This window comes from Argiope bruennichi, chromosome 3, assembly GCF_947563725.1.
Source record: "Argiope bruennichi chromosome 3, qqArgBrue1.1, whole genome shotgun sequence".
Lineage (NCBI taxonomy): Eukaryota > Metazoa > Arthropoda > Arachnida > Araneae > Araneidae > Argiope > Argiope bruennichi.
Window position 1 is genome coordinate 34,158,867 of NC_079153.1, and position 72,089 is coordinate 34,230,955.

The following is a 72,089-nucleotide window of genomic DNA, read 5'->3' on the forward strand; positions in this document are numbered from 1 at the left end:
GATTTATTTCAATGTTTAATAAAAGAATCTATGCTTTAGTGTAAAAATTGTGAGCCTAAAATTCATCTATCTGAGATAAAGAGTTATTGCATTTATATACTTGGAAAAGTACAGAAGGAGAGACATTTGATCTCTTGTCGTATTTATTTTTCTGTTTGTCTGTGTGCATGAGAAACAGTCTTGTTTTTTTTTTTAAAAAAAACAAGAAGATAGATGAAATTTGGCATATAATTATGTACTTAACAAAAAACAAGACAGATAGATGAAATTTGGCATATTATTATGTACTTAACAAAAAAACAAGACAGATAGATGAAATTTGGCATATGATTATGTACTTAACAAAAAACAAGACAGATAGATGAAATTTGGCATATGATTATGTACTTCCCAAATCGTAAAACTAAATAAAAAATTCGTCAACTCTTTGACTATCAGTAAATCTATCTATTCATGCGTGCTAGAAGGAGATATCTGAAAAAATATATGATGCTTTATAAATGAATTTTAGTACATGATCTTTTCACTGAAATGGGAGATTTCTATCAAATTTACGATTGAATGAATTAACTAGTAGGCTGTTTGTGTTTATATATATGTGTACATGTCTATATAACTCAAAAATACAGCAAAGATAAATGAAATTTCATGTGTGCTTTTCACATCAAAATTGTATATATATATAAAACTTTGAAATGACTGTTCAACGAAAAGTTAATCAAAATTTATATATATATATATATTATTATTATGTTAGGATGCTGAAAACAAAACACATTTTATAAAGCAATAGAAAAAAATTGAAATTATATTTTTCCCCCCGAGTTTTTCTTTTTTACTTCCCAATTACTATATTTGTTTAAATATTGCTTTCCAATTTGTTAAAAGATATAATTATGAAAATAGGGACACCATGAAAGGAACAGAAAGTAGGTGAAATTCAACATTTTCACTTTAAAAATATTTATATTGGCATTAAATGTATATTTATAAATTTTACATTAATCGGATCTTCTGTATTGTGAAACAAAATAATGGGCACATATGCCAGCCTTTAAACGTATATAAATAAGTTTTATATAAACCCAAGCGCCTTCATCACATAAATGGTTTTTGTATAAATACATTTCATTGGAATCGGTCCAAGTGCGCTCGAATGAATTGAAAATACTTATGCGGTGAAGAAATTATTTAAGGAACCTAAACTTATGTAATAGTTCTGATCCTACTCCGCCGTTTGTTATGAAACATTTTATCAAGTTCATGGAACTAAAAAAATGGTTAAGAATACTCCTTCTCTTTATTATTTATTTTGAAATTATTTCCCATTATTATTTTGAAATTTTTGCATCCAAGGCAATGCATATCACGAGATTCTTTTTTTTTAATAATTAGTTTTAAATATATTTTTAACTTAATCAACCTGCTAATAATGTTCTTTTAATGGAGGTTTTTTTTGAGAAAATGTTTTATAACATCATTACGTTTATAATTCCTCGTATAGGAAATATAAAGTAGCTTTCTCTGAATTTCTATATGTTTCATTTTTTTAAATCTACAAATACATTTTTCTTAAGTTTTTTAATTTGTTAGCTGACTTTTCGACTTGTTATTATTTAAAGAATACACATAAAAAAGTAACACATACAAATTTAGAATAAATAGCTTGATTTTAAAATGTATGTGTATGTATCTTTGGATAACTCACTTTCATCCAATTCAAAAGAGCAACATTACTACATTTTTAAATGAACATTGAGGTATCATTGTAACTAAAATTTCAGTAATAAAGGTATCAAAATTGACTGATGAAACATATATCATCAGAAAAAATGGCATGTTAAAACATGCCTGTAAAAATATTCATCTAATTCTTTTTAAATATTTCTGCATGTCTTAACATTAGCATTGTCTTAAGAGGTTGATTTATTAAAATGAAATACCATCATATTTTTAATTCTAAGGACCGAAACTTTAATCGTTTCAAATAATTTTTTACAGGATTGGATTAATGTTTATTTATCCTTTAAAGTGTTTTTAAGTTGTTATTAAGGAATATTCGTGACAAGTAAAAATAAAAATTGTAACTAAAATTCATATGAAATTACTCGTCAATTTTCTTATTTCTTCTGATTATTGACGCACATCTAGCTTTGCTGATATTTTTCGATGAATGATAAATTTAAGTAAAGGTTACTCTTCTAATTGTATAGAAAGATTGCTACAGATATTTTATTTATTTATTTATCGCTGTACTACTTCATGAAAGGTTTTCTTTCTATTTGTACGTTGAAATAGTGATAATCAATTTTTCATATGAATACAATCTCTTTTCAGTCATATCGTTTGATCAAAACGTTTCCAGCTTGGAACATACATAGTTTGGAAGATTAGAATGCGCAACTCAGAAAGATTTTTAAATTAAAATGTTTAAAAATAAAATTAAAAAAATGCTTTAAATTAAAAATTAAAAAAGTAAATTTGAAAATCAATTTTTTGTTACTTATTTTTTTGTACAACTTTAATTAATTTTAAAACACATTTTTTAAAGTTTATTTTAGAACAAAGCATTTTATTATTATAAAGAAATTAAAATCGTTTTCATTGTAAAAATATTTTACCCTGTTTTTTTCCCAATTGTTGATGATCCAGCTATGAAGATAGGCTTATTTTTCTATGTTGAATAACTATTTAATGACATTATGGCTATGATTTAATATCAGAACGAGCAATGTTGAAACATTTTCAGAGTGCGTTTTTTAAAAAAAATCACTGATGCTCTTTTTTGAGATATAACTGGATGTATAAAGATATAGACTGACAATTATGGAAATAATACAACAGAGTAAAGCTTCTAAAATAACAAGAGTTATATGTCTACTAAATTTGTTTAGTTTTAAGATATTTTTCTGAGGAACCATTGAAATTAATTTCCACACAAAATATTTTGTTGGAATTTTTAGCAATCATTAATATCTGGGAGCCAACTGATCACCAAAGGTAGCTAGTAAATAACATGTACATATTCTTTTAATCTTTACATAAGTTTATTAAAAAAATGATAAACACGTATAGATTGATCTGATTTTTATTTTTTTAAAGTTATTTCGTTACTTTTTTTGCCATTAAATCTTTCCCTGTTAAAGAAAAACAATGCGCCAGAATAATGTCATAGCTTGTTAAAACTCAACTTAATTTTGATGTTTTACAATTTGATTAAGTGCACAAATATAAAGTTTTCGTTTTTCGAATGTTTTCAAATTTAGGTAATTCAGGTTTTTAGTTTAGATGGTCTCCATTCTTAGAAATCTTGAATTTAAATTCAAGAAATAAATTGTAATAAAAAAAGTAATATTTACTTAGTACCAGTAATAATTGGATAAAAATTGATGAAAATTGCCTGGTCTATTCTTTTATGACTCGAAATGTCCTCTATTTTATAAAGGAAAAATATGAGGTTTAGAGTTTGTTATGTCACAAACAAATATTAACACTACATTTGATGTTCCCTTATTTCGCTTTTTTATATAGCATAGCATTTTTGTTTTGTTTTTCTATTTACTGAAAGCAGATGGACTGTAAAGATACTTAAGTATGTTTCTTTTTTATAGCTCATGTTAAAAGGTTCGGCAAATAACATCAAATAGAAAACGATAAAATTTGTAAAAAAATTATGAGTCAATATTTGAATTGGAGCGCAATCGTCCGTGGTAGACAAATATAAAATGAAATGAAAGAGGAGCAGTTGAAATTGAGATGCTACTAACTTTATATACATCAAATAAAATCGATTTTTTTTAAGAATGGTAGAAAATTTTTCATCATGTTTCCTTAATACAAATTCTTATAAATTCCAAAAATAATTATGGTTACTCACAGTGACTTGCTATTAGAAAAAGCTAAAAAAAATTAGGTAAAATTACAAGGATATAAAAGTTACAAAGAATTTGTTCATTTCATCGAATTACTGAAAACCATTGAAAAATATTTACACGAAATTTGACACGGAATCACTGTTATATAAAAGAAAAAAAAATTAAAAAATGCAGAAGTCATTATATATACTCTGGATCGTTATTGCCTCTTACCAGCGGATGAATTTCCAAAACGCACATAGAACGATCGAACAAAGAATAATATTGATAGGGAGTATGGTCCTCACATATTAGTACAATTTTCACCACTTGATGGTATAATTAAATCAAGTATTTTTAAAAATTAAGTTAAAAATAACTTTAATGAAGAATTAAAAATTATTTAAAAGACAAGTTAAAAAATAACCTTAAGAAGTTTTAGAAAAATCAAAACTTTGTAAACATGATTAAAATTCTAATTTACTTAAGATACATCTACCAGAAACCCAATTTTTACGCTTTTTTTGAACTGTAAAAAAACCGACTTACTTTTGAAACTTTTTTAACTGTATTTTCAAAACTTTTTCTCATTTTAAAAGAATTATTAAATAATAACGTTCTGTTAATTCTTTTTTGTATCAGAACGTAGAGTGTGTAAGAACGATTCTTTGAACTGGACGTGGCACCAATTGTGAAAGGTGTCCTAATCTGTAATAGTCTATATGAAGTGGCACAAAAATGTGTCCGAAAATAAAATGGTGTTCACCAGAAAGAAATGAGTAATTATCTGAAGAGAATTACCAATTTTAATAGAATAATTTAACTTTTTCAGAAATTGCATATTCATCTACATGTCGTATATAATGCTTCTTGTCAATGAATTTAGCATTTTTAAAGCAGTCATAGATGTTGGCTTTTTATATAATTGGTTATTTCAGCTAGTCACGTTTATGCTGTTGGCCGATGTTTGTGATATATTTAACCACTTTGCTTCGAAATGCAGAAAGGGAATTGATTGTAATTGACATTGTAAAATTTAGACTATAGTTATAGTTATGTTATAATCAACTCATGATAAAATTTCAGATATCACGCACAGTTTGATTAAAAATGGAATAATTCTAATTTTTTCTCGGTTTATTTAGGACAGGATAAAATGATTTTATGTTAGTTGCAGAAAAGACGTAAAGGATACTAAGCAATGCTGCGTTGATATATCATTTGTAGAAAATGTTCTTTAACGGAATAGAGCAAAATTTGCATTCAATTTTCTGCTAATCTAGACAAATAATATTTTGTGGTAAGAAAACGAAGATGATTATATTATTGACCAAAAATATTTGTGGAATATTCCTATGATTCATTCTTGAAAGCTTGTTTTAGATATTCGAATCAGATGAAATCCATGTAATATAAACGTTTTCTAAATCTATAAACTTTTTCTAAATTTTATAAACGTTTCTGAAAGAGTGTCTGCTGATTCAGTTTCTCCAATTATTTTTTTTATCTGGAATCCGGATGAATTTGATAGAAGGAAAAAGTCCTATTATTTGTTCTAAAAATGGCGGTGTAAGTGGATAATATCAGGAGATTTGGGGCAATAATTTTTTGATATTTAAGGTCGAATGACTATTAGAAAGGTTAATGATTTTTCTTCGTATTTGCAGAAACAGTAAGAGCGAAATAAATAGCCATGACTTCGCAAGTGAAGATGATGTTCATACTATTCCTGGAACAATTTTTCAAGTTATGAAATTTGTAAAAGTCACTGAATTGCGATGAAATGTTTTCGGGTCATCTGTTACTAATCATATTTTATCTTTTCAAAAACTGTTTATGTACATTTAAAAAAAAAGACATGTAATAGTACTATTTGGAAGATATCTATTGGAAAATAAAGTCAGGAAAGTGGGAGGCACAATATTATTGATTATTATTTTTTAAAAAAGGTAAAGGAATAGTATTTTTATTTTTAATATTCATTCCATGAAGTCAGTTTTTGATAATGTATTTTAAAGTGGTAGTTAAATCCAGTTAAAATCAACCATTCGAAGATCAGCAGATAATTGAAATCACTAGCAATTGCAGAGGATATCTTTTATTTCCAAAGTTGCGTCACGGAATAAAAAAATGAGTTGTTAAGTTTGTAGTTGAAAGTGAGAAACAAGCCAAATGAACCGGAAGCATTGTGTCATACAGAGGAAATAAGTGGACATTTCAAGGTAAGAAAATTAAAAAAAAAAGTTCTCTTTTGTGGTCGTCGATGAAAAAAGTAAACCTTTGTGTTTCGGCAAGTTATAACTAGTAAATATAATTGTCAAATTCCGTCTGTAACGTTGTAAGGAGTTAAACGTATCTCCACTCATTTTATCTGCATCGTTGTCGGATGTGAAATCCCAACTTCTATTTTTCCATCTAGCAACTGATGGAACTTTTTTTTATGTTTAAACTGACTGATTTATCGGTGTGGGAATAAAGCTTCGCAAAATTTTCATATCATTCACATTTTTTTAATTGATGGAATGTTGTAAAGGTTAGTCAGCTGAGGTCCATTAATTTATTAATATTTTATTGTCGCTAATATTTTCCTTCATAATTATTATTTTTCCATTTTTTATTCGGCACTGTAGTTTCTTCTGTTAGTTTTGTTTGTTTACTATTTATTTCAATCCGATTTTTGAAATGATTGCTTACGAATAGGAAAGATTCCATTGTAAGGAAACAAAACTTCTTAGGCTTTTATATATTTACATCTAAAGCGTACAATAATATATTTTTTTTTTATTTCTCATACACTTTGCCAATGTGCATGAGATTTTTTAAATATAGTTTTCGTTAGTAATCCGTTAAAGTTAGATGTTGTTAATTGGATAACAGTCAGACTAGATAGCATATCATTTAATATGTTCTTATAATTCTATAAAAGGCAACTGATATTTCACCCAATATTTTCTGACTCCTTGGACTCAGAATGTATCTCGAACCTTTTGTGGGTTTTTTTTCCGGTTTAATGAATCCTATTTAATCTGCTTTCAGCTGAATTACCAACACCAGGTATAATCTCTTGGATATAGTCGGCATATTATCGTGTTCCATCATCCAGTAAGTGTTTCTGTAACACATAATAAACATATCTAATTTTATCAAAATGTATTATTTTTTATAATGTCATCTTCTTGGCTGAGAATTATGCAAGTCTTATCAGCTGATAAAACATTGAAAAATATGCTTGACAGAAAATCGCAAAAAAACAGATTTCCAATCTGTTTACGAATTTTCAGAAGTCGAACGAATAGAAATTTCCTCATTCATGCGCATTTTAAAAGCAACGCTTCTCACATGACGACATTGTCACGGTATTTATGTTTATTATGTTCAATCTAATAGGAAGCATTTTGAAGAGTCAAGGGATAATTGTAATTGTACGATTTAAGACAGGGAATTTATTTGTATTATAATATTCGCCTCTGATGACCAGCTTGATGTTCATGATCCCCCCCCCCCCAAGAAAAATATCTTAAACTGTGGCAATCTTTAAAACTGTATTGTTTTAATGACCTTGCAAATGCTTTATTCATTTTGTATATGAATCAACCCTAATAGAGTTTAGTTTGGTTATATTAACGCCCCGTTGTAAAGCAACACTAGGGTTATTTTGGGATGGACCTCGTCATTTTGAACAGCGATCAGATGACCAGGACGACACCTGAGCTGGCACCCTCCTCTCCACACCACACCAGCGGGAGGACGTTTGGCTCTGATGGATTTGACGTGCAACAGACCCACTTACACGACGGTTCTTCGGTGGAATCGGGTCTTGAACCTGAAATGAGCCGAGACCTTACACCAGACCACCGCGGCCCCTAAGCCCTAATAGAATATAATACTACTAATAACGCAACTGTCCGTTTCATCTATCCTCTGACATTCGAGATAACTTAATTTTCTTATTCGTTTCTAATCGTCTTTGGCGACCAATTGATTTTCCGTGGTCATTGGTTATCAAAACTTTGAATTAAATATTTTATTCACCTTGCTCTTAAAGGCTTCGTCAACCGAATATTTTGAACTTCAAATTTTGATTGACTTGTACTGTTACTATTCTCTCTCTCTCTCTCTCTCGAAAAGAGCACCTCCTAAATGGAAATGAAGCTTCCGGCATGGTGGTTGGTTCTCGTCTCCCTGGTTGGTACAGAAATAGTGTGGTTACGTCCTATCAATTACGGTAAAGGTTGTACCGTGACCGATAATGGGCCTTAGGATTCAACTATGGTTCTCACCAACGGTATTGCTGTAATCCACTTATTCGGATTTATCCGAATGCCTTCCGGAGGGTAGAATGCTGTAATTAAATTTTGTGACTATTTTATCAAGCTATTTTAGAAGCCTTACGTCATTCTCTTCATTGATCTATGCATTTCACTATTTTCTATCTACATCTTTATACATCCGATTATATCACAGAAAAAACAACAACAGAGCAACAACAAAAAAGGATTCTAAATGTCTTTTCATCATTGCTTAGTTATAAACATCATTGCGAGTGCAATGAAATAAAAAAAATATCAAAATCATGCTGAAACTTACTCTATAAATAATACAGATGTAAATCACACATAATTCTTCCAACAGTGGGAAAAGTCACTTGATTAAATATTTGATGAAACATTGGATACAGTTTGGGTTTCATTCACAGTAATGGTAAAGTTGTAAAAATATCCGGAAAAAGTATTGCATGCATAAAAGTATCCGGAAAAGCTGTAAAAATTTAAATTAGAAAATTTTGTTGCTACTGATTTGTTATGATTAAATTTTTTTTTTGAAATTTAAAATAGTAAATAATAATTTTTTGACCAAGTATATTTTTGAAAGGTGTAACGAAAAAAAAAAGTGCAAAAATTCTTCTTAATTTCTAATTATTTTAAATTAAAATTTAAAAAAATCTCCTTGGTGCACATTTCTGCACTCCGAAGTATATCCGCGACAAATTTGGTAATGTTTTATGGTCTGTCCTGTTGAGTGCCAGCACAGCCATACACAACCCACATTCACATTCATTCAAAACATTGCCCTAGAGCATCATGCTGTCTTACTAGGTTCATGATGACTTACATTGATTATTTATGCGGTAAGAAAAATTTAAGGTATAGATAAGATGTAAAGGATCAATGCTTTTATTTACTAAATTTTACTTCTCTAACGTTTACCATTATACTACAAAATACTAAGCATAATTTTTTTTGCAAGCATTTGTATTTTATTGTATTTATTTTGCAGATATTTGTATTTTATTGTATTTATTTTTGCAGATATTTGTATTTTATTGTATTTATTTTTGCAGATATTTGTATTTTATTGTATTTATTTTTGCAGATATTTGTATTTGCAATTTTAAAAAAAATATCATTAGTTTAAAAATTGAGCCAAAAATGACATGTCATTTTTAGATTATAAGTTTCTGTGATATCCAATCATTTTCATTTAAAGAATTTATTAGTCCGTTGTTCCGACAGTATAGGGTTTAGATTGTTATGTCCAACAGACATATATAACCGCACACAGAAATTTATTTAGTTCCAGTACTTTTTAATGGAAACTCTGGTTATTCTCTAATAAATACGAGAGAATAACTAGTATATCATCTATTTAGTTTATGCATTATATAAATATTTGCAGTTGTTTGATTGTGTAGGACAGCTTATTGATCATATTTAAATAAGCTTAACCAAATAATGTCAGACATTTGGAAACTATTATAATTCTAGATCGATAAGCGACTATTCAGTGTCTGGAATGAAATATTAAATGATAATTAACATGCTTTAAAAAGCACGAAGAATAGACAGTTCAAATTTTCATTATTTATTATTCAAATTTTAACATGAAGAATATTCTGAATTTGCAAGGAAACAATTAATAACGATATTCATAATTTAATTCTCTTTCCATTTTTATCCTAATGAGGAAATATAATTCATAAACATCCATTTTTCAATCATTTGTCGCTAATAGCAACAAATTTTAAACGGAGAGATTATTTCTTTTAGAATTGCTTAAAGTGAGAGAACCATTATTATCTATTGTAATAATTGGAGTGACGTCATAAACGTAGACAGTTCGTCGATGAATAAATATTAATTGAAAACGTCGCAGATTTCACTTTTGGTCTAGATGTAAGTATTTTATAACTAGCAAAATTGCAAATATATTGATATAAGAATTTAAAACTGATACAGAATATGATGATAAAAACAAATAATGAAGAAGTACTAAAGAAATCAAGTTGAATGTAGTGTGGTGTTTAAAGTAATACAAGCTTGATGATCAATATGTTAACATCTGATTGTGAAAAATTCGAATGAAATATTTTCAAGATCAAGAGAAGTGCAATAACTATTAAAGCATTTGAGTAAAAAATAATGTACTTTTGGCCTTATAATAATGTTTAAAAAAATGGCACATCGCTTCTTTTCAAAATTCTAACTTTTCAAAGCGTCAATGATTTTTATTTCATGTGTATTATGTGCAAAATGTGATTGCATGAAAATATTTTTTTTGACATGAAAATATTTTTTTGTGATATTAGTCATTGATTTTATTTGTCAACAGTTTATGTGAATCTTCCCAACTTTCTCAAAAAGCAGAGAGAGAAATACGAAAGTAAATCTTCCACTATGAAATAAATCTTCAAAAGACATAATTGAATTTCTCCATAATAAAATTCTAATGCTTACGAAGAAAATAAATGCAAATCTCAATGAACATAATTCAAACAATGTAATTAAAGTGACAAAACCGCCATTTCAGAGCTTTAAAAACACAGTCACTTATGGCTTCATCCCTTTATGTTTTAGCAAAGATGAAGTCATCTTCAACATCCAAGAGCAAAACGTTTTGGATTATAATACTTGCCGTTGGGCTTATAGGAAGTTCGTATGAAAGTTGGAGATTTTTTAATTTCTATTTTACACACCCAATAGTCGTTAGTCTAAAAGTAGAGCAACAAAAAAGTTTAGAATTTCCTGCCGTAAGTTTCTGCAATTTTAATAGAGTGTTGGATATTGGTAAAAATGCATTTTCATTCTATGGTACTCCTCTATTAATGTCGGAGCGAAGGAGCTTGTTTTCGTGCAAGAATGGAACAACATCTTCCGATGATATGAGAAGAGCTCTGAAGAAGTACTACCTATCGAGTGCAAAAGTTCGCTATTCTATCGGACCTAAGCCTAAACAATTGATAAGAAAGTGCACATTTGATAACAAGCTGTGTTCTGAGAACGATATTATACTATTTCAAAATTTCCGCTATGGCAATTGCATTACTTTTAATAAACGTAGAAAGGATGCTCATCTTCTAACAACAGCAAAAACTGGTCCTGGAACTGGTCTAGTATTGGATTTATCTGTAAATATCGGGGATTATTGGCGATATACGGAATCCATTGGAGTAAGGGTAGTAATCCATGATCCGGATGCCACACCCAGTTCTGAAGATGAAGGATTCAACGTAAGTCCTGGCTATGAAATTTCGATATCCCTAAAACAGACAGTAAATCACAGACTTCCAGCTCCTTTCAAAGACAAATGTTTTAATTATAAAGTTGGTGAAAAATCTTCGGCGAGTAATAAAAATGAATGCATCCGAGCTTGCATACAAGCACAAAACTATGCCCAATGTGGCTGTATTGACCAAACTTTAACAGTTACGAACGATCTGTCACCTTGCAACCTGCTGAATAATACTGAGATGTGTTGTTTGAATGAAGTTCTTGACAATATGGCCAACATTGGACCGATTTGTGATTGTTTTCTACCATGTAAATCGGTCCAATACAATGAAGTTCTGTCAAAATCACTTTTCCTTCAAGAAAGAGATACTCCAAAAAAATATAAAAGTACTCTAAGGCTAAATATATTTTATTCTAGTTTGGAGAAAATTGTGTACGAGCAAAAGCCAATGTTTGAAGGAAGTGAGATCTTTGGCTATTTAGGTGGAGAATTAGGATTATGGTTGGGTTTATCTGTAATTGCTGTTTTCGAGCTTTTGGGAAGGATGGCTTCATTTGGAAAACATATGCTTCAAAGAGAATTTTTGAAGAAGATTTAAGTGCTTTATTTGAAGAATAGATATGCCAACCACTTATAAAAGCAGTTTAAATCGTTATTTATCTTTGAAAATTGGTCGATACAACTTATTTATGAAATGCAACAACTAAATATAGTTTTTATTATATTTCATCATATTTTCATTCTGTATATAATTAGAGTTGTTTCAAGTGAAGTTTTGCATTTAATCATATGTCTCTGTTACAGTTATTTTTTTGTTTAGTTAAGTTTTTCTCATATTGATTTAGACAATCCATTAAATGAATGCATGCGGATGGTTATATCTTTTAATTATTCATATTATGTCAATAGCATGATTGAATTATTGTAAAAAATTCTTTTGCTTCAAAATTCTGCAAAAGATCAACTTTTCAATTTCTTTGAATTTATTCATCTTTAAAGTTTGAAGGCAAAAAATTAGCCTTCAGTGAAAAATAAAAATGATCCACCTTGATATATTTAGTAGATAAAATTTATTATTCTTTGCCTATTATTATTGATTATTTTTTATTTCTCCTATACTAAATTCTTCAATGCATTCGCAGATGATCTCTGACACTTTAAAAAAATTAACTTCTAAACAAGATGAAAGAAACATTTTAAATTGGTTAATTATTTCACCAAATATGTTTTCGAGCTAATACTCATTTCTCTAAGGATAATATATTAAATCACAATATGTTTTTCAAAATCCTAATTGTGAAAATAAATTGCTTCGTATTTTTTTCTTTTTGGCAACTAAAAATTCCTTGAAACTGTTCATAAAATTTGAATATTATTTCTTTCACCAATTTAAAAATTTATGTGGAATTTATTAATATCATACTGAATAAGACTTATTAGATTGATCTTTTTGAATAAAGATATAATATAGTGAGCAAAAAAAAAAAAAGTATTTGTATACCAAGTGAAATTGTTTTATCACTTAATACTTAAATAAACATAAAAGGAGCTACGAATAAAAAAATATACACTACATTTACAAAACAAATAAACCTATCTAATATTAGAGTTGATAATTGCATTTAAAAATATGAAAATATAAAAAGTGTTTATGATACAAAAAATCATTTGTATACTATCAGTAAGAATAAAATTATAATCAATATTGGAAAGGATGGTTTGGTTATATTAACTTCCCGTTTGAAGCAACACTAGGACTATTTTGGGACGGACCTCGTCATTTTGAACCGCGGGCAGACGACGAGGACGTCATCTGAGCTGACACCCCCTTCTCCACACCACACCAGCGGGAGGACGTTTGGTCATGACAGATTTAACGTGCAACAGACCCCCTTACACGACGGTTCTTCGGTGGAATCGGGTCACGAACCTGAAACCCTCCAGTTCCGAAGCCGAGACCTTACCACCAGACCACCGCGGCAAATATTGGAATGGAAGAAACAGTACTATTATTTAGTATGCATATCCTTTGTTTCGATTACTGCTTGTAAATGTTTGGAGTATTGATTTGGTCAATTAGGGATATGTTTCGGTGCTGAGTTTTAGCCATTTATTCTAAAGAGCGTTCTTAAGATCAGCTTAATTTGAAATTTTATTTTTTCTAATTTGCTTATCCAATTATGCCGCAAATTATCGATTGGATTGAGGTCTGGTAAATATAGTGACGTTTTCAGTTTTTTTTTTTTTTAAATTTTCACTTCGTGATTATAATTAAAATTGCTCATTTAAAAGGCTCTAAAAAAGAATCACTGGTCAATATGACCTGACATTTCATCTGAATATACGTAAAGCAATGAGAATTTGTTTTGAGAGAGAGAGAGAGAGAGAGAGAGAAAGAGAGTGAAAATAATTCAGAAATTGACTAATAGATGGCGTTATACTAGCCATAAGATGTTAATCAAAAGACGTAACATGTTATGGCATCTTTTTGTTCCCATCCTCCCCGACAAAGTGGTGCCACAGCGGATAGAAGAAGAAAAATTGTTTTTTAACTGTCCCTAGACCATAAACCATAGAAGAAGTAAAAAAAGAAATTGGTTTATAGCTGTCCATAGGTTAAAAACCGTAGAAAACTAAAAACTCTGAAAACCTCAAGAAAAGACAGTCAGCGACGACTTGCTTAAGATATGTTCAATATGCAGTCCACCATTTTCTCTTACTAGTTGAAAACGCAAAACAATATATGATTCAACAACAATAAGTTTCAGTGGAGATATTGTGAAAGTGTTGCGCAATGATTGTTTTCAGTTCACCTAAGTAAAACAACAACTTTTAGGCAATCTCACAATTAGAAGATGTAAGGGTTCAGGGCAGGTGATCGCGGCAGCCAGGCTGTTGGGAAATGACAACTGATCAATATTCCATTTCCAACATGCAGATTCAATGCTGTTTCACTGGTGACAAGTAACTGGTCACAAATGAAGCAGTTGTTGTAGAAGTCATTTATATATGTCCTGTAGATTAGTTTCTATAGTAGATCCTCACAAACAGAGGAAATTTTATGTAAATTAAAGTGATATTTTAATTTTTTTCTGTCTTAACAAAAAAAGGATCATAATTTTTCTTAGTTCAAACGAAAATCCCAACTTTAATGAATTCACATTATATATATTTTTTACAAGCATTTTTCTTTTCAATTTTGGAAATTATTAAAGCATCAGAAGTAATTTTTTGAAGGAAAAAAGATTATTTGTATTGACAAAATTTGAAATAAGAATATTTTTCCTATATTGTCAAGCATATTGTTTATTACATTGTATATCATATATAATAATATGTTGTTTATTATTATTGCTATATTATTTAATTACAGAAAATAAGAAAAAGGTTTCTTTCAAGTTAATACTAAAAAAAATCAAAGGAGATTCAGATCTCTAGTTAGAAACACTGCAGCATACTAATGTTTTAGGCTTGATCGGCGTCTTCATATAACTTGAAATCACTAGCCTTTGCTTTTTATGTGTAATGATTATTGCATCAAGCAGGTTATAGAAAGAATGCTAGAGTAAATTTATAATTACGCTAATAAACTACGAAAATAAAAGTTCTACTTTGTAATTAATGTTCAAATGGATAATATTTTTTTAATATCAAAGTTTTAAATTAGCAAAAGCCCCGAATAAGATATTTGATGCAGAAATGAAAGTTAGTTTTAAAACTGTATTTTAAAATAATTTATTAATAAAGAAAATAACTGAATGAAATATTTAATTAATGAACAAATATAATCGAAATATTTAATTAATAAACAAAAAATAATTAAAATATTTAATTAATAAAAATAATTAATTGAAATAATTCATTAAAAAGAAAAGTTTTCGGAAATAAAATTGGCATAGCTAAAAAACAACTTTTCAAAATTAAAAATTCATTTTTAATTTAATTTTTTATTAATTAACATTACTTTAAATTTTTAAAAGAGTTATTAAAAATTTATTCATTTTTATCTTCAAAATTAGAAGTGAAAGTGACAAAACCTAACATCGAATTAATTCTTCGAAGAATTTTTAATGCAAAACTCTTTTTACTCTAAAGCATTACGAGAAATTTAAGTAGCCAACGAATCTACTAATTTAGCTTGAAAGCTCGAATTCTGTTTTCAGGAAAGATTAAGAAATATGCAAACATTTCTAAATGGCAAAATTTTCTGGCTTGATTTGAATATGATTTAAATGTCAGCCTTCTAGCTTAAGAGAAACGCTTTCAGAGGAAGATTTTGCGTTCTTTTTTTTCCTTTACAGCAGAATCTTAAAATCTAAAAATCTTTTATATTAAATTCAATAATTTTAATAAATGTGCCTAAATGAAAAAAAATTTAAAATAAGAAAATTAGTTAAAATTAAAATAAAAATAAAAATCCTGCAGATACATTTGCAGATTCTGCAGATGCATACATACTGCAAGACATGTCACATTGCATTAAAATTTACTCAATTCATAAACATCAAGCTTTTTACCAAAAGGAGTATTATTATAAATGGAAAAAAGAATAATACAATACTTACTTGAGTTAAAATATAGACTTTCGACGTCAAATTTGTTCTAAAAATTGAACATATTTTTCATGAAAGGTTTCAAGAACTTACCATTATTCAATTTATTTTCCAATTCAATATGTATTGTAATATCTTTACATTTTCCTGAAAAGTTAAAAAATATTTTTATTAAAAATTATATCATTCTTTCGTGTTTAGTCACAGTCATTGTAAATTTTACTATGTATAGGAAGGAATTTTGGAATTAATTATAAAATACTCAAATCATACGTTGAAGTTTAAATGTAACAAGAAATCTGTTGTAGAATTATAATTCAAACTAACAACAAAAACAAAAAAAACCTTTAATGGCAGATGTAAAAATTGCAAACGATCGCGTATAATTTATGCAAAAGAGTTTTCTTTAAAATAATGAACCAATCAAAGTTGATCATTGACGAAAAATGTAATGCAATGAATAAACAATTAAAAATAATTAAATTATTATTTTTAAATTTTTCCTTATCAGCATAGTTTTATGTAGTTGATTTCCAAGAATTTATTGAGTTAATGTGATTCATTGCTGTTATTGTTTTAGTTATTTTATTGCAAATTAACTTCTTTCTACACGACTTCAGACTTAAAACGATGCTCTTTCATATACAAAGCGAAGGAAAACGGAACGAATTTGATTTAGGTGCAGAATATTTGATAAGTAGCAATCCAAAATAAACAAATAAAGGAAGCAATCCGCAGATAAAGAAACAAAATCAGTTTAATCAAAATGCGAGACAAATAAAATATTTTTAAGGAAATTTTAACAACAAAAAAAATTCTTAATTGTCATTTGACAACCACTTACACGTTTGGATTGTGTATATGCTTGCTCTAGTGGTAAAATCTGAGACAATGCTGCTTTTTTTTTTTAACTTGATGATACAAAAAATAAATGAATGTAAGCTGAGCAGTTTCGATTAAAAATCGAAATCGAGAAGTTCGAAATTATCGAAAACGAGAAGTTAGAGCAAATTGTAGTGCTGAAGAATTATTCATTAGAAGATCTAGTCAAAATGGAAAAGTAAGAGAGAGAAAAACGCATATATGGTGGCTCAAGCAATTGAGTGTACACCTTACTTTTACTTGATAAATCCGACCTTACTTTTACTTGATAAATCCGACCTTACTTTTACTTGATAAATCCGACTCGCGATATCAATAACACATTACCGAGAAGTGCAAAATGCTTTTATTTTTACACATAACACATGGTTTAATTTAAAGTAAAAACAAAGAACAATAAAAAAAATTTCTAAATTAAAAAAATTTAGAAGAATTTTAAATAAACATACCCAGATTTTTGCCGCAAAAAATTGAGAATACACCAATGAAATTTTTATAATATCTCGCATCCAAAGAAAATGTCAATATTTAGTTGCATGCCCTTTGACTTTTATAATGGCCTCTGAACCAACTTTTTGGTGGTATATATTCGACCAACTTTTTGGTGATATCTGAAGATATTTTACCTCATTCTTCTTGTAATACTTGTTTTAAATGAGTTTTAAATTGAGTTGAGAGTTTTGATTAATGAGTTTTCTAATTTTGCATTTTTGGACCGTTGTTTCAAGTGTGGACTACAAATTTTCCCTGACATTGATATCGGGGAATAGTAGCTTGTGTAATTACTATTTACAATGAAAAAGACACCACATTTTGATATTACGTGTCGTATGTCTGGGATCGTTGTCCTGTTGGAAAATGAAATTTTCATATAAACCCAAATTTTTAGTACTTCCCTTTAGATTGTTGCGAAGTTTATCCAAATAAACCATATGGTTCATAATGTCATCTATAAAAACTAAATTTCCGACCCCGAATGAAACCATACAACCCTGAAACATGACGGAGTCACCACCATGTTTAACTGTAGGACGTAAATTTTTTGGATCCAAAGCAGGATTAGGTTTTCTTTATGCGATGCGACGGCTGTCACTGCCAAAAAGGTTGATTTTAATTTTATCACTAAATATAACTTTCTTCCAGAAGTTATTGGTCTTCAATTGATGAGTTTTTGCAAACTCCAAACGCTTTTTCTGATTGTGCAAGTTGATGAACGGTTTCTTTCTAACAACCCGACTTTTATATTATGCAAATTACATTTTGCAGTGTTTCGACACTTACACTTCTGCCTATAATTTGAGAAGTGTCTGCAGCAATATTGACTGCACTTACTTTAGGATCAATCTTGATCGAAATTTTCCTTTTTGTAACATCACTCAGAATAACTTTTTTTCTTCTTACATATTTATTTTTATCAATCCATCATTTTAAAATTTTACAATGATTTTCTAGATACAAGTGTGGCTTCTATCAACAATTTGAACTATTTCATGACAAGACTTTTCTTTTGAAAATAATCTTAATACGAATTTCCTTACATCAATACTGGTTTCTCTTTGAGATGCAATTTTTCAATTATTCAGTAATACAGAAACACTCTAAAAGCTGTGATGGAATAGCATATCATGGAAATTACGATGTAGAATGATAGATAAGAACAAGAGCTATCAAATTGAACATTTAAAACACAAAATATGAATGCAATTTTTTCCATCAAACACTCCATCAAAATCGTCTAAAAAGGTGTGAAAACCCTCTGTATTCTCAATTTTTTGAGGCAAAAACCTGTATATGTTTATTTAATATGCTTCTGAAATTTTTCAATTTAGAAGTGTTTCGTTGATTGTTCTTTATTTTTGCATTAAATGAATCCATATGTAAAAAGAAAACATTTTTCATCTTCAAGTAAAAGTAAGGTGTACTCTCTATTGTTTGAGCCACTGTATATGTTTTAGTTTTACAGAACGAAGTTTCCAAACTACAGGAGTAGCGTTAATTTTCGTCACCAATCAATTTCGCTGCTTTTGAATACAGCTAACCTCTCAGAATGCTCTACATTATAATTTACATCTATATGATAAAAATAATATGGTATCTTTTGTGATAATTTGTATTCTTCAAAGTTGATTGACATAATTGAATTAATCTTATTAATACTTGGCGGTTTTCGGCGATTATTTCAATTTTATTATTATTATTGTCGACCGATTAAAATGAAATACATCTTATCAAAACTGGGAATCAAAAGCAAATTTAATTTCGATTTTTTAATATCTTAGAATTATTTACTTTTGCTTTCATTATTTACTTTTTCTTCCCGGTATATATTATAATATCTTCATATACTATATAATATATACCGGGTGATTATAAAAAAAGTTATCCCGATACATGAGACTGTAGCTATCATAAAACGGAAGCATTCACAAGAACGGACTAAAGTTTAGCTCAAGGTATTTTTGAGTATGTGCTTTAGAATCATATGGAAAACAACAGTTAAATTCAAATAGTTACGGTAACAGAGACAAAATTTTCAAATGGTAACACCACCTCTTTTTAACTGGAATGTGTTCTCCATAGCAAAAAACAATAAATAGATTTGTAGTAAGAAAATCATCAGCGCTAGTCAGGAAAAGAAGAAAAGAGAGAACAACTGTGGTATGCCTAACACAGACGTGAAGTTCAACAGATTCCTTTCGACATGGTACGTGCTTTGGTTCTACGTACCGTTTGCCGCATGCAAAGTGTCATCACATCATGGTTGAAGTAGGTCAAGTAGAAAACTTGTGAAACTCAATAAAATACTTTGCTTTTTGTTGCTTCTTTTTTGTTATTGATTGTTTTCTCTTTTCCACTTAGACTGTCTACCGCTGGTGATTTTCGTGCTACAGGTACCGTTCCAACACTGTTTATTATTTTTTTTTTCTATGAAGAACACATTTCAATAAAAAAAAGTTGGTGTTGCTATTGGAAAATTTTGAAATTTGTCTCATTAAAAGTAATTATTAGAGTTTAAATGTTGTTTTTCATATGATTCTGGAGTGCATACTTCAAAATACCTTGAATCAAAATTTTGTTCTATTCCTGTGAACGGTATGTGAGTTGCGGTCCCGCGTATATATACCAATTACAATATATATATATCATCAGTTACAAAAGACATTTTAATTTTAGAACTTGATGTTTTAATGTTTAGTAATTTATAAGAAATTTATTTTAACATTTCACGAAATTTGAAATAAATTAAATTTACTTCTAATAATGAATATATTTATAATTTTGTATGATTAGTAGAAATGCATAACCATATGGTGAGAGAGCGAAGCCAGTTGAGATCAGGGATTGATGAGCGGAACATGCAGGGGGTGTAATACTTACTTAACTTACTTTGTAATTTTCTGTCATCTCTTATAAAATTATAATTTGGAACTGACTGGAATTTTTATTTCCTTTGGGATTATTTTATTAAAATTATAGTAAAAAATTGCTTGGTAATTGATATATTTATAAGATAACAATTTAAGAAAATAATTTTGAATTTTAAGTTGGTGTAAAAACACTTTTGTTATAACCTTTTGAGAAGCTATCTGGGATAGGCATCAAAATTTAATTTCATTTTTTTTATCATTTAAAATTTAAAAATAATTTTAAAAATCTCCCAGTATACATTCCTTTTTCCAAAATTATGCTTTTGCGAAATCCAGAAGTTCTAGGTCTTATTGTATAGCCTGTTGACCGCCAATAAATATAGGCACGATATCTTTTATTATTAATAGATACCTATTTTAAAGTGAAAGATTTGTTAACAATTTCATTTTTTTCAGACAGTTTACGCTTATAGGAATTCTTGAAAATAATTTTTGTCAAAATAATACTGTAAAATTTCGGAAATCTCTCAAAGTATTTTGGTATTCTTGCACAACTCTGTAATTAATCCTTATAGGAGATAAACATGAAATATTTTTCATTTTTACCTCCGTAATTTTGCAATATTAGCTTTTTTGTATTGTATTGTGTAAACTCCACGGATTTTCTTGGTCTTAAATATACAACCTTACATGATTATGGTTTGATTTATATGCAAATAATTAGTTCTAATATAAAACATTATATCAAGATAATGTTTTCGGTCGATCCATTTATCGCTATATTGTTTTTAAAGATTACTCGTAACTATGGCAACGATAATATGCAAACAAGAATTGCATTTAATGTCGTCGCAACTGTTACTGTTTATAAATTCAGTTACTAAAACAATAAAAAATATTTTAATAAAATATATCTGTATGATGCCTTTTAAAACTTATGAAGACTAAAGAAACTCTGTAATAAAAAGGTTCGGTTACTCTGTAATAAAAATGTTTTTCCAGAGAAAGCCATGTATTGTTAGTTATGAAACATTAACCTTTGGCATGAATTTAACATTTTTACTGAATATATTCAATGATCTTTGGCGATTAATCCTTGAAATACAGTTAATAGTAAACGAATATTGAATTTGTATTTTAAAAGCATTTTCCTCAACCGAATTGAAACAAAAAATGGATATAGAACTACGAGCACACTACAGCAAAACTTGATTTCTTCTGTAAAGTTAATTGGCTTAATGTGCTTTTCAAATAATATTTATAATATTTTTTACTTTATAAGGGTAAAAAAATGACTTTTTTTTAATATTAAAGAAATTTTTTTATATATTTTCTGTGGAGTTAAAATCAAACCAGCGGGAGTGTCTTCTCAAAACTTTCTCGCATGCTCTTTAATAAACTTGTCTTGCCAGAGGACGTCTTACTCGATGTTGCATACAATAATTAAGAAATATTAACCTTTGTCGTGAATGTAACATTTTTACTGAATCTATCGAGTCACCCTGGGGGAGTCATTTGGTGGTTAATCCCTGACATGCTGTTAATAGTTTCCAAAATTCGAATTTGGGCTTTAGAGATGTTTTTGCCATTCGATTGAAAACAAAAATTGGACACAAAACTGCATTTGTAGTCATAAAATCCCATACCAAATTTCATATATTTAAGTAATTACATTTTTGAGTTATCATATTTACATTTTTCTGAAAGCATAGACCTACAGACGATCGACCCATAGTTGGATTTGGCTCAAAATTCGATAGATGTCTACACTAGAGATGTTAACTATGTGTACCAAATTTTATCCATCTAGCTCTCTTCGTTTTGTAATTATCGTGTTAACTTATATTTGAACAGCCGGGCAGATAGACTTCCTCTGAACGGATTTTGTTTAAGATTTAATAAAAATGTACAAATCTGGCAAATATATTGTGTGCCAAATTTAAACCATCCAGCTAAAATGTTTTTGAATTATCTTTGCTACAGACATTTGCTTGACAGAAAAATGTTTTTTTCGAACTCATGAAGGTCTGTAACGTGGAGATTTGTCAAAATCTGGGAAACTCATTTTTAAAGGTCTGGTAAAAAAAGATCCTTGTGCAAGTCGTTTATTTCATTTTGAAGTTATTGAGGTGCCGGTTTCCTGGCCTAGGGGTAGCGCGTCTTCCCCGTGGTCTAGGCGTTTCGGGTTCGAGTCCTGATTCGGGCCTGGTTGTTCTCTTCCTTGTGTTCTCTCTGTGAGGTGCATGAATGAGCCCCCTGCAAAAAAAGGGTTGTGCAAGCGTGTGTGCTATCCTCAATTGAGCTAGAAGTCAGACTTCTCCCTCAGAAGGTAGTGCGCAGAAATTTGTCTTAAGATAGTCACACGACAAAAAAAAGTATTGAGTTAAAAATGCAAATAATTCTTCATTAAGAATTTAATTCAATTTTTGAAAAAGTTTCTTAAATAATACTTACTAACAAGAAGTAATTAATTTTTTTTGTTTGGTAGGAATGATGTGAAAGGAAATGAGACAGTCTTTTCATTTATTTAAATATGTTAAATCCTGAAGACTGCATGATGTTTTTTCCCTTGCTTTATATTGGAAAATCAGTGTCATGATAACTCAATTATTATTATTATTAAAAACAAAATGGTGGCACTTTTAGGTCTGGTTCTATTAAACAAATAAGTTAAATTTAAAAGAATACTCATTTATTATAAGGCTACCTTTACAAAACGACCTTCATTAATTGGAAATATACTGCCGAAGAAAGCCGATATTCACCTGACAATAAAATATTCTTAAACCAATGAAAAAAGTGTATTTCTTAACAATATTTATGACTTGATTTTTCCTTGAATTGCTTTCCGAATTTCTTGCAGCAGGTGAGTAAACACATTACTCGCCTGAGCCTTAAATTACGATTCGAAGCAACCACTTTTCTTGCATGACACAACACTTTGGAGAATCCTGTGAAGTAACATAGTCTCATTTGCTAGCATTGAACGATGGGGGGTGTAGTTCACTTATCATTAATTTTAGTCTTATATTCATTTGGTGTTGCTACTGTCTCGGCGGCGAAACATCATAAACTCATTGTTGTTTTAATCGATGGATTTAGGTGGAATTATTTAGATGACCCACAGTTCAAAAATTTGAAAGGTTTTGCTGGCATCATAAAAAATGGAGTCAAGGCAGAGTACTTAGAGCCAGTGTTTCCAACTTTGACCTACCCAAACATGAATAGTTTTGCCACAGGTAAGTTAAATTAGTTTGTGGTAAAATATTTATTAATACTCTGGGGCCTTACAGGTTGAATGTCTTAGCAAGATAATGGGATTTTAGATTCAATTTCCTTTCTGGTGGTGACAAGAACTAAGATGAGGTTGAGTTTAAGCTGAAGTTATCATTAGTTTTATATATATTTGAAATATACAACTAGGGGTATTATGAATGCATTTCTGTGACATAGATCTCAGTAAAACAAAAATAGAGGACCAATTTTTTTTAAATATTGTATATGTATCTGTATTTGTGCGAATACGAAAGTATTAACGTAAAAATTCCATGAGTTAGTTTAAGGCATTTATGTATATTACCTTCATCCAGAAATTAAAAATCCGATGAATTTGGACTAAAACTTTAAAAAGATAGGTTATCCATCTGTTTGTGTATATGCGGAAACTATAAAACACAAAAACAAATCAAACAAAACAAATTTGATATGGGGTTAGCAACAAAAATATCTATATAATCTATATCTATCTATGTATATCTATATAAAACTTTGAGTTTAATCGAACAAAAGAGAAAGGTAAGATGGAGTTTATGTAAAACGTTACATACATAGTTTCCTCCATTGTATTGCAGTGCTAAACACAAAATATACCGCCTTGTGTATCCTTAAGAGTTAATGGAAGAACACTACTGCTGGTTATTAACATACCTAATTTATTTCATTTTCTATTTGCCACATTAAGAAATTAATTGGAAAGTCCTCACTATAAGGTATGTGCGAATTCGAACTTTATATTTCTGATATAATATTTAAGTAATAGTAATTGCTAATTTAATTATTTAGTTTCCCACACCAACACAATCTACAAATAGAGTGTAAGACCATTAATCATTTATAGTAAATATAGATTTTAATTTTATATTGTTACTCTTACAGCCACGCTTTATTTTATTGAAAGTTTATCGTCAGTTCTAGAACTAACGCTACGTAATCGGGAAATAGATTGTTGGTCTATAGGGACTAATGTCACACTTAATATGTCTTAGAAAAATTGACTATAATTACAACAAACCAGTCAGAAAATATAAATTTCATCTGATTGCATTAAAAAGATATCAAATGGAAGATAAAAATTACTATGCTACATTTTCTGCATCTCATTTTATTAATTTTAAAGACTACAATTATACTTATCATTTAAAATATTTATGGATAAAGAACGTAATTTTTTGTTTAAATAGTCTATCAGCAACAAACCATTGTTCTTTATTTTACATTTAAAAAGATATCTGATGGTCTTATGAAAACTGACTGAATGTTAAATCTTTATAGTTAAGTTTTTAAGAAATGTTTGCTTTGTTTTAACTTGAAAGAAATTCCTTTTTGTAAATTAAAATGTAGACATTAACTGCACCATATATACTATAGTAGTCTTCCTACTTTCCATTAGCTCAAAATAAGAGAGCTATCTTACCTTTTTGGTCTTATCTTGGCGATGTCACCTTGTTGTACCTTTACCTAAGTCACCTTATTGGTCTTATCTTGAATTGTACCTTAGTGATGGTGGAATATTGCTCATATGGGACAATTAGGTTTGAAGCAAATCTCTGACATTTCTAGACCTTTGTGCAATAATACGAGAAATGCATTTATATCATGCATATCTGGTAATTTTTTTTTCGATTTCCTAATCTAAAGTAAACAGTCTTTGAATATGTCTTCCTAAAATCACTGTTTAGGTACATAAAATTTCTCAGAATTCATGGAATAAGGTTTTTCTTTTCTTACAATAAAGAAACTGTCAAATGACAATCATATTTCTAAATCATCAGATATTCTGAAGAACAAACCAAACACAAAACAAAATTAAAAGAATTATTCGCAATTTGGTAATCATGAAAATCTGGTCAATTTCGCGTCAAATCATTATTCATATGAATATTCATAATTCGCTTTAAAAGATGAGGAATTACTTTTACATAAAGGATAATTTCTTAAACATTTTAGAGAAGACAAATTTCTTATAATTATTTAATCTCAAATGTAATAGATATGAATGAAGGCCTGTTTAAAATTGCATACAAAATTCTATAGTAATATTAGAAATCTTTAGAATTGTATCAGATATTCCATAGAAAGTGTTTTAATAAAAAGAAAATTAGAAAACCAGGTTGAATCGTGTAGAATAATTCAAAGAACAAAAATTGCTTGATATGAATTTTATTGTACAAGGCAAACATAGTACAGAAATTCAATGTTAATTAAAATAAAGTAATGAAATATTCATATAGCAAGGTATTTAAAATAATATTTTTAAGTGAAGGATTACAATAATAATTTCTCAAATTTTTTATAATTAACTTTATTCGATTTTTGGCATTATTTCATGTGAAATGTTACCACGACGTTTAGAGGTCATTATAAAAGCAAAAAGACATGCAACTAATTACTGACACTTCCTTTCTACGCGAGATAATACAAAAATTTCATTGGTGTATTCTTAATTTTTTTGAGGCAAAAATCTGCATATGTTTATTTAAAATGCTTCTGAAACATTTCAATTTAGAAGCTTTTCATTGATTGTTTTTCATTTTTACTTTAAATTAAACCATTTGTTATGCGTAAAAAGAAAAACATATTTTCACTTCTCGGTAATGTGTTATTTATATTGAAAATCGGATTTATCAAGTAAAAGTAAGGTGTACCCTCAATTTTTTGAGCCTCTCTTTCTCTCTCTCTCTCTATATATATATATAGCTGTGGAAACGGAACAAAATAATAATTACTGATTTTGCGCATTTTTTAGGAAGTTTGCGTTAAAATGTATTTTTTCATTTCACACAAAAATGTAGATTTGCATCGAATTTTAAACCAGATTCATCCTTCTTTTTTAACTTCCAACAATGGAAGGAAAACACATGGGAAGATGTTTGATGAAGCAATGAAAACTATTTGAATTTCAGGGTAAAAGCGTAATTTTTTGATGGAAATTAAGCAAAGACATATTTAAAATTCATCAGTCATTAAATTCGCACGACTATTTAACTGGTATCATTAAAAAGACATTTTTTTAAACTTCAGAAACGATGTAAAATTTGTTTTGTGAGATAGTATTTTCGGGTGGTACCGTGGGAAAACTTTGAAATTCAGTTTCATTTTTAAATAATTGTTCGTATTAAAATGTCAAAAAATCGCTCCGAGATGCGTATTTCCACTCTTTAAAGTATATATACTTTAAAGAGTGGAAATACGCATCAAAAAGTATTGGGATACACCACAAGTTCACAGAATTTTATGATAATATTTTACTTAAATATACAAAGGAAACCAAAATAAAGAAGTTAGTATTATTTTGATATATACAAACCATAACAATTCAAACAGTCTTAATAACATTACGATAGTGGTAGAGGACCCATTACTTGCAAATATCAGTAATTGGTCTTCTATGTTTCGGGTGATTATATTGGTACAATATAAAATGTCTTGAAATTCCCAGCTTGCTCGAAATTTGCTTTAAATTTCGATTGAGAATGTCAAGATGGACATGTTTATTCATTATACCATCCATAAAATGTAAGTTCCCAACACCAGTTGCTTGCCATACAATCCCAGACTATTTGATTGTCACCTCCATATTTGATAGTAGGCCGTACATTTTTGACACATATTGCTGTATTTAGTTTCCCCCAAACGTTTTGCTTGCCATCTGATCCGAAAATGCTATATTTGCTTTCATAAACGAAAATTGCATTTTTCCAAAATTCTTTTGGCTGCTTTACAAACATTTTAGCAAATGCCAGTCTAATTTGTTGATTTGCATTGCTAATGCAGGGCTTCCTTTCAGGTACTCCACCCTGATATTTATATTTTCTTAAAAATTTTTCTGACAGTTTCAGGATTTACAGATTTTTCGAACTTACTTTTACATAACAGAGTCAATTTTACTGCACTAGTTTTTGGATTTAAAAAAACTTGTTTCAAAATCCACCTCTCTTCCTGTTCATTAAATGTCCTTGGAGGCCTCATCTTTGCTTGTTTTGAACACTATTTGTTTTCTTAAACATGTGAGTAATGCTATAAACAGTAAACTTACTCAATTTCAAGATATGTCATATAAATTGAACCGATTTTCCATTTTCCCAATGATTTATTTCAAGATTTCGCACATCAACCGATATATCTTAGTTCCTCGCCATTTTTTCTGTATCTTATCGATTGAAAATTTTATGTTTAAAATTATAGTCTAAAAATGTGGTAGTAAATTCACTTCTATTGATTCGCTATATGTTTGTTGAATTTCTCATTTCAGAAATGTACCAATACTTTTTTGACTCCCACTTGCCTTTGAATCATATTTGAAAAGCTAGATCAAATTATGATTCTAAAATACCAATAAAATTTTTCTTACAAACTTTTAATCAAATGTTAAAATATTTCTTGATTCAGTTTGTTTTTATTTTTATGTGATAAATAGTTTTATAAATAGCTTTATAATTATTCAAGCCAAGTGTCCCAATACTTCTTTACGTGACTATATATATACAGAATTTGGTACCTGATGATCAATATGTCTGATCATTAGTCTGATTATTGTTAGTAAAATAAATGTTCGGATTAAACCTGTCAATCAAAAGAGGCATTGTACCAAAAAGAATATATATATATATATAATTATAAGGAAAATAATTATTATCTTTTAAACTATTTATAAATGAGAATTACGAGATTTTTGCTACTGAAAATGAAACGAAGAATTGTGAAATCCTTTGCAAAAAACAATTGCTTTAGAATTGCAGAAATAATTTTTATTATTTGGCATCATTTTTGGCAAACTGCACCAAATTGTTGCAATATATAGTTTAAAGATAAGAAGTCTCAAACTCGTGATCATACAATCTTGAAATCAACTCTTTTACCGGCTCACAATGGCTTGCTCAAAATAAAAATATTATTTTTTATCACCCATTATACGTTTAAGAGATTTATTCAGTTATGTGTAAAAAGTTTAAGGCACGATGTTTTATTTCGGTGCAAAACAAGAAATGTAGCTTCAGCCTACTTACAATAGAATGATATGGCAGTAAATGACGAAACTTTAAAAATTCAATCATATCACATAACAGCTGGCCATTGCAATATTTTTAGATGCACTTTAAGAGCCTTTACCTTTATTATTTTACTACGAACGATATGTAATAAAGGAATTGTTATATAGCTTTATTTTCGAGAATATTTCTGTTGACAACAAAAATAGATCCTTCCTGAGAAAAACAAGAAAATGAGTCCAGTCAAAGCAAACAGGTTATATTACGTAGCCGCAATGATTCAAAAAATAACTAAAAGATGTCACACAGGCAGCTCAAGGTCACTGGGGATGAAATCTAGTGGATTTAGATTATCGAAAGAATCTTTATTGTGAATATCACTCAAAGTCGTTCCTTTTACATCAGTGTTATCGGGACTTAAGTGGCAATTTGATATTCTAAGAGTAATTGGATGATATTTGAGTAATTGGATGCAATTATGCAATAGGGAACCAACTATCGTTTTTAAGATTTCGAATCCTGTGCTACAAATTCTATTTAAATGTGTGTTGTTATTTAAATTTAGGGAAACTGCAAACTGTTGCGCAGGAAATTACATATACGGATTATTGCTTATTCTTACTTCTTACTTATTTTATAACTTTAAATAAGCAATTCTTGTATATACATAAATTTATTTAATGTATCTCGGAAACGGCTCTAACGATTTGGACCAAATTTTATATTTAGATAAGGTTTCGCTTTTTAAGTTTATCCATATATATATATGCTTTTCCTGAAGAAACGGGCCGTGGTGGCCTGGTGGCAAGGTCTCGGCTTGAGGTTCGAGACCCCATTCCACCGAAGAACCGTCGTGTAAGCGGGTCTGGTGCACGTTAAATCCGTTGGGAACAAACGTTCTCCGCTGGTGTGGTGTGGAAGATTAAAGAGGTGGTGCCAGATCAGGTAATGTCCTCGTCATCTAACCGCGGTTCAAAATGACGAGGTTCGTACCAAAAAAGCCATAGTGTTGCTTTAAAACGGATCGTTTATATAGCTAAACTAAACTTCGTGAAAAAAAACGCGATTTTACACACATAAAAGAAAATTTTTGAAATAATTGGATGAAAAAAAAAAAATATCAGTGATGGAGTAGTGGTTAGGTTTTCGAACTCCCATGCATTTTTCGCATGTTCGTTCCAGCGATTGCAATTCTATTAAATGTCGTTGTAACTTTAAACGAGCCAAAGGGTAGAAAAAATGATGAGCGATGGTGGGTTTTCCAGGTACTTATTGCTATAAAAAAAGAATTACCCGAACTGGATGTTCTCAATTAAAATTTCTTTGTAAATAAAGAACATTTTCGAAATTAAATTTTATATCCGATAAAAAATTTCGAATACGTAGAATGGATTTTTATTTTAATTATAAAACAACATAAAAATATTTGTTTCTTAAAGTATTTGTTTTTAATGCAAATTGAATATGTGTTATGATGGTATAGTTTTGAAATTCATAAATACATATCAATGTACTCAGGAAAAAATAATTCTGAGTAAAATCACTCCAAAATTAATATAATATATGAACATAGGTTCATTAATTACAACGAACTTATTTTAATTTAAATAAGCTAATAAAATATATGATATTTTCGTGATAATAAGATTAATTTAAGAAAGATCATAAGGAAAAAATACGCTTAACAGATGCATAATGTGTGTAAATATTGTTGTATAAAGTTTCAAACGATTGTGCCGAATATAATATGTTCTATGCGTAGCGGAATTTGAAAAAAAAAAAAAAAAAAAAAAGCTTGCTTCGAGAAAAAAGAAAGAAAAAAGCTTTTTTTATAGGAACTCATGTCAAATTCATTGTTAAAAGATAATTAATAATCTTTCAACTGTTCAAAACTATAGAAATCAAACATATCTGTAATCAATGGAACGGCTTATATTTTATTAAGCTAAAATTGAAAAAGCAATTTTTTGAAGGCACAAATATTCCCACTTCCTTTAATTATCTTTGGAAATCAGTTATATAATAATTTTCTTCTATAATTCTTTAAGAAAATGGAGTTTCTAAAATGCTCGTCTCATTAGGTTTGGTTCCCAATTGCGTATATACATTCAAAACGATCAAAACGTAAAGGAAAAGTAGGTTACTGAAGGTAAAATATCCAACTTCTCGTTTTTTTGCAATGGTTGTCATGAAAGAATAATGTTCGCTCAATTTAGTGCTAAATGCATTTTTAAGATAATATGTTTAAATGCAAATATATATTATGAAAAAATAAAATGAATGACCCTTTTTACGAATTGGTTGACAAGGTCGAAGAAATTAAATGTTTTCCTTCATGGATATTTTCAAATACGATAAATACGACTAAATAAAACGATTAAAATATTTTTGTATTTAAAATCAAAATTCTCGTGTGTATTGAATCAAAACTCTTTAAATTTTTATCCAGCTTTCCTAGTTGCCGATGAGTTTTAGTGTTAAATAGTTTAAAGTAAAATGTCTGCTGCGTATCTAGTACGTGTTTTATGAAGTTTCGTTATAATTTGTAAAAATATTCGTGGATCTTTTCGTCTTTTTTAACTTTTTCTTTCTGTTTCTTCATTTTCTCCTTTTATGATTTCTTTCCTTATTTTTTTTTTGAAAATAATTTCCTTAATGGTCGTTTAATTGGCACAAAAATAAAAATAAAATTTGGAAAAAAAAGATCAAAAATAATAACCTTGCTTTTAGTTATAAGCCAGTAAACAAACATTAAAAAAAATGCCTGACCTCTTTTTTATATTGAAAATTTTATTGATAAGGCTTTATACTTTATTGCCATTCAAAAGCTTTGCGCATTTAAATTACTAATTTGCTTTTCTAACTAATTATTTTTCTTTATCGTGTAGTACGAAAAGAAAAATAATTAGCTAGAAAAGCAAATCGTGTAATACGAAAAGAAACTGTAGTCACTTAATCCAAAGTTCACAAAGAGCTTACGTAGAAATGGTTAATAATGTCGATGATTAAAAAGCTGAAATTGGTTATGATTTTATGAAACACATTAAATCGGTCTTCTTTTAAATTCTACACATATACATTAGATAGCATTATTTTCAAAATTTATTCAGTTTTAACGAAATACTGTTATACACACGCACAGACACACATACACACTCTCTCTCACACACACACACACTCACATTTCAGTTTAAAATCCTTTTTCTTAGACGGTTTTTAGTAGATAAAAAAACTATTTCAGTTTCATCATAATGACTACTCTAATCTTGATCCTTTAGCGAATTTCTTAACAGTTAGACATAGTATTTCCAACTGGCAAAATGCTTTAAAGAACGTAAAGAATTATATTTTATGATACTCGAGTTAATAAAAGTATTGCTGAAAAATTATGGAATATAAATTTTTATGTCGTATCTCGGTTCTATTATTCATATTTAATAAAATATTCTCACAAATAAAATTCCGCTTTTTTTAGACAAAAAAAAAAAGATCATTTATAGGAGATTTTAAACCATTTCAACGACTACTTCGAGAGAGGTCAGCAAATAAATTGATGGTTTTTGCTCCAGGCGGTATTCGATTGGTTTAAAATGATGAAAATAAAAGCTTAATAAGTCGTTGAGAATTTATTATATTCAGAATTTTTATTTTCCTTTAAAATGTTTACCATATATTCGGATAGAGAGATTCTTTAAGAATTTAATTCACATTTTTAACAGTTTTTATTTGGTAAAATAAATCTATCACACACGCGCACAATTTCATATTTATTATTAGAAGAGATATGATTTTTTCCTATTATTTTACTTTATTATATTCTTTTCTTCAGTTTTTTTCCTTAAATTCAATTTTCATTCTTATGTTTTAATTTTTATATTTATTCCTAAGGACAGGAAAAATTACCTATTAAAAATTGTATTTGTTTTAAAACTATTTACTATTGTATTAACATTTCGAAATTTAAATCGTGTTTTGTTAAATGAAAAGTCATAATGTTATTTTAGTCATACTTATTATATACCTATGGAAAATTCATGGTATTAATTTCATTATTTTTTTCCATTTATTATACATATTTTTTCGACAATTTTTCGAAAGGTAGGTTATCATAATGGGGGCAGGGAGGAGGAAATTTCTTCTAGTTTAGTAATCATATCTTTTCACAATATCTTTCCTTTTGCAGGTTTATACCCGGAAAGCCATGGCTTTGTTGACAATATGCTGTGGGACAAGAAATCCAACACTTTCTTCGAAATGATACCTGCTATGAATAGTTCAGATCCTAGATGGTGGCAACAAGCCGAGCCGATCTGGATAACGGCACAGAAGAATAACCTGAAGACCGCCCTCTACTGGTGGCAGGGATGCGAGGTGAAAATCCATGGTTACCACCCCCAAATCTGTGAAAGGCACATATATGACCCACCATCGGATGAAAGAAAGAGGGATATGATTCAAAGAGTGGATGACATTGTTGAAATGTTCAAGCCATCAACAATTCTGTCTTACGACAGGTTGGATTTGGCCATGTTGTATTACTCGGGTGTCGATTGGGCAGGTAAAAAAGTGCTTTTAATAATTATTGTTTCTTATTATTAGTCATCTTTGCCAATGTTATTTGTTTTATTGCCAATATTGTTACAAATGTATAATATTGTTTTTTTGCGCAGTTAGTCTCTTAGTAAGAAAGAGAGATTTGCAGATTTTTTAATGGATACCAGATTAACCCGATCTTGGCGATAAAAATGAAGCGTTTCGGAAATTCAAGAACTATGACGATATTTCTATTAGGACCCGAGACCCATAGATTCTTCTAGAAACTTTGATATCTGACATAAAACTTATATAAATGTGGGAAAGCTAACGGAAATTAGTCATGTGGATCCTCTGTTTAGAGTGTTGATTTCGGAACTAACTCTCTGCTACCGTTGGTTAATAACGAGCTATTGTTTACCTGCACGTTGTTTATTTCTTTCTGTGTGATTTCTGTGTGCTTCAGTTACGTTTGTTATCTGTGTTTTTGTGTGTGTTTTTTTGTAGACTAAAGCATCGTTACTCGTTACAGATTTTGAGGATATCCGCCCACGTAATAATCAAATAGATATACTTAATTATGTTATTGGTTTTGTCTCATTTCAGTTATCGAATAGCTCTTGGCTCTGAAATAGAAAATAATTAACAATTTTATGAGCCTAGACTTATTTTGAAGTGTGTTTAGAATGTTAAACTTCGTCCAGTGCAGCCCTTAAAATTTTATTCCAATCTAAAGGTGATTGCTTTTTCGATTTAATTGTGTAGACATTGTCTGCGAAGTTATAGATAGCAGCAAAAACGAAGTAAGAAGAACGCTATACCTTCCATTTATATAATAAGGTAACAATTTTGTCATATTTTCATTGCAATATAAAATAGTTTACAAAATGTTCTATACATCTTTTCCATTTTTCTTCCTTATCTGATCCAGGATCAAATATAACAAATAGTTTATGGGTTTGAGGTAAGCCAGTAAAAATTTGTAAGCCCTGTTGCATTTCAGATTTTTCATTTCAAAAATTTTCAATAATGAAATGTATGATAGTTCATAAATTAATTTAAACGAATTATGTGCAGCTAAAAATGTTCGATTGAATAATAAAATAGGTCAATAAAGACTAATCTATTTTTCTTAATTACTTAATAACATTAATTATGAAAATTCTATTAAAATAATTATTAAATATGAGGGTTATTTTTAGAGTTCCAATGAACTAAAAATATATTAGAAAACAAAATGAGTTAATTACTAAAAGCTGCCCTGGCGTCCTGGCAAGGGGTAGCGCTTCTTTCCCGTGATCTGGGTGTCCCGCGTTCGAGTCCCGATTCGGGCATGGTTGTTCTTCCTCTGTGTTCTATCTGTGGAGTGTGTGCAGGGCCCGACTTAGCCTAATAAGGGTCCGGGACAAAAGCTTTTTTTGGGGCCCCCTCTGCTTCACTATTTCAGTAATGAAGGACCAAACTTACTATTAAGAATTACTAAGACCAAATTACTAAAGAAGAAAAAAAACCCAAAAATGAAGTTTCTATTCGATTTGGGGGCATCCGGCAACTGTCCCATATGCCCGCGTCTTAGTCAGGCTTTGGGTGTGTGAATGTGCCCCGCTGTATAAAGGGGTTGTGCAAGTGAATGTGACACATGAAGTAGTTAAGTCATACTAGTCCTAGCTGGCGCTACTGAAAAAACAAGAGACGCTCACTCGGCTTAAATCGCTGACAGATAACTGTCAGCTGGCTTGTAAAGTGCCACAAGTCACAGCAACAACACACTAAAAGTTGTACACAATAATGGTTACATTTCAACGAAATATCTGTGAAGATTCAGGCAGTTGCCATCTTGGTGGACAAGATTTCCGATCCTTTTTCGGAAAACATTGCTACATTGAGATGTATCTTAAAAACGTCCTTCTTGTCAGACAAATGATCTGCTGCATCTTAAATCTAACGTAGTAAGTAAAACACTTTCATATTGGCATGGTGGGGAATCTGGAAGAAAGGGCATTCGTTTAGACATTGCTTTTGTCTTTGTTTACATGGCTCTAAGCCATATAGTTCGCCCTAAAATAATTCTAGTATTGCTTTGAAACAGGATATTAATCTTAGTTTTGAGCTGAGAGTCTAACTTTTCCCGAATTGAAAGCTGAATGATATGTTAAAATAACGGCTTAAGTTTCTAGAAAGAAAAAGCATGTATTAAAATATAGTCAAATGTACAGTGACATTGAAATAAGCAAATATTTTTTTTAAAACTTCCATTCTTCTCTAACTTGTAAACTTTAAAATTTAAACATATGAATCTACAATTTTTTTTATCAATCTTTCCATTATAATGCAACGATTTGCTAAATAAAATGTGAAAGCTAATATACCATATTTTGTATGATTTAAAGTGCCGTAAAAATAATTGTATCACAATTTTAAATTGAAAATAAATAATAACTCAAGGATAAATAGTTTTTTTTCGATAAATTAATTCGCTAAAATCAATTATTATAATTGAATACTTTATTCAAAATACTGCCTTTGGCCGAAAATATTGTATACATTTTAAAATAATTTTTGCCTAATTTTAGAATACAAATTTATAAGCAATTACAAATTTAATTTAAATGGTAAATATAAACATGCATTTAAATATGAATTTCATTTAAAGAGACTAGGACTATTTCAGCCTAGGACATAATAATTTGCTATTAATTTTCTTTTTTGATATGAGAAGTCTTAAAAGAATTTCTATTAACTGCTCCAATTTCTACTTTTTCTGTGCAATACTACTGGCTCAAAATTTCGTAATGCAGGGGGTATTATTTTATTTTTTGCAAAATTAGCTAAATCTGACTAACATTGCACACGGCATGATGAGTGTTAGCTTAATTATTGCCACAATAACATAAAATAAAGCTGTGAAAACGATTTAAAAAAAATTATTTATTTTTTCACATTTATTTTTTTTGTTTGTGTTTGATAGCAGCAGACGATAAAAATCAGAATAACTAAATAAATAAATCACATCTTTTGATTGAAAATAAATAATAACTTAAGGATGAATAAACATTTTTTTCCGAAAAATTAATTCGCGAATATCAATTATTAATAAACAAATTTTAAAAAATTAAAAATGGCGATGATTTGATGGAATTTTGTATGAAGCATTTGGGCAGACAGTGCTCTAAAAATAATTTTCATTATTCTCGATTCCCTATTTTGACAACTTGCCAAATCAGCGAAGAAAAAGCACTTCTCCCAGCATAAAGTAAAAAATAAGAAATAAAAAAAAATCTTTGAAAAATAATCAATAAAATTTATGTTGATCATTCTGACTTTAAATTAGAAAAAAATTTCGAATAATTATTTCAAAAATTTTTAAAAACCTAACGGAATTAGAGTGTTGGATACAGAGTTTATAGTTTCAGTTGTTTACATTTTTTTGGGAAAAGTGATTAATTTCTCAGAATTTAAACTGTGGCAGAGATGCAAAACACAATACTTTAGAACGACAATTATTTCCTCTATTCGATTATGCATAAATATATTTTTATAATAATTTAAAATGATACTACAAATCAAATAATTCAAAATATCACAAAATATTAAAAAAAATTCTATATTAAATTTTAAATTCTTTGCTTTGATGTGCATTATTACAACAACTTGTGTGGAATTTCAAGTTTTAAGTGTGATATATTTAATCCCACTGATAAGCATACATATACTCTTTCTTTTATAAATGTAGATAAAATATTTCCTAATTCAGAACTAACTTGGAACAACGAGTATAGGGATTTTCAGCTACAAAAGTTATTATTCCCATTCCAAATAGAATGACATTCAATAAATGCTAAATAGTTCTGTTCCGCCATTTTTATATTTCAAGAACAATTCATACCCCTGTCACAGTTCTTGCCATAAATCTGTTTACTTAATTTTAAACTATCAGTATAACTTAATCAATTGCTACGGTTTCTGTTTCAGATAACAATGGAAAATGGCCATCTGATGTCTGTTTAAACTATTGTCGAATTGTTTCGTTAAGATAGAAAAAAAAAGCTTTCTGGAAACTGTTTTTTTCCCCAAAAAGTTCTGATTTTATCAAATCCAAATGTTTATTTCCTGTAATCCATTATTTAACAATTGCTGTTACATGCAAAAAAAAAAAAAAAAAAAAAAAAAAAGAGCAGCTTAATTAATAAATAATTTATTTTATCGGCTCAAATTTTATTATTTTTTAAAACATTTTCATATTTTATGATAGAGAGAGTATTCTTTAGGAATTTAATTCCCATCTTTAACAATTTTTATGTGGTAAAATAAATCTGCTACACACACGCACAGGAACACGCACAAACTTTTGTGACTTAATATAGTAAAGGTGCATTAGGAAATATACATTACTACTTAATACACAAACGCTTAAACAAACAAACAAGACCAAATGTTTTTTTTTAAATTATTAATATGAATCTCACTATTTTTTTATATGAATTATAGTAAATTGAATTTTTAAATAGACGTCAGATTTAATTTCAGATTATTGACTAATTTGTTTTATTTATTAATTTCAAATAATTTTTCAGGCCATTACGCTAGTCAAGATTCTCCGGTGTTCAGAAAAGCTGTGCAGATTATTGATGACGTTTTAGATTACCTGCAGAAAGCTCTTGCCAGGGCAAAGTTAACGAATCAGGTATGTAAAAAACAATGAAATAAATGATGCATTAAAATTAAAAAACAAATAACATTGAATTGAAAAATAAATGTAAATAAAATATGAAACAGGCGAGAAAATATTTTTTTAAAAATAATTTCTATGATTATAGTTTCAAAGAATGATTACTCTGATACTTATATTTTTTTCGTAAAATAAAACTTCTGAAATTTATATCGTTTATTCGTTATTTTTCATAAATACTAAAATAGTCTTTATGCTCCTTTAGATTAGATTAACTTTGAATTAGGTCCTTAGGTTAATTTCTAGTTATTTCAACAAAAGCTGAAATTAATGATTATGGATTTTTGTTAATTTAGATTATTTAAATCTTGCATATTATTAAAAAAATGAATAAGTCTTGATGCAACTCAGTAAAATGAGTAATATTTAATGAATTTAATAATTCTTGAGATTTTTTTTTCTTTCCAAAAATGAAGAGATTACCCTATGGCAGAAGATTGTAAAGAGCCATATTTTATCAAGAAAAATTACTCTTTAGCCATCTAAAATTTAATTTAGAGATTGTGTTGAATCTACAGATTTTAGAAAGAAAAAAGAATTAAATAAAAAGAATTAAAAATTAAAAAGAATTTGTTTAATGATATCTGTTTTTCCCTTTGCATGTCTTGAAGAAAATAACTCAAAAGTGGAAAAACTTAGATGATGGCAAATGGTGTTTTATTTTAAAACTGTAGAACTGTTAAAAATCTTGGATTGAAATTCATAAAAGATAAACTGTGTATTTGTTTGTTCGACTATATGTTTGAGAACGAAGTAATTTAAAAACTCAATTCTATAAGTTAAGATTTATTAACATACGGTATACATTTATCACTAATTGTACATTCCCTTATTTTTTTATGGTAAAACTCTTGCCAAAAAAATTAAATAATGTAAAATGATGTGTATTTTAACGTTTTATCTCAATATTTATTATTCCGATCCGCAAATATTATTTTCTTTCATTTTTGGGGCCTCTTCTTTTAATTAGTGCTATGGCGACGACCACAGTGATCATATACTCAGGTATTATTCTAGACAATGTTTTAGCTCAAGAAAGGGATCAAATTTTAGATATTTCATATAAAATCTAATTATTTAGATATTAATATAATATCTAAATATTTGCTATTTCGAATTATTGCTAACTTTTCTGTATAATATATATTTTATTTATTTTGTTGTAAAGTTTTCATTTGCAAAGATAATTCAATAATTTGAATTTAAATGTTTTATTCTTTGATTATGAACATTCCATTTAGGTGTTCTTTGTTGGAAAATGCTTTTTGTGATGATTCAAGTGTTTTTTTAATTCCTATTTATGTAGTGCAAAATTTCAAATGTTTAGACCTATTGATATAGATATATAAAATTTGGTATTATCTATCTATATCCTCGGACCACCACTAACAACAACAAACGGATAGAAGACTAAAATGATGTTTCGATTCTCTGAACTATGATCCGCATTATTTAAATCTTTTCGCTGTTAAGGGCGAATCAAAGTGAATGCACTTATTTTAAAGCTATACTATGCAATTTTTAGATGCTGTTATTTGAAAGATACACATTTTCAGATGTAATAATTTCTGACCTAGAACGCAAGCATCACAGATGCTCAATATGTACTTATTTTGTTCCACGGTATGCATCAATTTTATAGATAGATATAACGCATCCAATTTACTTCTACAGTCTTCTTCTTCTTAGCTTCTACAGTTTGCCTCTGTCTGCCAAACAGTATTAGCTGTAACAAGGGTTTCAATTCATTGGTCTTTGGACAAGGAGACATTACCTGCTGTAATATATAATTACATTGGTGTATTGCTGTTCGCTCAGCCGATATAATTAAGAAGTCATAGCTTAGCCACCACTACACCAATATTGCATTCCATGTTCTTTTCTTCTTCTTCTTTTTTTATGTTTTATAGAAAGTTCAGTTTATGTTTTTCCTAGGAGAATGAACCATTTCTAGGGTAACGGGAAAAATGGGGGGGGGGCACCTTAAAATATTTTTCAGTTAAAGGAATTAAAATAAATGGTAAACATATTAGATGAAAATTAAATTTATTTGACACGTTGAATGCCGGGAGAGTTTTATAAAGTTTACATGTGCCACCAAGATGAGTTTTTTTTATCATATGATATATGTAATGTTGAAATATCAATTACAATAGATGTCAAAATGTATAATCATGCTTTAATGAATTTATTTGATGGATGTCACCGGGGCCACCATGGCACTGAAATGTTCTCTTCTTCCTTTCTATTCTCAGAATGAAGTTTCTCTATATAAAAGCTTGCTAAAAAATAACGACTTGAATTTAAAGTAGTAGCGGGAAAGACCAGAATCGAGGGAAGATTCTGCAAAATGTGTTATCATTAATATTCAAAACAACAAGATTTGATACCTGATATTACAGCTGCTATCAACATATCAAATGAGACATGCTACAAATTTAGCAAGAATTGAATCATAGATTTGGCATATATTTTGTAACAAAAGAACTTCCCATTATAAGTAGGCATAGTTCCAAAGACCGGTTTTTTAAAAATTCAACGAGATCAAAAACCTTGGAGATTCATGATCCTCGACATTGAATCCTTTGGCGACTAAAGTATTAAATATCACATTTTGATAAAAGCGATGGAGCAAAATATATTTCAAATTTCCTGTGCACAATATATTTATACATATTATATTTTTAATGCTTTTTTTTTCGCACAGGTAAACATAATGGTTTTATCCGACCACGGCATGGCAGACGTGAGGAATACGACATTCATCACTTTGGACAAATATTCCCAATACATAAGATACCAGGTGAACGCTGGACCCATCATATCCTTGGTGCCTCAGCCTGGAAAAGAAGAAAAGGTCAATTTTTTAAATTATGAATATATAATGAAATAATATTTATGAATATACAATGGATCTTAGCTAATGTGAAAGCTTTTTTTTAAAAATTCGAATATGTTGGTAATTTGAGAGCTTTTTCTGTCTGTAGCACTTTTTATTAATACAATATTAAAGTATTGTCTATAATAAAATCATATTTTTGGTTGAATTAAGGGCAAAATTAAAAAAAATGTAATTAATGTTTCTTAGTTTTGAGAATTTGTAGTTAACACATTGACTGTCTCTGATGCCGCTTAACTGACGCCTGTGATTCACATTTATTATCTAATTAGATGATCCGTTCTTTATTATAGTTAACAGCTTGGCTGCCGTGTGACTCGCCTGTGATTCACGATTACTATATAATTAGTTCATACTTGTTATCTAAGTAGATGCCTCCTTCTCTATTATAATTAAGAGATAGAAGAGTCATCTAATTAGATGATCCGTTCTTTATTATAGTTAACAGCTTGGCTGCCGTGTGACTCGCCTGTGATTCACGATTACTATATAATTAGTTCATACTTGTTATCTAAGTAGATGCCTCCTTCTCTATTATAATTAAGAGATAGAAGAGTCATCTAATTAGATGATCCGTTCTTTATTATAGTTAACAGCTTGGCTGCCGTGTGACTCACCTGTGATTCTCGACTGCTATCTAATTAGTTCATACTTGTTATCTAAGTAAATGCCAATTCTCTATTATAATTAAGAGATAGAAGAGTCACATAATTAGAGGGTCACAATCGAGGTACGAAAAGTGGCAGCGTACGTGTTGAAAGACATTAGAAGAGGATAATCTAACTGGACAGAAGGCGTCAATCACAGGTACGAATCATGACAGGGAGCATGTTAAATTGTCTTGCGATTTTAGAAAATAATTTGCTGAAATCCTTCATGGGCTTTTTTCTACAGTACAGTGTACTCGATAAAGAATCAATAAAAATATTTTTTAAGGCTTTGAAATTGTTAGATGCAATGCTTATTTTAATGTTTTATTGAAAAATTATTGTATTCAAAGTTCTGTATATTATTTGTTTATTAAAATGGACTTATTATTAAAATTATTTTTTAAATTATTAATTTCTTAAATTATAATTATTATCACTTCCTTTACTAAAAGTATATATTATTATTACTTATATAGATAATAGACACTTTCTTTACTAAAAGTATTTAATATCTATATATATTCTTTACTAAAAGTATCTATTATTTATTGTTTATTTTCTGTAGTCTTTAAGCATTACAAATAAGTTTGAAAGCAATTTTAGGTGTAAAAATCATTTTTTCCCACTTCCGCTCTCCTTTGTATCCAACTTCTGTTAATATGTATTTTGGTTATATTATGGTACCATCAGTCCATTATAAAACAAATTTCATTAAGTAATATAATGAATGTTATGAAAAAACGATTCATTCTCATACAGCTCGATATAGAGTTCTATATTAAGGGTAAGCACAGTTTGCCTTATAGTTAATTTTTTGCCTGGAGAAGCTAATATATTGTTAAAAATATGTAATTTCGCCCCTGCGTAGTTATAGATGGGAAGAGAGCTTTATAAATATTCTTAACGGTTGTCAGGTCATTGAACTCTGGCTCTGGTGATCATTTGACGTCGAAAGTGAAGGTTCTAGAAAATACAGGAATTATGACAATATCTCTATTTGGTGCCACAATCTTGAGATCCTAGAAGATTCTATATTCTGCTACGGAAAAGTATATAAACGCTTGAAAATTTAAGGTGGATTCTCTCTTTGGATTGGTGGTCGTAGAGCGAGCCTGTTGCAGTTGCATAATAACGATATACCGTTTGTGTTTGTGTTATTGATTTCTTTAACTGCTGTTTTTGTGCAAGCTTCGGCTGTATTTGCCATCTGCAAGTTATTTTTTGTGGCATAAAGCTCCATTCTTCATTATTGCTTTTGTTGGATACTGTACACTCACCACATGACTTCCGCAACAATGTATATTTACTTTTCGTTTACGTACAAAAAATAAAGGGGTTGAATAAATGTAATATGTCATGAACAATACCTGAAGTTACTAGCCAGAATCTGAATTTGCATATACTCGTCTTAATGAAAGTGTTCTTATCTAAAATGATTTCCTATTGCGAGAAATGTATACTTCGGGTATACAATAATTTACTTACTTTTTTAATTTCTTATATTAGAATTATAATCTGAAGAGTTCATAAGTTTTTACTTTCTCGCATTTGGAATGCACAAGAAGAAAGTATTCTAATCGTCAAAAATTTGAGCTCGAGATTTTGATGAATCTTTATGTTTCAGAGCTCCTTTAGTTTGATAAATGCATTTTTGGAATTTTATCTGTTTATGAACACGATAACTTAATTTTACTTTGAGTTAGATGGATAAAATTCGGTAAATGCGCTTAAAATAAAATTTGTAAATTACTATTAGATTTTGAGCGAAATCCATTCAAAGGAAGTCTGTTTGTTCCTGTACAAGTGAACTCAATAACTGAAAAAATATAAGGAGCTAGATGGATAAAATTTGGTATTCAGATTTAACATCTCAAATGTAGATTCTTATCAAGTTTTGAACAAATCTGTCAAAATGTAGACTGTCTGTTGATCTGTATTTTAGCAGTTCAATAACTTAAATCGGTAAAGTTTGATACGTGATTTTACAATTGTTGTGACTAAAATTGTTCCATGTCAAATTTTGGTTAGAATTAAGGCATCCAAAATACGTATTCAAACATTAGATTTAAAGAAAATGCTAGACACACTCTAGGGATCTATGTTTCGTAACTACTATTCGTCAATGAAATGCAAGGCATTCGAGGTTCCCCAAGATCCATAATGTTATACAAGAAGAGGAGTAAGTCATATCACTGACTCTCCGACCCGCCCGAAGGCCCACGGATAAAGCGCCGCAACAGCAACATTGGCGGGAACTGTAGTTGAGACCTAAGGGCCATCACCGGCCACGGTACAACCCTTCCCGAAGGTTTGTAGTACGTCCCGTCATCGATGGGAGGAGCCAGATCCCCAACATATTTATGTACCCACCAGGGTAGCGAGATCCAACCACCATACCGGAAGCATCTCATCCTCCTTTCGAGGTGCCCCCCCCCGGGATTAAGATGAAGAGTATAAGACATTTATTAGAGAGTGTGCAAAAAAGTTTCAGAGAGATTACCATTGTTTTCTTTAAACCAAGCAATGTTTAATTTTTTCTCCAACTGACTCTATTGATGCGAATTCTTTTCCTGTAGCTGTATTACGAACTGGTGCATGAAAACATCACAGGACTCCACGTTTACAGAAGACAAGATATTCCAGAATCGTTTCACACCAAAAACGCGAAACGACTCGGACCCATTGTGCTGGAATGTGATGAAGCCTATTTCGTGAAAGCGGTAAGTTGAAAAGTATTATAAACTGATAGCCTTTGCCGATAAGTTGATTCGCTGTCTATATTATTTGTGTTTACTTTCAGTTAAATCTGTTATGTATAACTTAATGTTCATAATCTCTTCTATGCATAGACTTCTTCTATTTCTTCTATATGTAGTTTAGAGGAAGTATTGTAATCGACAACGAATTCGAGATTTTGGCAAATATTCACATTTTAGACCACCTTCAGTTCAAAAAACATTTTTTTTTTTTTTTTTTTTTTTTTTTAAGAAAACGTTCATCTGACTGTTTGTTTTGTATTCCAATTTTGGGTGATTATGAATTGTGTCTGTCTGGGAACACATAATTCAAAAACATTTTGAGCTAGTTGGGTGAAATTTGGTATGGGAGGAAATTTGGTTTCTTGTATAGTATAGAGAAAGTATAGTAATCATCAAATAATTCGAGTGCGAGATTTTGACATATCTCCGTGATTAAGATTTCCTTGAGTGCGAAACCCACATCTTTGGAAAATATATGTCCGTCCCTCTGTTACAAAGATAACTCAAAAACTCTTTGAGCTAGAAGGATTAAATTTGGTTTACGGTCTTTATACCAAATTTGAATATTTCTATCAAATTTTGAGCAAACTCCGTTCGTAGGAAGTCTGTTTCTCCGGCTGTTTGAATAAAAGTGAACACGATAAATTTGCAACGAAAAGAACAATATAACTAAAATTTGGTATACAGATTTAAAGTCTCTAGTGTAGGACTAATAAGGAATTGTCTATCTAAAGATCTGCATTTTTAGAAGCATGTTGTTGTTGTTGTTGTTTTTAATGGCACTTGTCATTGACAAGTACACTGACTTTAGAAGTCAGTGATTTTAAGTCAAGGGTGCTTCTCTTGTTTTTCAGTAGCGCCATCAAGGGCCAAGGGTGCGACTTAGCTACACACACGTCACAACTCTTTTTATGGGGCGGACTTCATTCACGCATTTCATTCACTCATCCACAGATCGTAATTTAGACCTGAATCAGAGAACGATCACCCCTGATCGAGTATCCCCAGTGGTATTACTCTCGACATGGAGAACTTTGTGATCACGACAGATTTATATGTGCGCCTGCCACCACACACACGGAGAGTCTTCGGTCGGCGGGGTTCGATCACGCAATCCAAGGGACGCGAATTCAACGCCCTACCAACCAGGCTATCCCGGCCTTGAAGCGTATAAACGAGATAATGTTAGAAACAGGATGATTTAAATATATCAAATTTGGCATGTCGTTTTATAATTATAACTGTAGTTTTGTACTAAACTTTTTGCTCCAATCGGTTGAAAAAAAACAATGTGTCTAAAACGCAAATTCAGTTTGTGGATGTTATTAACCACTTGCCAGAGATTAATCTCCCAAAATGCTGACATGCACACATTAAAAAAATATATTTTTTTTTTCTTCGAGGGTTCTTAGTAGATTAAAAAAAAAACTATTTCAGTTTCGTCATTCTGGATTACTCTAATCTTGGTCTTGTAGCTAATTTCTAAATATTAGAAACGCACATAATATTTCGAATTAAAAAAAAAGCTTTAAATCATATAAAAATATGTATTTTATACTATTTCAGTTAATAAATGTGTTGTTGAAAAATGCTACTTCACTGTGCAATCTTTTTTAAGAATAAATGGCTTCATAGAGTACCCTAACCATAATCACTGAACCGATTTTTCAAATTTCTTTTTATTTCATTTGAAAAATCTTAATCCCTTTATTCTGGTCCTTGGCCTTTCACCATTCTTCATTTTCGAGAGAGTAACTTAATTTCCTTATGAATTTTGTGCAATAAAGTTCCCTAGCAGCAACTGCTGTACTCTATCGATTGTGTTAATTTTTTACCCATTCTAAATTTCATGATATTTTAACACATAATCAATGATCACTAGCTCCTACCCTTTTAAAGTTTCGAGAGGTATCACAAAATAAAACTTAGGCACAGCTCCCCATTTCACGCATGGGACCGATGTTGTTGATTTGTAGATATTGTTAATCAATCAGAATGCGTGATTTTACTGATCATGTTTAGTTCCAAATAGTACTGTCTTATGTAATGAGACGATATAGTTCATATTGACATGTCTAGATTAATAATAATAATATGGTTAGCGAACAGTTGGTCACCAAAGGTGGTTAATATAATCAAATATGTTAATTTCTAAATATTTCAATTCGAAATATTCAGAAATAATGTGTGGTCACTTCATAAAGCAGTAAAAACTCCAATGGTTCGAGCTTCTATGACTATATTCGTCATTAAATGCCGTTTCATGGAATATTTTATGTCATGGAAGTTATAATATTTGGGTTAGCAGATTTAATATATAATCAACAAAGAAGATAATAATTTATTTATTGATTTAATTCTTTTTTTTTCATTTCCAGTTAAATGATACGTCTAAACTAATTGGAGATATACAATTCTCCGATTATTACGGTGAACACGGGTATTCACCCAATGCCACTGAAGATATGAGGGCTATTTTCATGGCAACAGGACCTGGTAAGTGTGTATTTTAACAGCTCATTAATTAATAAAACGCTCATTTTTATTTTCTTGTATACGAAAAATAGAAAAAGAAAGAATCGTAATCATTAAAAAAATTCCAACTAGGGATTTTGATGGATTTCTACGGTTCATATCTTCGTGAGTCCGATAAACCGTTTTTGGAATCGCAATCTTTTTGTAAGCGCAATTACTCAAAAACATTTCGATCTAGGAGGAGAAAAATTGGTTTAATGATTATTTTAATCCACATTTGTAGATTGTTATCAGGTTTAGGGAAAGTTTGTCGATTTGAGTTTAAAGGAAAACACGATAATTACAAAACGGAAAGAACTAGATGAGCAAAATTTGATTCAGAGACTTGACATCTAAAGTTTCTATCCGTATCACATTTTGAACCAAATCTGTCAAAGGGTTAACCGTCAGTATGTAATTTTGCACGTATGTAAACGCGAGTTCTCAGTGGCACAGCAATTTAAATGATACAAAATTTTGTATTCTATCTTCTTACTAAATTTGTGGTTTTGCACTAAAATTTGGATTCAATCTGTCTGAAAAAGAGCACCCACAATGCAAATTCGGCTTTCTTTACAAAGTACAATGTACTCATAAACGGGGCATTAAAATAAAAATCTGAGCACTTGTAGCTTTCTTGGCTGTATCCAAGGTCCATCATTTTAAGTGGAAGATGGGAAGGGTACATTATCCAATTTGTGTAAATGAGAAAGCTACAAAGCAAAAACTCATAATGGTTATTGTGATATCCAGGTTTAACAGGAAATTCAAACCAATTAAGATTTGAAAAGTGAATATAGCTTTAATTCTTTATATTACGGTGCGGCACATTTTGTGTTTAGCTTCATAATATAATGAAGAGAATCTTGCATAACATGAATGTTGTATATACGAAATTGCTCTGTAACAACTGGAGCCATCAGCGAAAGGGTATTTTGTGACAACTTACAACAATTACATATCGCATACAATAACTTGAGAGCAGATATAACTAGCTTATACTTACATTTTGCATCAATAAAGTGTTTAAAAAAATTGAAGAAGTCATTGAAAAGCAGTGAGGTGTTATAATAATTATTGATTTGATATCACTAAATAGTAGTTGAATAATTAAATAAAATAAAAATAAATGCTTTTTTTTTCAGATTTCCGTAGCGGTTTGAAGACGAAGCCAATTCAAGTCATTGATCTGTATAATGTTATGTGTCACATCCTGGGGTTGCAGGCCTTGCCGAACAACGGAACCTGGAAGCACGTCCAACCAATGTTGAGGACCCTGTCAGATGGACCTTATTACTCCCACGCTTCTACTTTCACAGCTTGTATTGCCCTCATCGTTTCCTTCGCAATCATCTTCACTGTTAAAAATGCACTTTTTATGTAATGTTTTCTTCACTTATTTGTAAAAGCATAGAGTAGTTTGAAAAAGAATAAAATGCACACTTTTTTAGAATTAATATTGTAATGTCCTGATCTAGACTGATCAAATAACGAAGCAGAATTTCCAGGCAATTCTTTATTTTACAGCTCTATATATGCAAAGAACATCTTGTTCTAATCTTGGTTAAATAAATAGATATTTACACCTGTAGTAGGAGATACAACAGTCAAATTCGAAGGTTGTTTTTTTTGGAACTCAGTTCTACATCATGTCAGCACGACAACTCCAGGGGTAGTTTCTCAGACTCCAAACTCGTGGGCGTAGTCCAACCGTCCTCTGAAATTTGTTTCTTCTCTCCTCTCTAAAAAAAATCACCGCGCTTTATCTCCGCCTCTTAATTTACATTGGTCATTCGAGCTCTCCTTCGGCCATTCGGGGTTGAGCCATATGCTCTCTCAGCGGTGCCAGTGAGTCGTGGGTAGGTCCTTTCACAAAGAGAAACATCCAGATGTTTGGACACCCCTTTCTCTTTGAAGGTACTATCAATACCTCTGGAAAGAGGAATTCCATACGTGGTCTGTCATTGCAGTCACTAATGAACAGATGCGAGACCAGCCAGGTGAAAAGATCCACCATCTGGCTATTTCGAGGGGTTTAGTAAGTAACTGCGACGACACAGCTGGCTGTAAATGTCTTTTCAGTACTGGGAAACGGGGAATGTTGCAATATGTTTATCCATATTTGTTTGTATCTCGATTGTATGTTATCATTTACATGCGTACTTTGCGGAATATGTATTCAAAATTATTTGGTAATGAAAGTTCCCTTTCCATGGGACTAAATGTCTCTCTCTCCCTTTTAAGAGTGCTGCATAATGTTGTCCTATACTGGGTGCCCTGAAAACTTTGAAGGTGCCTTAGATTCAAGGAATACCGCCCTATCCTCTGCAGCTATGACTATTTGAGTTACTTAATAGTTGAATGGTGACAGTTCAAGTAACCTAGGGAAAAGAATACGAAAAAATCATAGCGGATATGTGAGTAATTTATAAACAATCGGGAGAAAATCCATTTTCTCTCTCTCTCATACACACACACACAGGATAAAGCAGAGACGTCCATACTTACTGTATCTTATATCTTCTTGCAGTATCAACAGAATATGAAACAAAATTTGGTAATAAACAAAAATTTCGCAAGTGTGAAATCTATAATTATAACAGAATTTTGAAAATATAAAAAGCATGAAGCTTAAAAGTAATAAAAAAGCTTATAGAGTAAGAAATGGAAATAATAACGGGAAATCAAAAATAATAAGCATACTATAAGGCATAAAATAATAAAAATATAAGATGAAAAAAATGTTAGTAAATATAAAAACGGAACCATATAATAAAATTAAAGAATAATGTAAACAAAAGATAATTAAAAATACTATTAATAAGGAAAAGAAAGAGTAACATATATCAGATTTATATGTGACATATTTAGCATTTTATATGACTGAAAATCTAAATATTTCACCTTCAAGTGTCATTACCCGAAATATTTTCCAATATAATTTGTACAATATTCTTGATCGATGTTTTTCCAATTTTATGCTTCATCAATTCCAAAACTCCTTTTTTTAGGAAGAATTTTTCTTTATTAGTTTGTACTTCGACTAACCGTAAATATTATGCCCGATTCTTGTTTACAATGACGCTACGTGCACTATCTGGAGTTTAGAGAAAAAAGTCCTTTTTACAATAAAATATGAGATCAGAAAGTTAAAAGAAAGAGATGGTGCATTAATTCAAGCAAAAGATTGCAAAAATAAAATATCTAATGCAAAATTAACGGAATACAAGTTTCAAATGACACAACAACCCACGCGAATGAATAGCAATATGCCAAAGGTGTATCTCTTCAGTTTATAAGTCTTTAGAATATTAATTTCTAGTCAATATAAATTTCCTCTATGTACAATATTACTATGCAAAAATGATAGTGTTTTACATCTTTAAAAGCATTCGTTATTGAAAGGAAAATATGGGCAAATAATCATACTTTCTCAACAAATGTTCCTCCAATGGTCGCAATAGTCAGAACAGTTTTATGAGTGCTATTCTCTGTGCACTAGGCGTGGACCCAGATTAATATTATAAGGAGGGGCAAGGTCAGGCTCAAAAATATAGTCTTGGAAATTTTCTGATGGTGTTTTTTTGGGGGGGAGGGAATCTATAAAAGGTACCCAATCGCCAAGGAATGAAGCTTTTGGGACAAAACTGTGTCATCATACGTAGTTTGACTTTATTTTAAGTCCAAAATTGAAGCTGTGGTTTTTAAATTTTAGTTAATTAATATCATACTAAATAAAAGGAAGTATGGATATTATTTAAATAATAGTTGCTTAAAGCCTCCGTTATTGAGAACCCTCAATATCAAATTTACCCTACGCATCTACTCTATATATAATAAATAGAGCATATTACAACTTCTTTAATAATATATGTAGTATGAGCCCCTATGATATTCTCTCTTCCTCGCCGCCTGCAGAGGGCAGTAGTGTTCCGCCTAGACGGAGAAGCGAGGCAAACGGCAGAAAGGAGACGCTTGGAGCGGGAGAGTGTGAGCGTCGATGTTGAATTATAACAGCCATTCTATGTTCGCCTAAACTGCAACCAACCCTATACTTTTGTCCTTTTGCTTAAGTCCTATGTTCGTCTATCAAAATATAGAAAAGGCAAACGTGTAGTCTTCTTTCGATTGGGAACACGACCCTACATATATAACATATAGAATCTCGTTTACGTACATGCCAAATTACTGATCAACTGATATCAATCTTTTGACAAACATAATTTAAAATTTGATTAGAATTTGTGTCCCAAATTTTATTTATCTAGCTCTTTACGTTTCGTAACTAACATGTTCATTTATACGTTCATTTATATTACTATTATTTCCGGATAAACATATTTCACCTGAATGTATTTCGTTCAAAATTCAAAAGAAATCTACAAATGTGGTATAAAATTTATATATCAAATTTCTTCAATCCAGTTCTAAATGCTTTTGAGTGAGCGTATTCACACTCAGACAGATAGGTGGGCGTAATTCGAAAAACGTGTTTTTCGATTTTAGAGAAATTTGAAACATAGAGATTCGTCAAAAGCGATTTTTTTATGATTATAATTATTCTATTAATTAGTGATTCTATTAATTAGTGTAATTTATTTTCCATAAAAGCTTTGGAGGATTTAGGCGGTTTTTGCCCTCAGATAATGTACATTACGGAAGCCTTCTTTTAATAAAAAAATATTTATTTTGATTTTAGCACATTTAATACTTAATAAAATATTAAGAATTTATTTAATTTAATTTCTTTATTTTAATAACTTTGTGAAAACAAATGCTTTTATTAATTTATTTTTTAATACATATATATCATAGAAAAAAATAAGATACGAAATTAAATTTTTGGAAAATAATCCATAATTATTTATTTACAGTTTGTTTTTGTATAGATTAAATTCTTTATTAGATTAAACTTCAATTAAATATAAATTTGAAAATTCCTTATTTTCATGTAGAAAGCAACATAACCAATTAAGCGAGTGATATTCTGATGCAATACAAATAAGTAATTAATTATATCTATACTTATAATAAAGCTCAATGTGTGTGTGTGTGTTGGCGCTCTACAGGCCAGGTCATTTGACATACAGCCATCAAATTTGGTACATGTATACCTTAGAGGTCGGGAATGTGCACCTGGGGTCCCTTTTTTTGAAATTTTAATTAGAATTTTAATTATTAATTAAAAACTAACTTTCCTGCCAAAAAAATCTTCCATTTTCCCCACCGCCAAACGAGTAAGGCTTCAGTTGTTTTTTTTCTCCCAACAGTAATCAGGCTAGAGTTAACATTTTTTGGCGGATTATTTCAAACGATTCTGTTTATTTTCTTAATGTTTTATGCATTTAAAATTAAACATTGTTAATTAATCCATGTTTCAGATTCATTCTGAAGTACTTTTGAATTAAAATAACATAAAATAAAGGAAATTAAAAATGTATAATCTGCATCGCGTTATCCCAATTGGAGTAGAAAAATTCACGCATTTACGTTACCGGAGCTGGCGAAGAAAATTCATTCTGCGCATTCTGATTGTTGCCATGACAACCGTTATCAACGGATGATTTGAATTATTTTTAGGTTAGTTGCATGCTTTTGTAAGTAAATTGTATTTATGTTGGTTATATATTTTTTTGTATATGCTTATAGTTTTAAGTACATCGTTTTTTAAGTAGTTTTTTAAACCTGTTTTCGACCGATTATTTTAAATAATTCATTTTATTTTCTTAGTGTTTGATGCATTTAAAATTGAACATTATTAATGAATCGATCTGTTCATGATGAATCTGAGAAAATTTTGTTGACAAATTCTTGAGATATTACATAACTTAAGAAAGATATTCTTTAGTGCCCATAAAGTTTAAACGCTCAGTGACTCTATTATCAGTAATCATATTATTAAAAAAAAATGCTTTGTTTCAGTAAAAAATATGTATTATATTAATTGCAGTTTAGTCATTTCCATTTTAATTTTAAGCAGAAATTCTACCGGAACTAACAGAAAATTAGAGAGATACATATTATGTTATGGCTGAAGGACTTTATATTATTATGAGGGAATTACATGACTATCAAAATTTGAAGCTTTAAAATATTTGATGAAGGAGCTATTAAAGTAGGAATTACATAAAATATTTAATTATTAAAATTTTAACGAGCATTAAGATTGGAGAACCGGCTGGTCGCCAAAGGCGGCTAGTAATAAATATAATTCAAGGTAAACACAATTGTAGCTTTAATAATTTTTAATTACAGAATTAGTATTTTTTTACACGTTTTATATGCTTTTCAATCGCAGTAATAACAATTTTTAATCGACTTCCTGAAGCAAGACTTTAAGATGCTCTGTAATCTGAAATCAACCACTACATAGGAATAAGGATCACAACGAAATGGAACAATACTGTATTAAATGTCTTTAAGAACTTCACTTTAAACTTTGTGTAAAATGAAAAATAAATAAATAAAAACCGGCAATGATATTAATTCTAACAGAAATGAAATATCAAAAGTAGATAGATATTTTAAGTTTAGTGAAATAATATACTAATTTACTTGTACAAATCCAGGAGAATTAAAAGGAAAACCTTCTCAATCAATCGATGAAAAAGATTCAAAAACAGCTTGCAAATTTTTTTTCAGTTGAAATATATGTAAAATAATAACAGCACGTTTCTGTTCAAAACGGTTTTCATTTGTTTCCTGATGTTGAAGAATAAGATAATAATACTGATAAAATTAATGTACCCCTGAAAGTACTAAGATTATTAATAGAATACCAACTAAAAGGTTACATGGAAATTTCATAGCTATAATATTTTTTCATGGGAGTTCTATAAAGAAATCTATATTCTTTTTTTAGATATCCTGCTACTTATGAAATAATCAACTGCGCTTTTAATGTAGTATATTCTTAGAAGATGGCGCCACAAACCCGCAAAAATTATGTGAAATTTCACGAAATGGTTTTGAAAATTTCGCGTAGTTATTGAAATGTATATGTATCACAATGAAATAACCATTAAAAATTATTTTAAAAGATGCAAATGAGCAAGTAATAAAAGTATTTATGTTGCATCATATATAATACACATTTTAGAGCTACTTTATGTTTAAAAATATTTATTTAACCCAGATTAATTTTACTATCCAAAATTATTCGTTTATTATTCACTTGTAATCAGATTGTGTTGCCATCTAGGTTCTATCAAATCCTTTTTAGCCTACATTAAAAGATTATCGAAATAAAAATAGTTTTTTTTTTTTTTTTTTTTTTTTTGCAGGAAAGGGGTAGTTTTTAAGATAATTTAATTTCATGCTTTTCTTTAATTTAAAGAATCGTACACTCGTACTTGTAATAAATTTAAGTATAGTTTAAATTTTGTAACATTATTCTAATACCATTTCTAATTAATTAACAAATGCAGGTTGTGTTTTATGTTATTTTACTAGCCGCCTTTGGCGACCAGCCGGTTCGCCAATCTTAATGCTCGTTAAAATTTTAATAATTAAATATTTTATGCAATTCCAACTTTAATAGATTCTTCAGCAAAATATTTTAAAACTTCAAATTTTGATAGTCATATAATTCACTCATAATATTATAAAGGCCTTCAGTCATAACGTGATATGTATCTCTCTAATTTTCTGTTACCCCTCGTAGAATTTATGCTTTAAATTAAAGTGTAAAGGATTAATCTGCAATTAATATAATAATATTTTTTACTGAAACAAAGCATTTTTTTTAATAATATGATTACTGATAATAGAGTCACTGAGCGTTTAAACTTTATGGACACTAAAGAATATCTTTCTTAATTTATATAATATCTCAAGAATTTGTCAACAAAATTTTCTCAGATTCATCATGAACGGATCGATTCATTAACAATGTTTCATTTTAAATGCATCAAACACTAAGAAAATAAAATGAATCGTTTAAAATAATCGGTCGAAAACAGGTTTAAAAAAACTACTTAAAAAACGATGTACTTAAAACTATAAGCATATATCAAAAATTATATAACTACCATAAATACAATTTAATTACAAAAGCATGCAACTAACCTAAAAATAATTTAAATCATTGAAAACAGGCTAAAAAAAAACTACTTAAAAAACGATGTACTTAAAACTATAAGCATATACAAAAAATATATAACTAACATAAATACAATTTACTTACAAAAGCATACAACTAACCTAAAAGTAATTTAAATCGTCCGTTGATAATGGTTGCCATGCCAACAATCAGAACACAGTGCGCATGCGTGAATTTTCTTCGCCTTTTACGGTAACGCAAATGCGTGAATTTTTCTACGCCAGTTGGGGTAACGCTATGCAGATTATACATTTTTAATTTCCTTTATTCTGTGTTATTTTAATTCAAAAGTACTTCAGAATGAATCTGAAACATGGATTAATTAACAATGTTTAATTTTAAATGCATAAAACATTAAGAAAATAAACAGAATCGTTTAAAATAATCCGCCGAAAAATCTTAACCCTAGCCTCATTACTGTTGGGAGAAAAAAAGAACTAAAGCCTAAATCATTTGGCGTTGGGGAAAATGGAAGATTTTTTTGGCGGAAAAGTTGGCGGTGGGGAAAATGGAAGATTTTTTTGGCGGGAAAGTTAGTTTTTAATTAATAATTAAAATTCTAATTAAAATTTCAAAAAAAGGGACCCCAGGTGCACATTCCCGACCTCTAAGGTATACATGTACCAAATTTGGTAGCTGTATGTCAAATGACCTGGCCTGTAGAGCGCCAACACACACACACACACACACACACACACACACATTGAGCTTTATTATAAGTATATAGATAACTCTAAAAGAAAGAGAATTAATTAAAAATTTTCCCTTTTTTCTGCTGTAAATAGTCATATGTTGAAATATTTTAATGCCATCTTAAAATTCAACATGTTATTTTTCAGAGATACCAAATTCCTATATGAGCAATTTTTTCAAAATATGACATAAACGATTTTGAAATATAGCAAAACTCTGACCTGTTCTACAAATTTGATATATTTTGGAATCTCTTTTATTGTTTAAAGTATCCAAAAGAATTGATAATGTCAATAGTGTCTAAAAGAATTGAAAGAAGGAACTGTTGTAGATTTAATTTTCAAGGAACTGCAAGTGATTAAAACCGAAGGTAAGTTAAGAAAAGGGTGTGGTATAATACAGGATTGTGAACATTATAATAATTTATGCAAAATTAGTTTTTACGTTAAAAATATTATATATGAAAGAATTTTAGCTCCGGGCAACGCCAGTAATAGTTAAAGTAAAGGGTTATAAAACCTGGGTATTTTTTTGGGAATCTACAATTTAAAAAATAATTTCAGTTCAAGATAAACTTTTGTGCTGTTATTATATAAGTGTACTTAAGTGTATATTATTATAAGTGTATCTGTTTAACACCGTTATCTATCAATTTCGAAGGAATATACTATATTTTTAATTTTACTGAATGCATCTTATCTTTCTTTGTTTCATTAATTATAGTTTTCGATAATATTTTTCTTAAATATTCATATTTCTTCTGTTCAGCACAAGAAATAACGATACATTTCTTTTCAATGTGCTAAACGTATTATCCCTTTTTTTAATAAAAATTCATTGAAAAATAATATAGTAATAGTTTTTATTCTCAGTTCGCTATTCATAATTATGCTTAAATTATTAATACAAATAATAATAATATTAAAGTATGCAAACTTAAAAAAAATTATAAGGAATTTTTATCTTGTAAATGAATGAAATTTATCAAGAAATACTTTAAAGTAATCTTAAAAGTTTACTTTATCTAACCATGTATATTAATAAATATTTATGGTAAACCTTAATTTGAATTCTGAAATGTTTATTTTATTTTTTCCATATTCCCAATAAATCGTGTAAATACCTTTTATTTTTTAACTCTATAAACAGTATTATAAATTCTACCAAATTTTGTGTTTGAATATTCTCATTTTGATAAAAATTAACATGTTACAAAAAATTTCTCCATATTTTTTTGAAGCTTTATAAATAATCTTCTCTCTGTTGATTTAACAATAGTAAACATTTCCTATGAAAAAAGAAAAGAAAGAAAAGAAAGAAAAGAAAGAAAAATTGCCTTTGAAAGCAGAAATTTTAGGAAACTTTATTTCCTCTTCAAATGCTGAAAAACACAGTCTAGACGCGGCGGTATTTTTTTTTCCTAAAAATAATATTTATTATTTTGAAAACGATTAATTATACATAAAAAAATTGCATTATAATCACGACTAAAGATATTTTTATTTGAACACTGAATACTATTTGAAAAACAATATATAATAAAAATAATATTTTTATTTGATTTTCGTATTTTTAAGTTGAGAATAAAAGATTTCAAACTTTATTGGTATGCATTATTCTGAAAGATAATTGTTTATACAAAAGTTCGAAATATCTATTTTCAACTCAATATAGGGAAAAATATTGTACTTTAGAGCACCTTTTTACCAAGCAACTAGAAACTATCCATTTATATGTTTATTTTAATTATCAAATTACATATTTTAATTTATATTAATTATAAGCATCGCATTTTATGTTACATCTATTCAAAATCGGTTTTCACTAGCTATAAACAATTAAATAAGAAAGGTTAGTTTTAAAAAATAATTAAAATTGTATACAAAATGATTCATGATACTGTGACATCTCTTAAGAGTAAATAATAGTCAACAACCTTTTAGTGCAATATGTTTTAGTAAGTAATTAATTGTAAACAACACAGGTACACATATATAAAATTATTTCAACATTAAATGGGCCGTTTGTTAACAGTTTCCTGAGGCCATATTCCGCGAAACACATCACATTTTTTTTTTGAGTTCGTACATAGAGGGCGCTAGTCAGTACAATACAAAATAGTCTTGCACATTAAAGTCTGCTGCTTTATATTCTGAATCATTCTGTGATTTGTAGTGTTATTAGTCCAGATGGTTGAGGTGAAAAAAGTATGCTCCCTCAACTGTGCATTGTCAAAGTTTTAAAAGAATGTTTCAACATTAGCAGAGTTGAAGGTTGTTTGCCTTTAATAAATTAATTTCTTTCTGATTTCCTATTGGATAACTTTTCAGTTTGCTTTGTCACTAATGCAGGGAAATCTCGCTAAAACGAGTATAATTCCTATCCGAATCTTAACCGTAATGCGAAATATTCGTAAAACGAAACAATTTTTTCTATATGAAGTGAGATAAAATAATACAATGCGTTCCATTCCAAAAGATGCCCATTCCAAAATAAAGAAAAATGAGTTCCATTCCGATACGCAAATAAGTTTATAAGAATTAATAAGGTATGTTTTCTTTTTGCTTACAAAAAAATTGTCTAATGACATTTGTTTTTGACTATGCTACAAAATTTAGCGAAATGAGACAGCATACCCATTAAATAAATTTGTAGCACCTATAGTTACTGCTTTACCAGGGTGAGGCTTGTCATTGCAGAATGCAATAATTTGTCATGCTTTCAATATTCTCCTTATTTCAATGGAAGGTTGCCCATCATTTCCTCTTCTACTAATCAAATCTCCTCCGTAGCTTTTTGCTGTGACACAACGAGTTCTTATGTAGATCTGAATTTATCCCTTCACCAGCTCATCGATGTTGCTTCCATATACCTTTAGCTCCATAACCAGAGCATAGACAAAATCTTGTCGATTGAGGTTCCACAAGCACTTACTCAAACACACCGGTGTTGCGTTTGACAACGCTGTCCAGCTAAAACATTTTCTCTCCAAAAATAAGAATTCTCTGTCAAAAGGCGCTCGTCACAGATTGATACTTAAGATATAGGCCAATCCTGCATGCCAATCATTTTGTGAAATGTTGCTCGTTAAGGAAGTCCTCATTTTATATTCAATTTTGTTCATAATGCGAATCACATGTTATGAGAGTTGCTCATTAAATTCATTGACTTTGAAGTCTCAACTATTCTTCTTCTGTTGTATTTTCGTGTTCATTTAAAAATTCCTATTTTATTTTTGCAATTGAAAACCTGTAAGATAGACTCTGAATTCCTTTCTTCGTCCATAGTTTATTTTCACCACTTTGTTTATAAGTCAACTAACGGATACTTATTCTTTTTCAGAAAATACTTTTCCAGTAATACCAAACATCATGCTTGAATTTTACTTTAGATATCTTAAACCATTGACTATGAATTTTTTTTCATTCCGATTTCTAAAAGAATAGCGACAATAAGGTCCAAATAACATAATAATTTTTTTTAGAATTTTTCCTTGGGCGGTTTTTAATATTAAACACTTTCAATACTAAAACGCCCAAAATGCACATTCAGGTAAAGTACGGCGACTGCTCGACTAAATCTATGAAATTTCCGCTTTAATTTTAATGCGAATGATGGGATTCTCTATAAATTTTTGTTTTTCAAAGTAATTTACGCTGCAAATTTTGATTAACCAAGTTCAAGTCGAAATTATTTCTTACCATGTATAAATCCTCAATAACTATCAACAAACTAAATTTTTCTTTCTAATATGAGCTGTTATTGCAGTTTTTGAAGAGCGAGTAGGAAATTTCGATAGAGGACGCATTTTCTGGCGTCTCCCCCAGGTTCCCAAGACTCATAATTATTTGAATGTTAAACTAGAGACTGAGATATGAAAGTCCCATATATCCCAATTTTTTTATATGTAAAAGATTACTAATTGCTATTATGAAAGTATATTCATGAAATTGTAATATTTAATCAGTATTTATTTCAAAAAAATTGTGCGATATTTATGGAAAGATCAAAAGCGGCGAACACATATGTACAGAATTAAAACCTACAACATATAAAGGTTTTTTGAGGAAAAATAGAGCCCACCAAAAAGTCGTTATGCATGAAATGTGTGCATAGGTTCTCTATCTACGACTGAAAGATGTTGCAATGAATTTTAATCTGAATAGAGATTTTAAAATATGAGACATATTAGTTGCATTATTAGGTGAAGATTTAATTTATTAGCATTTTCCTCAATATAGTGCTTATTTATATTTCTTCAATATAGTGTTATATATTTAACTTTCACATTATATTTCTCTATATATATTGTGATCACTGTTTTGTGAATCAAAATCAACTTGTTAATCTATGAAAGATAATATTTAGCTTAAACATTATATTTCCTTATATAAAATAAAGGTGTTTGCTTTGTGAATCAAAACGAAACTCGTGACAAATTTCATAGTGTTAATCTACGAAAGTTAACATTTAGCCATCACAGTATATATCTTTCTACATAATATGAAGATTGCTTTGTGAATCAAAATCAACTTGCAGCAACTTGCACAGTGTTTGTTAATCTATGAAAGATAACAGTTAGCCTACACATTACATTTCTCTACATGATATGAAAATGCTTGTGAATCAAAATCAACTTGCAGCTACTCTCACAGTGTTAATCTATGAGATAACATTTCTCAACATAATGTAAGGATGTTTACTTTGTGAATTAAAATCAACTTGTAGCAATTCTCACAGTGTTAAACTACGAAAGATAACATTTAACTCCCACGGTATATTTTTATGCTTAATATGAAGATTGTTTTGTAAATCAAAATCAGTTTGAAGCAACTGTTACAGTGTCAATCTCTGAAAGATAACATTTAGCCTGTATATTATATTTTTCTACGCACTGTGAAGATGTTTTCTTTGCGAATCAAAATCAGCTTGAAGCAACTCTCACAGTGTTAATCTATGAAAGATAACATTTAGACTACTCATTATATTATAACATTTAGACTACACATTATGTTATACATTTGCAGCAGCTCTTAACATACGAAAGATAACATTTAGCCTACACATTATAGTTATCTTCATAATATGAAGATGTCAGCTTCGTGAATCAAAATCAGCTTGTAGCAACTCTCACAGTGTTAATCTATGAAAGATAACATTTAGCCTATGCGTTATATTTCTCTTCATAATATGATGTTTACTTTGTGAATCAAAATTAGCTTGCAGCAAATGTTATAATCTGAATCAACGAAGGATAACACTTAGCCTACACATTATAGTTCTCTACATAATGTGAATTAAAATCAACTTGCAACAATTGGAAATGAGTTTCGAATCCGTTATCTCTCAACTGCAAAGCCGAGACTACCCATAGACCACTGCTAATTCTTGCTTCAATTTAAATTCTTGTATAGTGATGAGTAATATCTTAAATTCATCTTCCACTTTCAGTAGCTCTTTGAATCATATTCTAAGTGGAAGCTAAGAACCCCTTCAGTCTTTTCCATTGAAAGTACTTTTGAAAAAAAAATGAAGATGGATTCATTTCGCTTTCATTTGAATGATACCTGTTAATATTTGCCCCAAACTTTCACGGAATTAACTCGCATTTGAAACGATGCGTTTAAAGGGCTCAACGTAATCAGGGCCGCGTTTTCTTCGAATCCTATTCCACAATCTTTCCAATTATGATAATTAAGGGAGCAACGTTCTATCTAACCCGAGCCTTAAAAATACGTCGATCCTCTCTCTGGAAGAGGGCATAACTTCCTCAAAAGCCCACAGTACTAGTTTTAATTCCTCTCTGCGAAATTTATGTCCTTTAGTAAAAGACTCCTAACGGGCGTAATTCAGGGCAATTTCGAATTTACTTCGTGATATTCCGTCCTTCTCCTAATTAATTTTTCCCATCCAAAAATTGCTCGTTCCCCTCTTAACTTGTGAAATTAGATTGCCTATCTGCATTAGCTTTATTTGTTGGTTCGCAAATTGCAGATAAACTGATTAAATTTGATGCATCCTGACAGTAGAGTAAAATAAATGTTCATTATTACTTATCTGGGCTGCAGTAATGTAATTACTTACGGGGGGGGGGAATCCTAAGAATGCACGGAAACGGAAAAGCATAATAATTATTAGTACTGGTCTTGAATATTTAATTTTCTCCCCGTTTCAAGTTTCGTTCCTTAATTTAGTCCTTATCTTCGACAAAGTCTACGCCAGATCGTTTCGACCCGGACTTTTCCACTCGCTTTGTACTGCCTCGCCATCGATTCCGTTCCTTTTGCCAGTCGTTAAATATTTATTGCTCTACTTTTGAGACTCTGAGACCGGGAGGAGTTTTATCGTATTATAAAAGAACGTCACGGCTACAGTTATCGAAGATGTTTACTTCCCGAAATGGGGTATGGAAAGAAAATCAAATTATCGGGCGAAGAGAGAGAGCTCAACTGCCAATAATGTTTAAATTCCATTTAATGGTTTGCAAAATGAGGAGAACTGATGCCGGAAATTCATGCAGGTATTAGTGATGAGTGGTAATTAGGTTTCTCGAGTGGTTTGCAAGGAAGCAGGTATTAGAAGAGGGGGAAAGGAAGTTGTTAACACAAGGGGTGAGGGCAACAAAAGCAGGGTTACCCGAAACAGTTGACTTTTTGATTTCAGCTGATTGATAAGTAGCTATAATCTTTCCTGATCTTGTTGGAGATAGATGTTGTTTCCTGCTTATGGTGGAGTTTCTTCTCAATCTTACATCTATGACACGATGTCTGTTTAGATAACGAACGGAAAATTGATTTCTTGATATTGTTATGAAAACCATCCGAAAAATATATGAAACGCGAAATTCAACACGTTTCATCTCAAAAAACCCACCCACAACCTTGAAAATATCTGGTGGACCAACGTTATGAGAAACAAGATATCCAAGGTCAAAATTGGAAATCTTGTGCGGTTCCTACATGAGAACGAGGAATTGATTTCTCCAGACCCAAGCCTTGTATAAATTTTCGTTTCATTTCTCAACCAAGCTCTTCTCCAGAATATATTAATTTCAATAGATTTCATCTACTCACACTTCTCCGCCGAACACCTTTATCCTTTCAACCGACAGGGAATCGTAGAGATTTCAAGTTCGAGGATATTCTGTGGCGAAAGAAAGAAGTAAATTGCTCAACAAATCATATCACAATCAACAGTGCTTGGCGTTATTTACTGGCAATGCGACAAATACTCCAAAGAACGCCACTCGGGTTTATATAGGTTTTCCCGACAGGGCATGGAGTTTTCTTGAAAAATCTCCAGATCTCTGTTCATAATAGTGATCGAATAAAAATTACCGCTTTTCTTTAGAAGCCAAGATCAAAAAATCAAGTCGCCAAGTTTGAAGACAAGGTCGCGGAGTGGTCGTCATTTACATTGGAGATACAAAGTGGCTTTTATTCGCTATTCAATAAGAATATTTATAAATCTCTCATCCTTATCATGAGACTAACTAAGCAAAGAATCAGTATTATAGATTCGTAAAAATATCAACTCAATGAAGAACGTGTTAAGTTTCGTTTTTGGTGTAGTGTGGGATACTGTTTAATATAATCTTTTTCCGATGTAATTGTGAATCTGCATCGCCTTTCTTTAGAATTTTCATTTTTGTAGCCAAGGCAACTAAATTCGCCATCAAGTCGCCAAGTTTATCTCCAAGATCATTTGATCATTTGTATTGGATTTACAGAGTAGCATCTATTCATTATTCATTAAGAATGTTTGTAAATCTCTCTTCCTTACCAACAGATTAACTATGCAGAGAAAACAGTATTACAGATTCGTAAAAATAAACTCATTGCGGTTAGTGCTATCAGTGCCGGCGTCCTGGTATAGGGATAGATCGTCTTCCCCGTGATCTGGGCGTCTTGGGTTCGAATTCCGGTTCGGGCATGGTTGTTCTATCTGTGAGATGTGTAAATGTGCCCCCCTGTAAAGGGGGTTGTGCTAGTGAATGTGATGCGTGAGTAGTTAAGACGTACTCTTGGCCGTACTTGGGGCTACTAAAACAAGAGATGCTCCCTTGGCTTAAAATCGCTGACTTCGTCAGGGAGCTTGTCAATGGCAAGTGCCATTATAAACAATAACAATAGTATTAGTTAGTAGTAGATTTGTTTTTGGTATAGTGTGGAATGCTGTATAACTCATAATCCGTTTTTCGAAATAATTGTGTGTCTGCATAGGGATTTAAAGATTAAGATTCCGAAACCGCCTCCTTCAATTATCCGTTGCGCATCAAATTGATATTTTTTTTAATAAATCAGTCGTCTAAATACAAACTCTAATTCCAGTCAAATAGGAAAACTAAAATCGACATCATGCATTATGTGAAAAGCTGATTAAAAAAATCAGCTTTACAAATTACATAGAGAGAGATCTATGTAAAGATTTCCTCTCAAATTTCAGTCTTCTACGTTACAGCTTTTTTGAGTTATCTTTGTCATAAACAGACAGACATTTTCCAAAGATATGTTTTTCGAATGCAGGAAGGTCTAAAACGTGGAGTAAACGAACCTCGAAAATAAACAGATAAAATAACTGCCACGAAAATTATTGTAGGCATTTGCCCCCTTATTGCTTGTGCAATTTTATCGAAATGTAGAGAGTGAACCTTGTGCTGCTCTATTTCGCAGTCATTTGTTGAGTTACGTTCGTTATTCGTTACCAGTGTATAAAGCGTGTCGAAATGACTTGAGAGCATTAGTGTAACATTCCCTGTTACTAGAAATTACTAATCCGGGGGTTTCTCCCGACACAGTGGACGCATAATGTTTGCGCGAATCGAAGCTGGAAGCGGCGCCGGTCGCATCCATCTTGGGTCCCCTCAATCAGATAAACCGAATTGGGGATCAAGAATATCAACTGGAATCCTGCAGGCACTGGTCCATAATAGTTGAAAATGATAGGTAACTTATATAAGTTTTCCAATTACCTTGAAATTCTACAATATGAATGCAAGCTTTTGTTTTACTTTGTCGTATATGCAGTATAGAGAAAGTATAGTAATAGTAGAAAGATTCGAATTCGAGATTTTGATGACTTTCTACGTTTCAATCCTTCCCGAGTTCGGAAAAAATGACCGCCTGTCTGCCTGTCTGTGACAAAGATAACTCAAAAACACTTTGAGCTAGATGGATGAATTTTGGTATAAGATCTTAACAACAAATTTGTAGCTTTCTATCAAAATTTGAACAAAATCCGTCCAGAGAAAGTCTGTATGTCCGACTGCTCGAATATTGAGTAAAACGATAACTACTTAACGAAGAGGATAAAATTCTAGATGGATGCAGCACACTCATTTAACATTTATATTGTAGACAGCTATCAAATTTTGAGCCAAATCCAATGAGAGGCTGACCGTCTGTCGGTCTGCACTTTCAGAAATATATAAAAACAATAACTCAAAACGTAATGCGTTAAATATATTTAATTTGGTATGGGATTTTGTGATTAGAAATGGAGCTTTTTAATACATTTTCTACTTCAGTCGATTTAGGAAAAACCCATCTTCAGTACAGATACGATTTTCATATTTTATTGACTACATGCCAGGGATTCATCGCCAAATAACTCGCCAAAGAGGACCCATAGATTCAGTAAAGATGTTAAATTCACGCTAAAGGTCAATATTTCGTAACTATTGTATGCCAATGCCAAGCATGGCGTTCTCTTTGATAAAATTTTTATTAACTACATGCCAGGGATTCATCGCCACATAACTCGCCAAAGATGACCCATAGATTCAGTAAAGATGTTAAATTCACGCCAAAGGTCAATATTTCGTAACTATTGTATGCCAATGCCAAGCATGGCGTTCTCTTTGATAGAATTTTTATTAACTACATGCCAGGGATTCATCGCCACATAACTCGCCAAAGATGACCCATAGATTCAGTAAAGATGTTAAATTCAAGCCAAAGGTCAATATTTCGTAACTATTGTATGCCAATGCCAAGCATGCCGTTCTTTATGATAACATTTTTACTAGAAAGTATACGTTAATGTTTTGGGGCGACTACTGCCGCTGGTTAGATAGATAGTAGAACGCAGGAATAAAAAAAATGTATAGAATGTAAATGTTTTGGAATTTAGAATGCATATTTCAGAATAGAAATTTTTAGAAATTAAGAATATAGCGTCAAGGAAAAATACAGAGTGTAAGATTTATTTATTAGAATAAAGAATGTAACAATAAAGAATAATGGAATGAATTGCTTTTTTTAGAATGATATATATAAGAATAATTAGGGGATGAAAATGTAAAAACTTATATAGAATTAGAGCAGTAGTAGTAGTAGAATTTAGTAGAATGAAGAATATATAATTTTTTTAGAATGACGATGTAATAATTTTTTAAGAATTAAATTAAAATTTTTAATTTTTTTGCCTGGTTTGTTTTTTTAAATAAGCTCTTTGTGTATTAAATACAAAGCATTGTTTGACCAACGATAAATCCACATTACTTTATTATTTATTGTTTTTCTTCGATAACTGGTACACTTAACATGCGGAGAATCGAGAAGATTCTTCAATATTTCAGATGATCAACATATATCTATATATATATGTGTGTGTGTGTGTGTGTAATATACAGGGTGATTGTTTTGATGTTTAATATCTCATAAAATAATAAAGATAGATTAAAATTAATAACATAAATGGTTAAATAGACTCAAAAAGTTTCATGACCCTTGTCAATGAACTTCCACGTGTGCCCCCTTCGTCGCACGGAGAATATCAAGTCGATAGTCAATTTCACGCCAGGTAGCGGCAAGCATGTCGGCATCCACAGAGCCTATTGCGGTTGTAATTCTGGCTTTTAGGTCATCAATGTTCGACACTCTCCTCCTGAAAACGTTGTCTTTTACAAACCCCCAACGGAAAAAGTCCAGCGGCGTTATGTCAGGTGATCTGGGTGGCCAAGAAATTGGACCTCCTTGCCCAATCCATCTTCCTGGAAAATGGTCATTTAAAGAAGTACGAACGATGGTACCCCAATGAGGTGGCGCACCATCTTGTTGCAAAAAGACATATGGCTGAAGCTCTTCTAGTTGTAGAAATACGAAGTTACGATACTTCCAATTTCTGGAAAATTCTTTTTCCACCTCAAGATGCTGTTTTTGGATGGAGGATCTTTTTGGTAAATTCTTCTGAAATTTCTCTGTGCTTGCACTATCGATTTCGTTTCTATGAACCACCATAAAATCTGTGCTTTCTCTTGTGGTGTAAGCATTCTCCTTAATATCTACTCGAATAAAACATCACATACAAAAGTACTACATAGAACAAACACATCAAAAGTAAACATAACATTGCAATAGTTGCCAAAAACAAAAGAGAGAAAATTGCAATTAATAAGCAGAAGATATTTAGAAAAGTACAGACATTTAGACTGGAAAATGAAATTATCTGAAATTAACCACACGCGCAGACGATATTTACAAAAGTAAAAATATTCAAACCTGAAAAGGAAAATATATGAGTTATTCCATCAATAAATGCCATAAGTTTGTTTATATCTTCATTATTTTATGAGTTATTAAAAATCAAAATAGGTCCGGGACTAAATAAACACCCTGTATATATATATATATATATATATATATATATATATATATATATATATATATATATATATATATAAGCTGATTTTAATGTTTTTGCTTTTGAAAAATCTATTGCATCAAAATTAGAAACAGTCAAATGGAATAAGAAAAAAATATAACAACGGAAATTTTGAATTAATTAAATGTACCTAAATATTTTCTGGGAGACATTTGTCTCTCATTTTATCTTCAGATAAAATTTGAGATTTTGGGAAATCATTAAATAACTTGCTTATTTGTATATCTTAGGTCTTTGTCGTATACCTCTGATATCTTTCTATTCCGTGATTTATATATTTGAAATTATATAATTCGTTTTGCTTCGTGGTGCTTTTGTGGTACGGTATCTTTAGAAGATTCCGAGTTCGAATTCCCCTATGATGACCCACATAATTGACACCACTGAATTTAATGTCCAGAGTTAAACGTCTTTTCAAAGTCAAGTTGGTGTGGAAACCTGTAAAGACGGATGATAAATCAGACGTTCGACTGCAGTTCAAACTTACCTGATGGTCACCGCGAAATAATCCATACGTTGCGGCAAAATGTTAATGTAATTAACCTAATCTAAACGTTATTCTTTTTGAATCATGGCGAGTTTTTAGCTTAGTTTAGTTTAGTTATATTAACGTTCCGCCTTAAAGCAACTCTAGGGTTATTTTGGGACGGACCTCGGAATTTTGAGCTGCTGTCAAATGACGAGGATGATGCCTGAGCTACTTTCTCTCTTTAAACTAATGCACCACTTCAACGGGAAAACATTTGACCTTGGGCGGATTAAACGTACACCAGACCCGATTACACCATAGTTCTTCAGTGGAATCGGGTTGAGAGCCTGGAATCCTATGATCCTGAAGATGAGACCTTACCAGCAGGCTACCACGGCCTGTCTTGAATCATAGCGAAAAATGATATATTTTTAGGAATTTTGGGTATGCCAAATGCCAAACATGCCAAAATATTAAAAAAATCTCTCTCTCTTTTTATTTTTTATTTTTTTAACAGTGTAACCCAGTTGATTCATATTTGCTTATGCGCATACTATGACGCGCTATCCAATTTAGTTTTGAGGTTCGCAAGACTTCCTTTACATCATGCTCGTAGTATTAGTTACTCGTAATATTACTTAATTCTATATGCAATAATATAGATATGCTCATAGCTCATTAGCTTACGATGCATAAAAACTTCATCCTTTTCGATTTCCACTTTTAAGAAGATCTCTTATAATAAAGAAATCCGAAATGATTACATTTCAGACTTTTTTCTTCAAAACATTAACTCAATGACAGATTTCAGATAGGCTGGGAAGAGGGTGCCCGCGAACAGACTGATTAAATAATGTTATTAATTGCCAAATCAATAAAATTCTAAAAATACAAATTCCTTGAATTATCAAATATAAGGACTATACCTTTTTTGTTTATATTTAATTATTAATTTAACAGCATTAGATATCTAAAGGTAAGAAATTAATTATTTGTAATATATTGATGACATTGGTTATGCCACATTCTTCCTGATTGGTTTCTTAAAATATTGATTTTCTGTGGTATGTTTGTTAAAAATTATAATTCCTTATAATCTCCCCATAATAATTAAATGCTTACATTAGCAAGGAAATCATTAGCTAATAGTTATGGCTGATTTTATTAAGTTTTTATTATCTCATTAATTACTTTTTCGTATACATAGTGTATAGGAAATGTAGTCATCATCAAAAAATTTGAACTCGAGATTTTGACAAATCTCCACGTTTTAAACCTCCCTGTTCGAAAAAAAAAAATTTAAAAAAATGTCCGTCTTTCTGTCTGTGACAAAGATAAAAACGCTGTCAGCTAGACGGATGAAATTTGGTATTCGGATTTTCTACCAAATTTTTAAATTTCTATCAAATTTTGAGCAAAATGTGTTCTAAGAAAATCTGTCTGTCCATATCTTTCAATATGAGTTAGAACGATACCTACAAAACGAGAGATCTAAATAGATGAAATTCGGAAAGCAGAATTTATATCTAGACACCCTATCTAATTTTGAACCAAATCCAAACAGGGACTGACCGCCTGTTGACCTGTATTTTCACAAACATATAATTGCGATAAATCGTCGTGGCAGCGGGACTGGTGCACGTTAAATCCATCGAGGCCAAAACTCCTCCTACTGACACCCAGAGATGGGTATGCCAGCTCAGGTGCTCGCTCTCATCATCTGACCGCAGTTCAATATTATGAGATCCGTCCGAAAATAGCCCTAATGTTGCTTTAAAATGGGAAGGTTACCTTTTTAGTGCTGAACCACGATATATCGTCTTTCGCAAACTAGCGAAAGGTGCTAACAATGATATATCGTTACATATAGGATGGCACCTTACTTTTCAACAAATATTGAACTACGATTGACATCATATTTTTCTCCTTTTATTTCATTATAGGCTGCTTTATGAGTTTTGAGATCATCATTTTATTTCCTCATTTTGTTATTTATGGAATTTTTTAAAACCTTGGAAAATTCGTCAACTTGGTCCGGTATTCTTTACATAAATAAAATATTTTCGTCCGGACCTAAATGGGTTTTAGTATAACTAAACTAAAATAATCATGCAAAGCATTCTTGGGATAACACTTTTATTGCGAAAATTTTTTGTTGAAACCACTTCCGCTGGTATTTTATTATACACATATTAAAAACAAATAAATAAAAAATGCCCATTTTTACAAAATTACTAAAATTTAATAAATTATTAATGTTTTGATTCAGAAAGTTAAAATATATTAATTTTTAAAATTTGTTGAAATATGAAATAATATTGACTCATTATTAAAAGAGAGATCTCATAATGTTCGTTGCATAGGGTCGCAACATGCCTAAATACGCCACTGATTAACATCCACCCATTCAAAATCAGTGTTCCAAAGAAACGAAAGAAGTCTTTTTATTATGCATCGCATAACTAAGAGCAAAAATATCAATTTCCCGCTCCTTTTCCGTCTTAATTACCCCACTTGGAATCAAACCGTGACCTTAAATGGCGTCGCATCTTGACACCTCCAATTTAGCCAATAGATTCGGCGGGCTTTAATATCGCCAAGCCACCGCGATCAAATTAAATCCTAAAATGTAGAAGTGCTCTAACCTGTGACTGCGCATGATTTAGTGGTAGTTGCGAATGACAATTTGCAGCGCTCCGTTTCCTTTTAACAGCATTATAACTCCGCCGGACCTCCATAGAAAGTGCGAGAACGATGCTTTACAGTCGATCTATGGGTTCAGTTACTTTACACATGCGAGCTGGCTTCGGTAAAGAGAGCGTTAACTGGAATAATAAATGTAGATTAATGCAGGGAATGCGTGCAGCTTTGGTTGGACATTAGGTAAATTCAACATACTGATTAACAAGTGATGCCCTTTCAGATTAATATAAAAATATATAAATATCCAACGTTGATGTCGTTATATCGAGTTGTTTCGATATAACGAAAGCGTAATAATTCATTTCAGTAATAAATATAGGAATAATATCACCTTAAAGTCTGTGATTATGTAATTATCTGATGATTATGTAAATTAAGCTAATTAATTTGATAATTATTAATAATTTAATAATTATGATTAATTTGATAATTATGTAATAATCTAATAATTATGATTAATCTGATAATTATGATTAATTTGATAATTATGCAATATTCTAATAATTATGATTAATCTGATAATCATGCAATAATCTAATAATTATGTATATTAAGTAAATCTGATAATTATGATTAATCTGATAATCATGCAATAATCTAATAATTATGTATATTAAGTAAATCTGATAATTATGATTAATTTGATAATTATGTAATAATCTAATAATTATGATTAATTTGATAATTATGTAATAATCTAATAATTATGATTAATCTATAAATATGATTAGTTGGATAATTATGTAATAATATGATAATTTTGATTAATTTGATAACAATGCAATAATCTAATAATTATGTAAATTAATATAATTTGCAAGAATGTAGCGTTTTTAAATTCTAGCTTATGAAAATATTGTAGAATCGAAAAATAGGAATTTCCTTCGAATAAATATTGAAATATTGTCTTTCCTGAATTAAAGAAACAACACACATCACTTTTTTTTGTGTTACAGTTTTGAAAAGATATGAGCAAGGTTATTAAATCAGAAAGAGGATTCTTCCCCCTCCCCCCGAATTTTTTTCGCATACTCTTCAATAAAGGTTTCATCCCTTTGCCCCCTCTCGTAAAATTATGGGTTTTGAGTAAGTACCTTGCATGGCATCCTCGAACATCAGTTACAAATACCTTAGGCGTGAATCCAGCATTTCTATTGAATTTGCCGAGCTAATGTATATTTGTACTATTTTTTTCGACCCATTAAAACTAGAATTTCACGTTTGAAATGACATTTGAAGTCACAAGATCACAGACCAAATTTCATTATTTTCAGCCATTGTATTAACATAAACGTTAAAATACAGACGGTCAACTCTTTGGCATATTTGGTTCAAAATTTGGTAAGAATCATGGACATTTCAGATGCTAAACCTGTGTGCCAAATTTTTATCTATGTGAAATTTTAGGTTTTGTAGTTTTACCAATACACCAAATTTTAACTGTCTGTCTCAAAGCGTTTTGAATCATTATTTTTACAGACGTCATTCCAAAAACATGTTTCGGACTTGTGGAGATCTGAAATGTTTAGATTTCTCAACATCTTCAATTCGAATTCTTTAGCGATTACAATACTTTCCTTATGCTGCGTATGAGAAAAGTAAAAACCTAACAAGATGAATGGATAAAACTGATTTTGTGCTCTCCCATAAAGATGTAAAATTGAAATTGTGCTTGCTTTCAAAACCGTATTGAAATCATTTTGAATGCAGTTTAAAAAATAATTTCGTCAACTTAGAATCTGTCTGTCTGTATGTCCACTCTTGTGCATGTCAACGTCATTACTCAAAAATGCAGTGACATACAGTGGCTAAATTCAGAAAATCGTTTCATTTCAGAATCGTGTCTCAAATTTTCTACCAAATTCACTATTGGGTTGACTGCATGCGGACCTATTTATTCGTGTTCAGGTAAATGTGAAAATTTAACCCCCTCACCTTCGTA

General features: G+C 30.2%; 2 protein-coding genes across 2 annotated transcripts; both read left to right on the forward strand.

The window, feature by feature from the left end:
- Positions 1–10,956: 10,956 nt before the first annotated feature.
- Positions 10,957–11,961, forward strand: LOC129962806 (degenerin mec-10-like). The gene is made up of 2 exons (XM_056076804.1): positions 10,957–11,699; positions 11,781–11,961. The coding sequence occupies exons 1-2, from the start codon at positions 10,957–10,959 to the stop codon at positions 11,959–11,961; spliced, it is 924 nt and encodes a 307-aa protein (XP_055932779.1).
- An 11,122-nt stretch (positions 11,962–23,083) lies between these two features.
- LOC129964115 (glycerophosphocholine cholinephosphodiesterase ENPP6-like) lies at positions 23,084–47,970 on the forward strand. The gene is made up of 7 exons (XM_056078803.1): positions 23,084–23,405; positions 32,617–32,991; positions 37,541–37,650; positions 40,403–40,552; positions 43,821–43,964; positions 46,382–46,499; positions 47,663–47,970. Exons 1-7 carry the CDS (start codon positions 23,156–23,158, stop codon positions 47,899–47,901), a joined length of 1,386 nt encoding a protein of 461 aa, XP_055934778.1. The 5' UTR covers positions 23,084–23,155; the 3' UTR covers positions 47,902–47,970.
- Positions 47,971–72,089: the final 24,119 nt, after the last annotated feature.

Bases quoted from the DNA above. Each gene is read 5' to 3' on its own strand.
- LOC129964115 (XM_056078803.1), top strand. From the start codon at position 23,156: ATGGGGGGTGTAGTTCACTTATCATTAATTTTAGTCTTATATTCATTT. The intron at 40,553-43,820 runs GTCAATTTTTTA...CTTTTCCTGTAG, and splicing joins AGCCTGGAAAAGAAGAAAAG to CTGTATTACGAACTGGTGCA. The intron at 43,965-46,381 runs GTAAGTTGAAAA...TTTCATTTCCAG, and splicing joins AAGCCTATTTCGTGAAAGCG to TTAAATGATACGTCTAAACT.
- LOC129962806 (XM_056076804.1), top strand. From the start codon at position 10,957: ATGTCGGAGCGAAGGAGCTTGTTTTCGTGCAAGAATGGAACAACATCT. The intron at 11,700-11,780 runs GTCAAAATCACT...ATTTTATTCTAG, and splicing joins GTCCAATACAATGAAGTTCT to TTTGGAGAAAATTGTGTACG.